Source organism: Capra hircus, chromosome 4 (genome assembly GCF_001704415.2).
Source record: "Capra hircus breed San Clemente chromosome 4, ASM170441v1, whole genome shotgun sequence".
NCBI classification, from domain to species: Eukaryota; Metazoa; Chordata; class Mammalia; order Artiodactyla; family Bovidae; genus Capra; species Capra hircus.
The window spans coordinates 44,053,606-44,125,694 of NC_030811.1; the positions used below are offsets into that span (position 1 = coordinate 44,053,606).

The 72,089-nt window shown below is 46.5% G+C and overlaps 1 protein-coding gene across 1 annotated transcript; it reads right to left on the minus strand.

Moving 5' to 3' along the window:
• On the minus strand, positions 4,582–11,416 carry IGFBP3 (insulin like growth factor binding protein 3). The gene is given in 5 exon segments (NM_001314219.1): positions 4,582–4,641; positions 6,189–6,325; positions 7,316–7,435; positions 7,911–8,137; positions 10,942–11,416. Coding segments are annotated over 4 exon segments (882 nt in total). The 5' UTR covers positions 11,351–11,416; the 3' UTR covers positions 4,582–4,641; positions 6,189–6,199.

A 72,089-nucleotide genomic window follows, 5' to 3' on the forward strand; every position in this document is an offset into this window, starting at 1 on the left:
AGTCAATATGTAAAAATTAATTGCTTGCAACAATCAAAAAATGAAATTAAGAAAATTTCGCTCACAATAGTATCAACAAGAATAAAATACTTAGTAGTATATTTAACAAAAGAAATACAAAATTTGCATTCTGAAAACTACAAAATAGCTTTAAAAGAAATTAAAGATGAATCACAAGCTGGAACCGAGATTGCCAGGGGAAATATCAATAACCTCAGATATGAAGATGATATCACACTAACGGCAGAAAGCGAAGAGGAACTAAAGAGCCTCTTGATGAAGGTGAAAGAGGAGAGTGAAAAAGCTGGCTTAAATTTCAACATTTCAAAAAACTAAGATCATGGCATCTGGTTCCATCACCCCATGGCAAATAGATGGGAAAAAATGGAAATAGGGACAGACTTTATTTTCCTGGGCTCCAGATCACTGCGGATGATGACTGCAGCCATGACGTTAAAAGACACTTGCTCTTTGAAGAAAAGCTCTGACAAACTGAGAGTACTAAAAACCAGAGACATCACTTTGAAAACAAAGGCTTGTCTAGTCAAAGATATGGTTTTTCCAGTAGTCATGTATGGGTGTGAGAGTTGGACCATAAAGAAGGCTGAGCGTTGAAGAATTGATGCCTTTGAACTGTGGTGCTGGAGAAGACTGGAGGGTTCCTTGGACTGCAAGGAGATCAAACCAGTCAATACTAAAGGAAATCAATCCTGAATTGGAAGGACTGATGCTGAAGTGAAGCTTCAATACTTTGGCCACCTGATGCGAAGAGCTGACTCATTGGAAAAGACCCTGAAGCTGGGAAAGCATGAAGGCAGGAGGAGAAGGGGATGACAGAGGATGAGATGGTTGGATGTCATCATCAATTCAACGGACATGAGTTTGAGCAAGCTCCAGGAGATGGTGAAGGACAGGTAAGCCTGGCGTGCTGCAGTCCATGGGGTCGCAAAGAGTCAGAAATGACTGAGTGACTGAACAGAATACAAAAAGGCCAAAACCCAACTGCCATTTCTGAGGTTCTGGGAGCAAAAGTGGGGGACTGCGCATGATCCCTGCACACCAAGGGGGTGGCCGGACCACCTAAGCCACCCCTCCAGCCCGCCTATCGGCCCCTAACCTTACCCCATTCAAGGGGCAGGCGCACCCCCTCCTCTGACCCATCTCAGGAAGGCAGCAAGGACCCCTGTTACTTGCTCTCATGCCCTGGTGCTGCAGCAGGAGCCCCAGCCTGAACTTCTCATCGAGCCTCTTACCAGTTTCTATTGGTTACGGAGTCCAAGGACCTAAGCTGGTAACAAAGGGAAGGGAAACCAGCAGCAATGATGCCTTGGGCCTTACTCCTCCCCCTGGGCTCCCCTGCACTCACTCCCCACCAGCGGCAAGGCCCACTTGCTTTGTCTCGTTTACTATGTTTCTCTACAAGAGCAGTGACCCTGTGCTTTGTTCTCTGCATACAGACGGTTCCAGGGTAGAAAACGTGGACATGACTGGTGGAACGTGGGGCTGGGAGAGGAGGCCAGGCCATTCTCAGTGCTGGGGGTGTGGCTGGGCTGGGGTTGTGGGAGTGGGAGCCTGAGATGGCCACGGGGGCAGACACCCCACCCCCAACTTTGGGAACAGATGCCTTCCTGGGCAGTGGGCCGCCCCTCCCCGACACCCCAGCAGGATACTTCGGTAAATAAAAGGAATTCATTCCTGTTCACTATGGAAGTTGTTGAAATTGTAATGAAATAGAAACAAAATAAGGACATTATCTACATTTAAAGTATAACCAGGTTACCATCTGGGTGTATTTCCATTCAGTTGTGTGTGTGTATGTGTGTATACAGAATATAATTGCATTCTGCTTTTCCTTTACCTCACCATGAGCATTTTTACGTCTTGTTAACATCAAAAACATTTTAGTAGTGGCATAATATTCCTTTCTACAGAGGTTATTTCAGTTTAAAATGTCTTAGTGGTCGCTGGGCACATTCCAATTAGGCCTTTCTGCTGAGTTTCTGTACAAGTATGGTTGGTTCAAGTTTGGACCACATAAGAAAATGACTCTGGACAGGTTGCCTCATCAGAGAAGCCCTGTTTCATGACACCCATGTCAGCATCGGTGATTGAGATTTTCCTAGTGTGTTCATTTTCTGGTTGAATCCTGGTAAGGTGTTGTCATAGCAACCGCTTGGCCTTGGCCTCGGTGAGTAGAGAGCCCCATCACTCATTTCCTCGTGCCCTTGGGGTTGGTGGCTGGGAACCTGCACTCAGGGCTGGTGAAAGCTGAAGCCTGAGGGTGGAAGGTCTACCTAGGTGACCGAGGAAGGGAAGGTATGGGCAGAACCAGGTGGGTGCAATTCATGTGCTTACTGGACGTGGCAGGAGAGCATTTGGAAGAAAAGGTGACCACAGGTGTGGAAGGGGGTGGAGAATGAGGATAAGAAAGGGCACATGACTTGGGGGCTTCCAGGAAGACAAGCCCAGAGGGCTTATACAGTCAGCATCCTGGGCAGCTCACGGCTCATGGTGGCTCCAAAGGGCCTGCCAAGTTCCTGCCGAGGTCCCCAGGACCACCTCCCACACCCCCGGTGCCCAGAGCACCCACAGAGCTCTCTGCTCATCACACACAGCTCTGTGATGCAGGGCCCACCTTAGATGCTCTACTAACAGGTCAGTTACGGTTCTAAACAGGAGATTCCTTGATGTGCATTTCATCCTTTGATGCCCAGAAGTCACAGGCTCAGAACTTTGCCTGAAGAGGCTCTGTGACAAGGGGCAACTGTTCCAAGGCTGTGGAGAGGGGATGGAGACCCTGGAACCCCACCCAGTGTCTCCTGGGGTTTCTATCCCTTTCTGGCCTCATCCACTCCCTTCTCCAGACCAGAGAGGGGTTGGCTGAGCGGATCACAGGAAAAGATGTGCGGCGAATGCTCCAGAGTGTTCCATGCCTTCTCCTGCTCAGCCATGAAGGCTGCCTGGAGTGGTGACAGACAGGACAACAGGGGATACAATCTAAAGGCCACAAAGGTCAGGTGGTCACTCAGGTCAATAAGCTGGCCTCTTAGAATCAGAGGCTCACTGCAGACATGACCCAGTGCCCCCATGGGTACCAGCAAAACCCTGGGGTGCCTCCTTGGGTTCTCTTGACAGAGACGCAAGCAGGGAAAGTTGGAAAGTTCCAACTATAGCCGGAACACCATTGCCCTCCTGTTTGTTAGTAACACAAAAACTGGAGGAAGGGGGATTTCTTTATGGTAAAAATTTTATTCACTATTTATAAATACATTGCAAGACAAACTTTTCAAAAATACTTTTTTTTCCTCAAAAACTTAATTAAAAAAATAAAGGAAAGCTAATAGGTAGGCGGAACATCTTTGAGATCCCTTTGTGTTCTCCAGGAGGGCTGTGTGCAGCGTGGATCCAACCAGAGGCTGCAGGGGGGTGGCCAGGGACCCCTCCCCGCTCTTCTGCAGACTTGGGAGGGCGCCCCCTGGGAAAGTGGCTAAGCCTCGTGCACAAGCCCCCTCCTTCGGTCGTGGCTGTGTTTATATTCTCTAGCAACGCTTACAACTCATCTAGGATTATCTAGTATAGGTGCTATCATATTTGGACGATGACGTATATACTGTGAACAGTCAGGAAGAGGGTACTCTGTGTGTACTTGTGACTTAGAAAGAAAAGGAGGAAGTCCAAGTGCACCAAGCAAGGGCGATTCTCTGTGCTCCCAGTGTCCCTGACCGGCTCCCCAACAAGCCACTCGTCTTCCAGGTTATATAGGAGGATTATTTTTTATACTGTGCCAAGGAGGACAAAAGGGGAGAGATGAAAAGAAACCATTTTTGCCTTCAAGGAGCTTATCCTCAAGAATAAACTTGCTCTTGAACGGCTAAGTAGGAAAACACTGTTTTCCGCAGTCATCTGGAGAGTCAGGCTATGACTTGTGATGCCTCTGGCTGTCGCCCTGCCCCCCTGCCCCATGGGGCTTCAGCAAAGCCCGCGTCTTCAGAAAGCTGCCTGACAAAGAAGGGTCAGAAATCCCTGCCTTTGTCGGTTTCCAGAGTTCCCTAGAAAATTCTTGTCATTTTTTTTTTTTTTTAAACAAGATTCCACTTGATTCTCTCCACTTGTTTCCAAGCAGTTCAGGCCCCTTGGAGATACAAAATATCTTCTTGGTCCAGGGACCATGGCCCGGGTAGCCCCAGGTGGGTGTGTCGGGATGCGTAGGCATTAAAGGACAGGGCGTTCCTCTTCTTGATGAGGCCTTGTCTCGTCTTACAAGTGGAGACGAAGCGAGTCTACATGAGCAACACCTGTTGCTAAGGCATGAAGTGGAGGGTTGGCTGTGGTGAACAGGTGGGGAGGGTCCCAGGACAGTGTGAGCTACGGCTGCACCACCGTGCTTGAGCTTACAAGTATTTTTATAGGAAGCAATGAGAAAAATCAAACAGCATTTCACTGACTACTGGAAAGTGGAAAGATGCCAGGTTCACCATGTGGAAGAAAACTAGGCATTTCAAACATCTCTTTCTAAACTTTGGTTTAAAAAAAAAATCAATTCACCACAAAAAGAAATAGAAGTCGAGGCTGTAGCCAGCTGCTGATCATGTCCTTGGCAGTCTTTTGTGCAAAATAAGGCATATTTGAGCTCCACATTAACTAAAACAGAAAGAAAAAGGAATGTGTTGAAATAAATCTCCCCAAAATCAAAAGGGCTCAACGCCCACCCTGGGATAATCAGGCATGACACCCACACATTTGGCAGAGCAGGGGCTCACTCTGCACTTTTTAATGAAGCAGAGAACTCCATGAGATGCCCATGATGTCCACTAACATAGTTGCCCTAAAATTACAATTATTTTTTTTAAGTTGCAAGGAAACAGAACTGATCACTAAAAATGACATTTTCTTCTGTTTACTTAAATTTATCTTGAGACCATGAAATATATTTATCTTTTTTTCTCCCAGTGGCTCTCAGTTATGAAAAGAAAACAAAATGAAATATGATTTTATTCTTTCACACGATGGTTTCAAATTTCATTTTCATATTAGATTTTTTTTTTAAAGAAAATGATTCATTTATTAATGAACTTGCTCAAAAATCAAGGAAATCACAAGTCAAAACCAGTCACTAGTTTGCAAAGGAAATACCTTTCATAAAGCCTGAAAACAAAAGTTCAACAAAAAGTGAAACCAAAACCATGTTCATTGTTCCCATCCTTGCTAAAACCTGGGGCTGGTACCTGTTGCTTGAGGAGTTTTGTTCTATGATAGTGTGGTGCTAAGTATGACTCATGGGCTTTAAGCGATACTAACTAATCTTTGATAAGATCTTTCATTAAAAGCGGTATTTTATACTAAATCAGATACACTTTCATCTTATTGATCTGATTTTTCTGTGGCTCTTAAGAGTGTCACCAAACAAAGTATAATTAGGACAAGGCCAATTTTATGTTTGGTGATGCTGGTGGTTTGGTCAGTAAATCATATCCAACTCTTGCGATCCCATGAAGTATAGCCCGCCAGGCTCTTCTGTCCATGGGATTTCTCAGGCAAGAATACTGGAGTGGGTTGCCATTCCCGTCTCCATTCATATTAGATTTAAGTAAACTCTATATTAAAATGATACTAGTCATTGACTCAGGATAGCTGTAATGTATTTTATCAGAAAAAAAAATGCTACCATCTTTTAGAAACTCATTCTTTCAACAAGTGCTTTTGGATGAAAACAATTTACATGTGTAATTAAATGAACCATGAGGCTCATGGGGGAAAAGCTTAACTTTGGAAATCTTACACTGCATGTGTAAGAATGTTTAAGTGTTGTAAGTTCTTTAAAATGAAGCAAAGTGTCTCCTCCCAGGTGTGCAGTGGCAAAGAATCCAGCTGCAATGCAGGAAATGCAAGAGATGTGGGTTTGATCCCTGGGTTAGGAAGGTTCCCTGGAGAAGGAAATGGCAACCGATTCCAGTATTCTTGCCTGGAAAATCCCATGGACAGAAGAGTCTAGTGGGAGCATGCATGCGAGGTGTCTCTTAGACAACCTGGCCATAGACCCTCTTTCCTGCTCTTGTCTGGGCAGATTGAGAGCTCTGTCTTGTGTGTAGGACTGTCCTCCAGGCCAGCCCCTGGGATCTACAGGTGTCCCCTCCCACCAGGGCCGGGTCCTGTGCCCCCGCGGATCCCTGCCAGTCCCCAGCACTTACGTGGCCACAGTCTACTTGCTCTCCGTGCTGAGGCAGTGCACGTCCCCTTTCCCCTTCACGCTGAAGGCCGGGAGGGGCTGCCCGTACTTATCCACACACCAGCAGAAACCCCGCTTCCTGCCCTTGGAAGGGCGGCACTGCAAGCAGAGCACAGATTAAATGAGCCCTGGGGAGGCCCCACCTTGGGGGTCCTATCAATGGGGCAGGTGGTCAGCACCCAGGATGGCTTCCCAGCGCAGTCCCTGCTACCCTCAGAAAGCACAACTGATCAAGGCCTTGTGTGCACAGCGTGTGTCTGGGCCATGATGGGTGGATGTGAGTGCCCCACAAAGCGAGGGCACCTGGTGGTTTTGTGTCCTTCAGGGTCTCACAGGAGTGGACACTAGACCCCGCTGGCCCTGCAAAGTCCCTGCTGAATGGGGGAGGCATGGCAATGCCCCTGTGTATGTGGTACCTTCTCAGGGTAAGTCTGCTGAATAAGTGATTAATAGAAATATACAAAAAGGCCAAAGAGACCTGTTCAGTGATCACTGAACAGGATGGGGCCCTCTGATCGAGGCCACTACCACCAACACTTTGAACATGGCTGTGCTGTTTTGTGATTAATTCTGTAGGTACTGTGGTAGGAGTTGTCCCACTAAAAAGTCAGTTGAGATGCTGTTAGAACATGATCTGAAATCTACACAGGTGCACTCCCTATGCCTTCAAATGAACACATCTCCCATGTGTCTGATCCTGTACAGCTGGGCACCATCAGGAAGGCATGGGCGTACAAGGGTCTGACATGGGAACTCAGAAGAAGCTTCCTGCCATAGGACATTACATCAGGCTTCTTGGGAATTCTCTACAATTGCTGATGAAAAATGTCCCTCCATGGTGCAATGCTAACATGTCCTGGTCCCTCCATGGCTAGTAAAGGGGTCCCAGGAGGCCTTACACTGCTTGTGGGTTGGGAAGGAGTCATGGACAGTGAGAAGACATTCATGTGAAGCCCCTCAGGTCTTGGGTGTGGTGGTGAGGGGCAGGGGTGGGAGCAGGGGCTGCAGCCAAGGACTCAGGTGGAAGCCTGTTCCCTCGTCCAGATCAGTGGAGGAGGGATAGGAGCAAGTTGCTTGGATGGTGCTCACCTGCTTTTTCTTGTAGAAGCCCTTCTTGTCACAGTTGGGAATGTGGATGGCCCTGGGGCTGAGTGTGTTCAGGAACTTGAGGTCGTTCAGTGTGTCCTCCATTTCCCGGCGGCAGGGCCCCTGGGGAGGAGGCACGGGTTACCTGGGAACTCTGTGTCTGATAAAACCCCATAACACCCAGGGAACTGACCATGTGCTCCTCGAGTATCTTTTGTCTGATTTAGTTGTCACCGTTCCCATGCAGATGCCAGCCACAGCCCCCTGTCTCTCTCATGATTCCCCAGGGCAAGCCATAGAACTGGGACAGGGGCACACAGGCCAGGACACTCAGAGGCCAAGTACAAAAAGAGGCCAGCTTTGTGAGAACACTGCTCTGCCCAGCAGAGGTCTGAAGAGCAGTACACTGATTCTCATGGGATCTCTGCCACAGGGGAGGGTCAATATCCCTTCTGTAGGAGGGGCTCACAGCTGCTTGGTGCATCAGCAGGACCACTGGAGTAACTGCTGGGCTCTTGAGTCAATGGTGACCCTGTGATCTCTGGATACCCAGGCCAGGTGGCCCCACCCCCACATCAACAAGAGGAAAAGCTCTTACGTATTCTGTCTCATGCTTGGACTCGGAGGAGAAGTTCTGGGTGTCTGTGCTCTGAGACTCGTAGTCAACCTTGTAGCGCTGGCTGTCCTTGGCATGACCTTTTTTGATGACATCCATCTTGGTGTGGGCGAGGTGGGATTTGGAGTCGGGCACCCGGCGTGTGGTGGGGAGAGCCTGGTTCTCCGTGCTCCCCATGCTGTGGTCTTCTTCCGACTCACTGCCATTTCCTTGAAGGACACAAGGAGGCACAGACTTGACGGTCATTGATATTTGATGACCGTCTTTTCAAAATCTTACTATTTCGATCAAGTCTGATCCACACGGAAACGTGATTCAACAATTACAAATAAGTTTAGAAAAAACACCGCAGTATCTCTCACCCTCCACCAGGACGGGGCAGACCTGAGTCAGGGAAGGCTCAGGCCCATTCAGAAATCCGGCAGGGCTACTTCAGAGCGGGCCTCCTGGATGTGGGACTTGTGGACAAGCGTATCTTCACCCCACCTGGACTTGCTGCATCAGAAGCACTGGGGTGATGGCGGCACCTGGGAGTCAGCAAGCCCCAGGGATTCTGATTCCAGCCTGTCCTAAGCGGTACCAGGTAAAGGGCTCAGATGGAGAAACTGAATTCTCTGCAAAGCAGCTTTATCTCAGGCACCTGGACTCAGGAGGCCTGTCTGGTAGTGTTCTATATGGTGTTCATGGCTGCAACTCTTACTCACTGTCCAGGTAGGGTCTGGAACACTCAGGAAAGCTACACAGACCCTGTGCATCCTGGGGCACTGTCCTGGATGAGTCCTTTCTACCCCCTTTGCACAGGAGCAGAGGGGACAAGGACATGTCCATCTCTCAAGGCTTCCAATCCTCTCTGCCAAAGAGCTTCACTTTGAAAAGGAAGCCTTCCTGCAGATCTCTGACCATAACCAAGCTAATGCAGACACACTTGCTATGGGCATTGGAATGTCCACAATATCACTGGAATGTCAAGGACTCGGACTAAATGTACAGCTGATGTGGAGCCAGGATGCTCTGCCCATTTCTTTTCCTGGATGAACCTGGGATGTTAAGGGAGAAGGGCCAGTAGAGAGCGCCTTCCTTTTGTCTGGTTCTATGTAGCCATGACACTGTCATAGGATGGTTTCACTCTGACAAGCAGTGCCCTGAGGCTATCCTCCCAGGCGGGGCTCAGTTCACTATCTGATCCTGTGTCTACTACACCTGAGGTGCCAACTGTACTGCTGCAGCTGACCTGTTCTCTACCCTCCCGAGAACACACCCATCGAGATGGTAGCCTGCTCACCCTCCTGGAAGCCCGCCAAAGCTTCTGGCTCTGGGCTCTGAGGAGCAAATTCTTTGCTCTAGCTTGGAGAATGCTTCTGGAGGGTTGAGTAGGGTTGAAAGATACTCTGCTCTGTTGCACAAGCTCTGCTCTCTTCAGGAGGCTCTTTGGACAGGTATGCTCACCGAGGTGTTTGGAGAAGTCCCCATTCCCTCTGGTTTTGATTTCCTCACCCAGGAAAAGAAACGGTTCCTTGAAGAGAAGTGGCAAATTTCCCAAAGGGTCTAGTGTCTGGGAAAGCACAAATTCATCCAGCTCAGATCCGATACAGTAAGTTTTAAATTTGGTTTCAATTTCCTTTCATCTTTGTTTTCTCTTTTCAGGGAGTACTGGGCCAAAGGGGAATGCTAAGAATATGTAAATGAATATATTTGCATTTCTTTTTCAAGAACTCTTTTGAGTAATTTCTTTTGGTTTCTTTCTAAGGTCTGCTGACAAGCACAAAGAGAAACCCCTTCCATTTAAGCCACAGATAATTGTCTTAAACTTTTGACTGTGACTTAAATTTACTTCTCCCCGCTCAAGTGAATTTGAGAAGTCACTTAGATCTTTTTGTAATTTTATAATAAACTACATCAACCTGTACTATGGAGATCCTATGACAGTAATCATAATGCCTATTAAAGTCTGGCCCCAAACGATAATATCTGTAACAACTTCTAAGATCACTTTTTGAATTTCCAAAAATGCACAGTAACAGTGAAGTACTCACACAGCAAATGACCCAACTGCCCTGTCAAACACATCCAGGAATTCTAACAGTCTACTATAGCCAATATATGTTTTAGGCAGTTGTAATTTTACCTTTTTCACTGGTTTTGGAAAGGAAATGGCCTCACCTGGAAGAGGAAACCTGCACGGAGGGAAATTAGAAGGGGACTTCCATCCTTCTAGCCACGGATGTTGGGGCGGGCGGAGGCTAGCCTACTGTGCTTTGTCCAGCTGGAGGTTGGAGGTGGGGGCTTTTTCTCCTAGCCTTCAGCTATGTGGAAACTTCTTCACTCACAGGACTTAGGCTGGCTAAGCATGCTTCAAAGTTAGAGGCACACCTGCCACCTCCAGAGTCACTTTTTTCTGAACGTCAGGTTGTCCGACTGCAGAAGATATACCCGGTTCCCACCTCCCTGGTTTTGGGACACCCCTGGACGGGACACTGCTTTGCAAACTGTGGTCTGTGCATATCTTAGTACTTTTAAAGCCAGGTACCATTTCCTACAACGTGCCCACATTCCCAGTCCAAATGCACCCGGTCCCGTCCCCTGCGCCTCTAGGTCCGCAAGAATCGTCTGCGCGGACACATTCGTTCTTAGTTCGTGGGAAACCCAAGTCGGAATTGGGCCGCACAGTACACGCCCACATTTCCGCGCGGCTCCTGCATGAATGGCCGGAGAATCTCCTCCGTCCAGGACCTCTCCATTGACCACTAACCTCCAAATCTGCTCCCTCCCTCCCCAAGGAATCTATAATCCGTTTTCGCCGGAAGAGTTTTACAATTTACAAGAACGCGCAACTCAAAGAACGAAGAGAGTAGAAGGCCGGTCGGGGAGGGTACCTCCGGCAAGTGCCCTCGCGTCTTGAGGCTTCAGCTTTCCCATGTACAACCCTTGGGGCGGGAAGAGCTACGAAGTAGCACCACCTCTGACCTTGGCCCAGGGGTGCGCTTCGGCAGCGCATCTGGCGCGGGCAGCTCACCTGGCGCGGGTGGCGCGGGCAGCAGGTAGGGGCTCAGGCGGCCGACGGCGCTGGCGTTGGCGCAGAGCCCGCGGCCGTCCAACAACGCGTGTAGCGGGCGCGGATCGCCAGGCGGCGGCTGGCAGCGGAGGCCGGAGCCACAGCGCTCGGTGTAGACGCCGCAAGGCTGACCCTCGCGCAGCGCGCAAGTGAGACAGCAACCGCAGCCCGGCTCGCGCACCAACTCGGCGCACGGGGGCGAGGGGGGCGGCGGCGCGCACTGGGCAACGGCACGCGCGTCGCACGGCTCGCAGCGCACCACCGGGCCGGCGCCCGCCGTGCCCGCCCCAGCTCGTGCCGCCGGCGGTCCGCGGAGCAATGCCAGCGCGGTCAGAGCCGCAGCCCAGAGCGCGGGGCGTGCCCGCAGCATGGCGCCCGCCGCGGGGGCCGGATGCTCGTCCGGCCGCGGGGCGCGGGGACTGGGCGGCAGCGAGCTGAGCGAGGCTGTAGGAGCGGGGCTGGCAAGGGTTGGCCCTCAGCGTGGAATAGCTGCCGCGCTCGCATCTGGGCGGTCCGGGGAGCGCCGGCCGCTATATAGAAGCCGGGCGGCCGAGGACACGCCCCGGAACGGCGCGCCGGCTGCGGGGAGGGGAGCGGGGGCGGGCCGGCGCAGACCCGGCTCCGCCGACCTGCGCCAAGCCGTGTGTTGCAGGGTCAAGTGCGGGGGCGCATAGCCCGCGGCCGCCGCGGCAGGCACCTGTTTCGCTACCGCAAGCTCGGTGCCCCCCCGACAACCCCTCCATTCCCGGAAACCTGGCAGCCCCACCAGTCTGCAGTCCCAGGTGCCTCCGGTCATCCAGGAGTCTTGGTCACCCCGGGATCTCTGGCGCCCCAGGCCACGCCAGCGACTCTGACCTGGGCCACTCCCTTGCAGCCGCCCTTCCCTCTCTGTGTCCCAGGTTGAGGTCACTCCGCTTCGAAATGGTGTCAAGGAAACTGGTGAGCTCAGCTTCTCACCGTGTGTACTTTGCAAAGCTTTGAAAATTTTAATTCCTCGGGTCGGGGGGTGGAGGATGAATTTCTGAATGAGGATGCCCTATTCGCATCTAAGTCTCAGGGAGCCAAGGACTTGGGGCTTTACCACAAGCAGCCCGCTCCCCACAAATGCAAGTCTGCAGGTGCTCACGTGGTCTTCGCTCTTTCCAGATAAGACTTCTCAGTGCCTTGAGGGTTCGCACTTTCCGGGTGTCTGCAAGTCCCTGGTTACTAAAATGGACCGGCGGCAAATGGTTACTTAGAGGGTTTGTCAGAAATTTGACGCGCTTGTCTTTGTTTTAGGTATTTTCCCTGATGAGGTTTTCAAATATAGCTTATATTCACAACAAAAGAATATAAAAAAACAATAAAACGAGCATTGCTGAAGTGTAATTAATAACTGAACAGTCCTTAAAATTGGTGATATTCACTGTCTTTTTTTTCAGGCTAGTTTTGTTTTCAAGTTCCCAGCGGTGCGTTGAAATGGAGACTCTGGGAGTCTCGCTCGTCTGTGTAATCTGAACACCTCGCATTACACAGGGCGGGCGGGGGGCGGGAGCGGCGGTGTGGTGAGCCGAAGGGCACAATTGCTCCCCGAAGTCTCCGCGAATCCGGTGGGCCAGCTCCGTGCGGGTCAATGGTGTCTGCCCTCCCCTTCCTTAGGTGACCAACAGAGGACGCCAGTGGTCCAGGATTAAATTGGGAATTATCAATACACTTTCAAGGTTCTTAAAAAGAGCCTGTGGATAAGCAGTGGCAACCCGCGATACCACCACAGAGCGGACTCTCCTGGACGCTGCGGAAAACAGATACTCCCCGGCTAGGAGGAGGTTAGGCGTCTAGGAGGAGCCTTTTGCAGTTTGCAGTAGAAACATCAAATAAGGACCTCCTTGCGTTCCCTCCTGTCCATAAAGAACAGGAGATAGGATGGGACATATCCCTTTTCACTAACAGAATTCAGCTGGCCTGATTATGATTGGTGATCGCTGAGGTCAGCCTGGTTATCTTCACTTCATGACAGAAACCTCCCATCTCCTTCCTCCACTCTGGCCAGAGCTCTCCTCTTTGTGTGTGTGTGTGTGTGTGTGTGTGTGTGTGTGTATCACCATAGCTAGCCTCCTTTTAGAAACTGGAAAGGCCAATTTACTCATACCTAATAAATAATAATAGTAATAATTGAGGGTTTTCCTTGGTGGCTCATATGTTAAAGAATCTGCCTGCAATGCAGGAGACCCAGGTTTGATCCCTGGGTCAGGAAGATCCCTGGAGTAGGGCTCGCAACCCACTCCTGTATTCTTGGCTGGAGAATTCCATGGACAGAGAAGCCTGGCTGGCTGAAGTCCATGGGATCGCACAGAGTTGGACACCTGAGTGACTAACACACACACACACACACACAATTATTGAGTCTCTGCAAAGGAGAGGAGATCAAAGGCAAACAGAGAGGATTTTGCCTCCCCCAGCCCACAAAGCCACAGCCCCTCATTTCTGTTACCCACCCTAACCCACCCAGAACTCAGACTAGACTGCCCTGTTTATTGTGAACTGTGCCATAACCATTACTCTCTATTCCCTTTCTCTTGTACTACTTCTGCATCCATATGTCATCTGCTTTGATAGCCAAGAACAGGAACAGAATCTCCAATTCCATTGGAAAGTTAAAGGAAACAAAACTTGCTACTCAATAACTAAACATGGATAACTGATACTAAGTTATCCATACTGATACTAAGATTGACTGATACTAAGATTCTTGGAGTGGCAAGCCCCCTCTGTTTAGTACTGTGTTATACATGGGATGAGCTGATCTTTGGTCAGTATGATACTTTTTACCGGCATTATCATCTGAGTAGTGGACAAGGGAAGCCCAGGGAGAATGCCTAAGTCACCCCGGCCTTGCAGTTTGAGAAAAGGTGAGTGTTCTGCGAGGGAGTCCCTAGGGGGCGCCTAAGCGCCAGGATGTCCTCCAACAAACCAGAGACCAAGAAAACTAAAGGTTACATTGTAACTTTCAATAACATTCCACAACCACGTTTTATAGACTGTCATGGCTTTTTTTCTGAAATCTTGCAACAGGAAGTAAGTAAATCTGTGGCAGTGATGTGGGAAGAATTGTATTTCAATTTTAGTCATTTTTATTTGACACAACTGCAGGGAACCACACCTCTCCCCATGGCCCTCCTTCCCCCCTAATGTAATTGTAGCAGGGTAAACTTAGGGTCTTGAATGGGATAAAACTTAATTTTATGGCATACTAGTTAATTTTGTCCAACTTTAATTAATCTGGAGTTTATGGTTATAACATAAACTATAGCAGTTAGTCGGAAAGATGGCTTTTCCCCTGGGGAAGGTACTTGGCATACAATTGCTGAATTGTAGCAGACAATCATTGGCACGAAGGACAGGAGACAGGATGGGGCGTTTCCTTTTCACTAACAGAGTTCAGCTGGCCTGGTTATGATTGGTGATTGCTGGGGTCAGCCTGGTTATCTTCACCTCATGACAGAAGCTGCTCATTTCTTGGAGCCCACTGCTCGGCTCACAGACACCTTGTCTCCATATGACATCTGCCTCCCTAGCTTCTCTTCTGCCCTGGCTGGGCATGCCACCCTACCGTCTCTCTCCCTGCCTCTAGCAGCAGGCTCTCTCTTCCACATCCCAGAGGTGTAGCTGTCAGGTTTACCTGCCAGAGTAGGCTTTGAATAGAAATGTTCTAACTCCTAGAGGGGAGTGATGTTATAGACTTAGATTCAGGGATGGGTGCCATTCTGCCTAAAGCTTTGCCATTTCCCACTAGGACCTGTGGGGGTAGGGAAAAGGGAACCTGATTTCTCCTCTATCAGATGGTCTGCTGGTAAGCCTCCTGAATTTGTGGATGCGTTACTGGGCTTCCCAGTGCCTCCGAGGTACAGAATCTACTTGCACTGCAGGAGATGTGTGTTAGATCCCTGGGTCGGGTAGATTCCACTGAAGGAGGGCATGGCAACCCACTCTAGTCTTCTTGCCTTTAGCATCCCTTGGACAGAGGAGCCTGGCGGGTTCAGTCCATAGGGTGGCAAAGAGTCGGACACGACTGAAGCAGCTGATCACGCATGCACGCGGGACACTACTGCTGGGAAGAACACTAGAAATTACCATAACCTACGAATGACACCATTAAGAGTTTATCTGTCCTCGAACTGAGCACCTCCATGTGCTGGCCACAGGGTCTCACAGGCTGTCTGTAAAGACTGAGGGGGACCAGACAGTGGTGGGCAGTATGACCTGGGAAATACAGCAGAGTTTACCAAGTCTACCTGTGACCCCGAGGACGAGGGGTAGAGACTTTCCTATGGAAGGAGCTTCAGAGAAGTGGTGGCATAGGAGTTGAGTTTAAAGAGGGGTATGAGCATGCAAGGACCTCAGCTCCGTGTACCTGGAGGGATGAGGGAGGCCTTGGAACGGACAGCACTGGTGTTGGCATGTGTCTGTCGGAAGAGGTGGACCTCTGAGGTTTGGAAGAGAAGAGAGAAAAGTTCAATAAGCTGAATTGAGAGGGTGGCACTGGTGGCATTAGAGTGGGCACTTCAAAGTTAGTGCCATCCTGCTTGGCTGACAATTTGGAGATGAATGGAAGGCCTCCAGAGAAAGGGCTTGGGCACGTTCTGAGCAGAAGACAAGCCTTCTGGGACCGCCCCCCCAACCCCCACTCCCCAGGGGTTAGGGGTGGAAAGGCAGGTTTCTGTCCAGCACAATGATTCTGTGCCACAGCCTTTGCTCTCCCAAGGGCATTGTTCTCCCCACGGGCCCAGTACCCATGTCCACACAGTCATTTACAGGGCAAGGCCTGTTTCTCTGTTCTGGTTATACACTGTAGGGCAGTTCATATGTCTGTTTCAAATCCAGCTTTTGTTCAAGGCTGAAACTTCGGGAACAAAAAGGGAGATTGGGACCTTGATCACAGGAAATCTGAATGTTTGCCCATCTGCTGACTCGTTCCTCCCCTTGCTGGCTTCTGACCTGGAACAGGTTCTGAAAGGGCGCTGCTGTGGATCTCATGGCATCTATGGAAGGGTTAACTCTTGGAAACAGTGATGCCCACTCTGTGGGAAGTTAAGAGTTTATTCCTGTATTCTCATAGCCACCTGAACAAGCCTTCTATTAGAAGTTTTATTCTCAGATGAATGCCAGCGCAGAGCACCTGCTCCCCTCAGATGCCTGATTGCTTAGTTCAAATGTTGGCATGTTTCCAGTTTCTGCTCTCTTTGGGGATAGTATGCAGTCTTCAGATTGTCCATGGGCTTAACAGGGTCTTCCCCTGGCAAATAGGGAGCAAGGAAGATTTGGCGGGCATTTTTCATTCAGTTGGCACCGACATACATCCTGTCACCTCCCAGGTAGGGATCTCCTTTCTGTCACTCCGGATTAGTTGGCATTTTCTGGAATTTTCAGTGAATGGAATTATACATTATAGACTCTTTTTCGTCTGGCTTCTTTTACTCAGCATAATTATTAATATTTTGAGATTTATCCCTGTTGAGTCGGGGATGAATAAGCAGTTCATTTTTGATGTTGTTGAGTTGAATCCCATTGGATAGCTACAATCCTGATTTTTTAAATCTATTCACCTTTTGGTGTATATTTGAGTTGTTTTCATTCTTTGGCTATTAAACATGAAACTGCTATGAAGATTCATGGACAAATATTTGTATGGATGTAAGTTTTCAGTTCTCCTAGGTAAATACTGGTAATGAAGTACCTGGATTATATTGTATATAATCATATATATGTAATATATATAATGTCATATAAGTCCACTCATATATATTCATATTCATATATAGAATATACATATATATACATATTTTTGATGTTTATGAAGTGGACAAACTGTCAAACTGTTTTCCAAAATGACTATATCATGTTCATTCCCACTGGTAGTGTGTGGGAGTTCCAGTTGCCAACAGTTGGGATGGGCAGTCTTTTTCATTTTAGCCATTCTATTAGTTAAATAATGGTATCTCATTTAGGTTTGAATTTGCATTGCCTTAATGACTAAGGATGTTGAGCATTTGCTTTGTGCTAATCGGTTGTCTGTGTATCTTCTCTCTTGTCTGTTCAAATTGTTACCCATTAAAAAAATTGGGCTGATTGTTTTCTTATTGAATTTTGAGATTTCTTTATATATTTTTGGGTACAATTCCCTCTCTACTGAATATATGACTTACAACTGTTTTCCCCTAGTCTATGGCTGGTCGTTCAAGGTTTAACAAGGTCTTATGGAGAGTGAAGATTTTAATTTTATAAAGTGTAGTTTGTCCTTTTCTCTTATAAACTATGCTTTTAGTGTTGCATTTAAGAAACCTTCAGCCAACTTAAGGTCACACACAAAGGGTTTATCTTCTTTTCTTCTAAAAGTTTTACAATTTTAGCTTTTATGTTTAGGCCTATGGTCCACTTGAGTTAATCTTCAAATATGGTGTGAGGTTTGAATTGAAGTTATATGGATATCTTTATTTCCAGCATCAATTTCTGAAAAGACTATTCTTTTCCACTGACTTGCCTTTGATGAAAATTAGTTGTCTTTATATGTATGAGTGTATTTTTGGATTCTTTGTTCTGTTCCATTTATCAATTCATTACGCCATCTCTACATGTCTATCTTTATGTCAGTATCATACAGTTTTTACTTCCTGTAGCTCTATAACAATCTTAAAATCATATGGTAATAATCCTCCAAATTTGTCTTTTTTTATTGAAAAGTTGTTTTGGCTTTTCTTTTTTTTTCATTTTATTATTATTTTTTAATTTAAATTTTTATTTTTACTTTATTTTACTTTACAATACTCTACTGTTTTTGCCATGCATTGTTTTGGTTTTTCAAGTCTTATAATTTTCATATACATTTTAGCACCAAATTTTCAATTTCTCTCTTTATAAATATGGCTACCAGAATTTTGGTTAGAACTTCTCTGATTCTAGAAATCAATTTGGGAAGAATTGACCTCTTAACAGTACTGAGTCTTCAGACTCATAAACACAGTATATATGTATTGACTTCTTTAGGAATTCTTTATTTTCTCTTAGCAATATTTTGTATTTTTCAGTGTTTAAGTCATTCATATGTTTTGTCAGACATATTCCTAACTATATCATATTTTTTGGATGTGGTTGTAAATGGTATATTTTTAAAGTTTAAATTTCTAAGTTTTTATTGCTAGTATACAATTGGTGTGGGTATATTGATTTTATATTCTGCAACTATGCAAAACTTACTTATTAGTTCTAGTAGTTCTATTATTTATTATATCATCTGTGAATAAAGAAGTTTTACTTCTTCTTTTTTTTTTTCTATTCTGGATGCTTTACTTTCTCTTGCCTCGTTACCCTGGCTGGAACTTCTAGTATGATGCTTGATTTGGAATGATAAAAGAGGACCTCCTTGTTTTGTTTCTGATCTTGGGAGCAAAACATTCAGACTTTCATAATCAAGTTTGATATTAGCTATAGGTTTTGCATGGATGACAGTTATCAGGATGACAAAGTTCTTCTCTCTTCCTGTTTTGCACAGAGAGCAATTTTTAGGGATAGATATTGACTTTTGTCCAATGCCTTACTGAATCTATTAAAGTGATCTGTAGCTTTTCTTTTTAAGTTTATTAGTCTGGTGAATTACATAGAATTATTTTCAAATGTTAAACCAGCCTTGCATTCCTGAGATAGCAGCCACCCCTGCCCCCCATCTCTTCCCCCAGCCCTTTGGTCATGGTGTATTATTATTTTATATATTTATGAACCTGGTTTGCCAAAATATTTTTTTCAGAATTTTTTGCATCTGTTTTCATGAATGTTATTAATCTATAGTTTTTTTCCCTGGTAATATCTTATTTCTGGGAGAGTTTATATAGAATCTTGATATTACTTTATATATTTGGTAGTATTTATCAGTGAAACCATCTGGGCCTGAAGTTCTCTTTATAGGAAGTTTTTAAATTGTTTTGATTTTCTTCTCTGCAGGCCCAGAGGGTAGAGAATCAAATAACAGTGGATTATTGTCAGGTCCTGAAACCTAGTGGAATTTTCCATGCTGAGTTTTGGACTTGCTTGGGACCCATGACCCTTTCATTCCTTCCAGTTTCTCCCTTTTGAAATGGAAATGCCTATCCTATGCCTGTCCCACCATTGCATTTCAGAAGCAGATAACATGCTTTCTAGTTTAAAAGGTCTACCCATGAAGACGGATTTTGCCCCAGGATGGGTCACACCCTCAGTATCAACCATCTGGGTCATTTAGGTAAGTAGATGATGGGACTGGGAACTTTTTGAGTTGATCATATTTAGATGAAATTTTGAGTTAATTCTGGAATGGAGGATTTTAAGATGAGGTGAATGTATTTTGTATGCATGGCAGATGTCAACTTTTGGAGGACAGAGAGTGAAGTAGACTGAATTAAATAGTGATACCTCAAAATTCAGGTACACATGGTAGGTGAAGTTAGTCTTAAATATCTTTGCAGATGCAATTAGATAAGATGAGCTTACACAGGAGGAGAGGAGGTCTTAAATCCAGAGATGGGTGTCCATGGACGGAGAGAGACACAGGTACAAACAGGAGAATGCCTCGTCAAGAGAGGCGGACATGGGAGAAAGGTAGCTGGAAGCCGAGGAACACCAAAGATTGCTGGCACCACCGTGTGCTCGGGGGCATGGGGAAGGAGTCTACCCAGTGTCTCGGAGGAAACTGGCCCAGCTGACCCCCTTTCAGACTTCTGCCCCCCAGAACTCAGAGATAATGAATTTCTGTTATTTTAAGCCACCCCATTTGTGGTAATTTGTTAGACAGCCTTAAGAAAGGAATATATTTTGTATTTGAAACAATGAGATTGGATGGAATTACCGAAGTGGTGAGTGAGGTCATGAGAAACTAAAAAAGCAAAAAAAAAAAAAAAAAAAAAGGCTGAGTTATCAGTGGGGAAAAGAGAAAAACCAACACAGGTGGGAGGAGAGAGGGGGGAAAATAGAGATCTCCAAGCAGGAGGTAGGTGGGTAGAGGAATGGCTTGGGAAAATGGTACCATTAAGGATCCACTGGAATGTCATGAATTTAAAGTAAGCCTAATTAGCATGACTGTGTCCTGTTCTCCAGCTCCATTCAGCAACAGGTGCAAAGAGCTGTCAGACAGTTGGATTTAACTGGGAGTGGTTTTCCCAAGAGGTTGAGTTGAGGGGAGGCGGAGCAGAAATTGAGACAGGCAGGCTGTGAGTGGCTACAGAATTTAAGCTCAAAAATCAGTTCTTCTTTCAGTTTGATCAGCTTTTGCTTCAAGTATTTTGAGGTTCTGAGTTTTGCATATACATTTAGGATTTCTGTGAATTGATGCTTCACGATCGATCATGCAGTGTTCCTTCTTGTCTTGTTAACTTTGCTCTGAAGTCTGCTTATCTGATGCTAATCTAGACACTCCAGTTTCTTCTGATTATTGCCTGCATGCTGTATCTTTCCCCATTCTTCTTTTTTAAATTGACCCACTTAAGAATTAGACAGTTGTTTTTAGAAGAATTTGAGGATTAGAAAATGAAGTCATTCTTTTTTAAAAAGTGTGGAGATATCTGTTTTTCACGGATTAATCCCAGATACTTAATTCAGTCAAGTAGTTTCCACCATTAGCAACCAAACTTTTAAAATCATGGCTTAGTGTTCACTGAAAGATTTATCAATTCTGTATGAAGTATAAACTGTCATGAATATTTGTGTCCATTTAATAAGAAGATAGACTTCCCTGGTTGCAATTTGTGCTGAAGAGTTATTAAAAAGATAACCTACATATACACAGATAATTTGCCTCAAAAAATGTCTTAGAAACACAGTATAAACATTTATACTATAGACAGAGCTCCCTGTTTCCACTGCGGCTGTCCACAGAATCAACAGGTTTTCTTTTTAAAAAAATGATTTTATTACTGTTTTGGCTTGGCGGGGTCTTCATTGCTGCGAGGGCTTTTGCCTAGCTATGGTGAGCAGGGGCTGCTCTTTGCTGCAGTGCCTGGGCTTCTCATTTTGGTGGCTTCTCTTGTTGAGCATCGGCTCTAGGGTGCACAGGCCTCAGTAGTTGCACTGCGAGGGCTCAGTAGTTGCCACTGAGTCACCAGGGAAGCCCCAGGCTTTCTTGAAAGCAGGTAGAAAGTGACATAAGCAGGAGATCTGCTGGGATGACTGCCTCATAATAAAAAGTCAGGAGCGTGTATCTGCGGCTTTTAGCCTTGAGCTGCAGTTAGGCTGCAGATCCTCACCCTGGAAATCTAGAGTCAGCAGATGGAGAGGCAGCTTCCCCAAACATTGTTTAAACATTGGCTTCTCAGCTCTGATAGAGACCTTGGTGGCGATCAGAAGTCCATGTGCTTGCATTCAGGGCAGGATGAACCTTAATAGTCCACTTTTCCCAACTAGTAGCCAACCACATGTCTCCCAGTCTTCATGGGAACATCTGGACAACCAAGTGGTTACTTGACAAAGCTCCCTTTACTCTTTAATCCGTGGCCATCTTCCTAACCTGTTTTTGGCTTCCTACTTCCGAAGGAAAATCCTTAGAGAACATCGCTGTTTTCTTTCACGTGATGCATCCGATTCTTGGCTCCCAGGTGGCTTAGTGGGAAAGACTCAACCCGCCAGTGCAGGAGATGCAGGAGATGTGGGTTTGTTCCGTGGGTGGGGAAGAGCCCCTGGACGGGGCATTGGCAACCCTCTCTAGTTCTTCTTGCCTGGAGAACCCCATGGGCAGATTAGCCTGGTGGGCTACAGTCCCCTGGGTCACAAAGAATCGGACACAACTTACCAACTGAGCACAAACACACATCCCATTCTCTGGCTTTTTAATTTCTGTTTTTATCTTTTTTTCCCTACAGTTTGATTGTGAAGTGTTTGGGTATGGTTTTCTTGGAGTTTATCCTCCTCCTCTTCTCACTTCTTGAATCTGTAAATTTGCATTGCGAGGGTGTAGTTTTCAGCTGTTATTTTTTCAGATTCTTTTTTCTGTGCCAATCTTCTCCTGTTTTCTTTTGTGTTACCTTGAGATTCTTATGTACATCTCTGGTTCTCTGTTCACCTCTTTTTTTGATCCTCTTTCTCTCCGTCATTTTAGGTTGGATTTCTATTAACCTATTTTCAAGTCCACTTACTCTTTACTTCCTGATAATCACTTTGTTATTGAGCTGACCCAATGAGTTTTTATTTCGCATGCTATATTTGTGTCTTCTAAAATGTTTGTTGGATTATTTTCACATTTCCTTTCTCTGTTGAGCACTTCTCTTTCACTTAGATTTTGTTTTCTTTCACCTCATGGAGCATGGTTCTAGTAGCTACTTTATGTCTTTGATCATTTCTACATCTGAGTTGCCTGGAGGTTGGCCTTTTTTTCTCTTAAGAATTATTCATACTGTCTTGGCTTTATAGCTGTGTCTTCCACATGAGGAATGTATATTCTCTAGATTCTCTAGTTGCAGGGTCCTCTTAAATGTTGATGCTTTGTTTACCCGTTTCTTGTTTTAGCAGGTTATCACCTTGGTTAGGTCCAACCATAAATTCTGTTTCACTGTCTGTGGCCAGTGGTTCTAATCTCAGTTCTGCTTTAAAGATTTTTGATACTCTTGGATCTGCGTCAGGCCTGAATCATATAGGGGTTATTCTGTCATTTGATGTGTGTGTGTGTTAGTCTGTTTGTGTCCAACTCTTTGTGACCCCATGGACTGTAGCCCGCTAGTCTCCTTTGTCCATGGAATTCTCTAGGCAAGAATACAGGAGTGGGTAGGCATTCTCTTCTCCGGGGGATCTTCCCAGCCCAGGGGTTGAACCTGAGTCTCCGGTATTGCAGGCAGATTCTTTACCATCTGAGCCACCAAGGAAGCACCCTGGTCTAAATTTCAGTTCAGTTCTGAGAACAAGTGTGATGCTGCTTTGGGTCCTTCCCAATCATGTGCCTACTGGGGATGGGGACCCACTTCCAAGATGGCTAGTGACATAGCTGTTGGCCAGAGGCTTCAGTTCCTTACCACCTGGGTCATCAAGCTACTCATGACATGCAGTTGGCTTTCTCAGATCAAGTTGTCTGAGACAGAGAGCAACTGAATAGGAGCCACAGTGCCTTTATTGTTTCCAGCCTTTTTTGTTTCTTTTTTATCTTTTCGTAAAATAGTGCTACAGTGAGTAACCCTATGCATATATCTCTTAAAATTCTTGCCAGTGCATTCCTAGAAATGACATTGATGGGTTAAAGGATAAATACATGTATGAGTTAGCTAAATTTCTCGCCTCAGGGCATGTGCCCCTTGGCATTCCCCTGGGTATATGAGTGTATTTCTTTAGTCTGGCCTCATTATAGGTGGTCAGTCTTTTGAATTTTTGCCAACCTGACCAGTGAGAAACAGTTAACTCAGTATATTTGGAATTTGCTTTCCTCTTATTCTGAGTGAGTTGAGCATGTTTTCATAAACTTAAAGGTCATTTTAAATTATTTTTTGTAAAATGTCTGTTCATATCTCTTGTCATTTTTTTCTATAGATTTCTTGTTCTTTTTCTTCTCTCTTTTCTATACTAAGGAACTTAATATTTTTATATCACTTGTAATGTAGGTTACAAATATTTTACCTTTTAATTTTTTTTCCTATTCTTTTAATGTCTGTATAGACATTTGAAGATCCATCTAGAATCTAATTCTTGAAGACATGAATAGTCACTTTGGACACAATTGTACTTATCAGTTTTTTATTTTTTCTACTTATAAGGTATATATAAGGTAAATTCCAGACTTGATGCAGGATCCCAGATGATTTTCTTTGGCACATCTTTGTCTTCCAATAATCCCTTTGTTTGTTTGGCCACACTAAATATGTCTTGAACACACCGTGCTGTTTCCTGTCTTTTGGGTAAGCCCTCAATGCTTTCCCTTCCTTCTGAGAGCTTCGAACAAGGCTGGGTAGTTACCACCTCTAGATGGATATTTTTTTACTACTGCCCTCGTGATTTTCTTGTGCTCCCATCATAGAGCTTACTCTGCCTTTCAGAGTACTGACTACCTGTCTGTTTCTCTTCTTCAGGGCAGGGACCAGTTCTTACTCATATCTCGAATCAAATCCCACGTCCTGCACTGAGGTGCTTGATGGATGTTTTAAAGAGGGGGAAAAGGCTTGTCATTTGGCTCTGTCTCCAGAGCAGTTGGGATACCAGGGGTTTTAACCCATGACGGTAGAATCAGGTATCTCAGTGACTAGAAGCAGGGGTAGGGGTGTTTAGAAGTCAGAGGTAACTATAGGAAAGGCAGGAGCCTTGATTTGGGATCAGGATCACTATGGACTGCTGCTGTGGTCATCTAGCGGCCAGATCATGGTGGAGAGGAAGGTGCAGATGTGGAACATAAAAGCAAGATCAGTCATTCCTTGGATACCTATTTGTGGCATTCTCTGTACTAGACCACTCAGTTTATAATATTCAATCCTTGCAGCAATTATTTTGTAAGAATTCTTCAGACCAGGAATCAGACTCAGAGAGTCTCTCTAAGGAGGCCATTAAAGTGGGTAGTGGTGACCCTAAGGGTGCATTGTTTTTTCCTGCCTTGAAGTACATGCCGTTCTCAGCCGTAGAATCATGCCTTCATTTATGATTGTCTTCCAGTGCAGTTTCTAGTAGGACTTCTCTATGCAGAGGCCATTGTTATTCACCAAATAGATGAACTTGGTTCTTACTTTTTGAGTTTGAGGACACAGGATAAAAAAGAAGCTGGTTATCCACAGAGTGAAACCCAGGAAGGTATTGGAAGTCAAGTGGTTGAGGCAGTGGGACACCCCCAATACAATGGCATAGGTGAGATTTTGCCCCTCATAGGTTATTTGGGAAGGCACAGGTTCTGCCTTTTGCACCCCATTTTTAAAAATGTGATATGTCTCTTAATTGCACAGCCTGCCCCTGACAGGGGAGATGGAGGGATCCCTGTATGGCCAGACTGACCCTGGGTGGAGGAGGAGTTCTCCCCTGAGTCCACTGTGTGCCACCCTTGTGGTTTCTGCCAGCCAGTACTTCCTGTGTGGGAATTGCCTATGGTCCCTGCTTGTAATGTAGGTTGCAAATATTTTACCTTTTAATTTTTTTCCCTATTCTTTGCTTCATTATGGCTTCAGCTAATACTTTATTAAACTAAAAACAAGTGATAAAATCAGAAAATGTGGATTTGTGTCCACATTACACAGGCAGACACACTTAAACACACACGCAAACTCCCAATCACACACACTCGCACACTCATGTGTCTATCCACACACTCAAATGTGTGTATGCACAAACACACCCATACAAGTTCACACACACATATAAAATCCTCAAGAAGGCTGTTTTATGTGGAATGAGGAAAACATCTGAGATCAAAAATCTTTTCCATTGCCTCACTGAGAAATGGAATCTTGTCCAACAATAAATATTCCACCAACTCTTTAAAAGCAGCTGATGTACCCATGCACCAGGGGAAGCAGTTCCAGACCTCAGAGCCATTGGCCCAGATTCTGTGGGTACCCGGAGCCAGCAGCACAGCGAGAGCACATGTACGGGTGCCCAACACGGTGGCAAGTCTTTCATTTGTTTTATCTTGATTATTATTTCAGTAATTCGTATTAATCTGGAAGGTTTTTCAGCTAAGCACACGTGCAGAACAATGAGAGGGTTCTCTAGAGTGCCATGCCCCACAGCAAATGCAGTGGGGGTTACAGCCATGTGTGGTTGGGAGGATCTAGTCATTCTGGGCTCTGCAAAGACAGTCTCCTAAGTGTGGAGTTCTGGGCTGAGCCCAGAACCTGGAGTTTAGAGAAAGCCTAAGACAATCAGAGGAGGCTTTCATGGTTAAATATCCCAGAGACTTAAAAACATTAAAAACTTCCCCTGTTGCATGGGTACATCAGCTGCTTTTAAAGAGTTGGTGGAATATTTATTGTTGGACAAGATTCCATTTCTCAGTGAGGCAATGGAAAAGATTTTTGATCTCAGATGTTTTCCTCATTCCACGTTAAACAGCCTTCTTGAGGATTTTATATGTGTGTGTGAACTTGTATGGGTGTGTTTGTGCATACACACATTTGAGTGTGTAGATAGACACATGAGTGTGCGAGTGTGTGTGATTGGGAGTTTGTGTGTGTGTTTTAGTGTGTCTGCCTGTGTAATGCGGACACAAATCCACATTTTCTGATTTTATCACTTGTTTTTAGTTTAATAAAGTATTAGCTGAAGCCATAATGAAGCAATAATTATCAAGATTGGCAAAAGTGCAAGCATCAAGTTGAAAACAATTTTAATGGCCAAAATAGGTTGTATTTTGTTGAAGTGCAATGAGTAATTTTCATTAATTTTAGGTTGAGGGAGTTAAAAAATAAAACCTGTGTAAAGTCTTCTGATTACTCCCCCATCTTTTGCCAATATCCTGGGATAATGTGAGATTTATTTAAAATGTGGTTGTTGTAAGCTTCAAAAACTCATTAGTGACTAAGCACTCAAAAAACGCACATTGAGATATATGAAATAAATTAAGATTAAGAGTGAGTATCTTCTCTAACAAGCTACCAACAAATAGGCGAATTCTCAGCCCAACAGAGGCAGACCAGATAGAAGTGAACCCCAGGTAGTGGTCAATCAGTTCAATTCAGTTCATTCGCTCAGTTGCGTCCAACTCTTTGCTACCCCATGGACCGCAGCACACCAGGCCTCCCTGTCTATCACCAACTCCTGGAGTTTACCCAAACTCATGTCCATTGAGTTGGTGATGCCATCCAGCCATCTCATCCTCTGTCGTCCCCTTCTCCTCCTGCCCTCAATCTTTCCCAGCATCAGGGTCTTTTCAAATGAATCAGCTCTTCGCATCAGGTGGCCAAAGTATTGGAGTTTCAGTTTCAACATCAGCCCTTCCAATGAACACTCAGGACTGATCTCCTTTAGGATGGACTGGTTGGACCTCCTTGCAGTCCAAGGGACTCACAAGAGTCTTCTCCAACACCACAGTTCAAAAGCATCAGTTCTTCTGTGCTCAGCTTTCTTTATAGTCCAACTCTCACATCCATACATGACTACTGGAAAAACCATAGCCTTGACTAGACGTACCTTTGTTGACAAAGTAATGTGTCTGCTTTATCTAGGTTGGTCATAACTTTCCTTCCAAGGAGTAAGCGTCTTTTAATTTCATGGCTGCAAACACCATCTGCAGTGATTTTCAGTTCAGTCACTCAGTCGTGTCTGACTCTGCGACTCCATGAATTGCAGCACGCCAGGCCTCCCTGTCCATCACCAACTCCCGGAGTTCACTCAGACTCATGTCCATCGAGTCAGTGATGCCATCCAGCCATCTCATCCTCTGTCGTCCCCTTCTCCTCCTGCCCTCAATCCCTCCCAGCATCAGAGTCTTTTCCAATGAGTCAACTCTTCGCATGAGGAGGCCAAAGTACTGGAGTTTCAGCTTTAGCATCATTCCTTCCAAAGAAATCCCAGGGCTGATCTCCTTCAGAATGGACTGGTTGGATCTCCTTGCAGTCCAAGGGACTCTCAAGAGTCTTCTCCAACACCACAGTTCAAAAGCACCAATTCTTCGGTGCTCAGCCTTCTTCACAGTCCAACTCTCACATCCATACATGACTACTGGAAAAACCATAGCCTTGACTAGACGGACCTTAGTCGGCAAAGTAATATCTCTGCTTTTGGATATGCTCTCTAGGTTGGTCATAACTTTTCTTCCAAGAGGTAAGCGTCTTTTAATTTCATGGCTGCAGTCACCATCTGCAGTGATTTTGGAGCCCCCAAAATAAAGTCTGACACTGTTTCCACTGTTTTCCCATCTATTTGCCATGAAGTGATGGGACCGGATGCCATGATCTTTGTTTTCTGAATGTTGAGCTTTAAGCCAACTTTTTCACTCTCCTCTTTCATTTTCATCAAGAGGCTTTTTAGTTCCTCTTCACTTTCTGCCATAAGGGTGGTGTCATCTGCATATCTGAGGTTATTGATATTTCTCCCGGCAATCTTGATTCCAGCTTGTGTTTCTTCCAGTCCAGCGTTTCTCATGATGTACTCTGCATATAAGTTAAATAAGCAGGGTGACAATATATAGCCTTGATGGACTCCTTTTCCTATTTGGAACCAGTCTGTTGTTCCAAATGTCCAGTTCTAACTGTTGCTTCCTGACCTGCATACAGCTTTCTCAAGAGACAGGTCAGGTGGTCTGCTATTCCCATCTCTTTCAGAATTTTCCATAGTTTGTTGTGATCCACACAGTCAAATGCTTTGAGATAGTCAATAAAGTAGAAATATATGTTTTTCTGGAACTCTCTTGCTTTTTCAATAATCCAACAGATATTGACAATTTGATCTCTGGTTCCTCTGCCTTTTCTAAAACGAGCTTGAACATCTGAGTGTTCACGGTTGACGTATTGCTGAAGCCTGGCTTGGAGAATTTAGAGCATTACTTTACTAGCGTGTGAGATGAGTGCAATCGTGCAGTAGTTTGAGCATTCTTTGGCATGTCTTTTTTGGGATTGGAATGAAAACTGACCTTTTCCAGTCTTGTGGCCACTGCTGCGGTCCTGTGGTCTATATCCTATGTGAAATTTACAGAATGTTGCTTGACTAGAGTGAACTGGCAGAGCTTTGGAGAAGCCCCCAAACCTTGCCTAAATCCCAAACTTGAGAGCATATTAGGTTCTACTTTGTGTGATGAGGGAAAGGCAGTGAGGCAAATCCAAATGCCTATTGTCCTGAAGTTCAAAGTTGTGCTCTCAGATGAATGGTTGAATGTCCATGCTAGACCCAGAACATGGCCTCTCCTGGGAGAAAGTGGTGGGCTCCCTCCTGGGGAGGGGTTTCCCCTTATGGAGCTTCCCTTCCAGGGTCCAGGCCCAGCACAGGCAGGGCAGCCACAAAGGCCTCATGAGACTGGCCTATGAGACCCCAACCGACGACCCTGGACCCACCTAGTCTCAAAGAGCAAGGCAAGTTGCTTCCACCAAGAAACCCCCAAAGCCTCCTATAGAGCTCTCTTGGCAAAGGGAGTTCTCATTCGAATGATCACACCATCTTCATGTGTTATCACACTCTGTTTTTGTTTGTTTAGTTGCTAAGTCATGTCCAACTCTGCAGTCCCCTCGACTGCAGCCCGCCAGGCTCCTCTGTCCATGGGATTCTCCAGGCAAGCATACTGAAGTGGGTTGCCATGCCCTCCTCCAGGGGATCTTCCCAACCCAGGGATAAAACTTGTGTCTCCTACCTGCATCTCCTGCATGGGCAGGGAGATTCTTTACCACTGAGCCACCAGGGAAACCCATTGCCACACTTATCTGAGGGTTATTCTTATTTGGGAAACCCCTTGAGGAGGCTGAGTAATTAGGAGTCCAGACCTGTTTAAAGTGTCTGATGGGATCTGATTTCTGGGGTGGCTGAGTTCACACAGCCCCTGCATGAGCCTCAGGTATGACAGCCTTCTCCACTTGGCTGGGTTATGAACATGCAGAATTCATCACAGTGAGATCACGCCACCCACAAGTTTATTTTGGTGAACAACAAATGTTGCCTGCTGTTAGGCCATCAGCCACTGCAGCTACCCCTCTTCCCAGCCACGATGTGCCCTGAGGGAATTCAGGATGAGAAAAATAGAAAACTGGCCCTGGATATAGTTAAGATGGTGAATGAAATGGCAACCCACTCCAGTATTCCTGCCTAGGAAATCTGATGGACAAAGGAGCCTGGTGGGCTATAGTCCTTGGGTCCCAAACAGTCAGACACAACTGAGCAACTGAATACCATAGTTAAGATACATATCAAAGGAATAACTTCAGTGAGTCCAGACTCCTGCTGTTCCCCATGCATAGAAAGTCTTATGACTAAAGGTTAATAACTAAAGTCATTATCTTGAGTTGTCTATTTTTTATGTTTAGTGGTGATCCTTTTCACTAGTGTATTTTCTTCAGCAAAGACTCCTTTATATCCTGGCTCCTCTCTTACCTCTTTGGAATAGTTTTCTCAGAGCTATGTGAGAGATTCTCTTCTGGACTATAGTCCTCAGCAAGGACCTTGAATGAAACATAATTCTCAACTTTGAGGCTGTGCATTTTTTCAGTCGACACATTCATACTGAAAGATCTGATGTGGTTTCTTTCCTGAGGAAGACTTTTCCCTGGAGCTATGAAGTGACACCATTTAGGACTTTGGAGAGATTGTTCCCCTGCAAGTCCTGGGACTGACTGTGTTTCTTATCATGGTCTGTATAGCCCTTAGAGGCTTCCCAGTTGGCACAGTGGTAAAAAATTTGCCTGCCAATGCAGGAGATGCAAGAAATGTGGGTTTGATTCCTGGGTCAGGCAGATCCCCTGGAGTAGGAAATGGCAACCCACCCCAGTATTCTTGCCTGGAAAATTCCATGGACAGAGGAACCTGGCTGGCTAGAGTCTATGAGGTCACAAAGAGTCAGACATAGTTCATCAACTGACTGACTGTGCCTCAGTGGGACTTGCTGACGTCTCTTGGGTATGACTGAGCATGCAGGCATATACAGCGCTTATGGGAAGATTTAGTTTCACAGACTGACCCTTAGAACAGACCTGTCTGTCTGTATCCTGATCTGTTCTGACAGGTAGAGCCCTTATCAGCTCACAACCTTTGGATTTCCATGGATGCAGACCTACATTATCATGAAAGATGCTATGGTGACCCTGTGGTGTTGCTTTAGTCGCTAAGTCATGTCTGACTCTTTGCGACCCCATGGACTGTAGCCTGCCAGGCTCCTCTGTCCATGGGATTTCCCAGGCAAGAATACTGGAGTGTGCTGCCATTTCCTCCTCCAGGGGATTTTCACAGCCCAGGGATGGAACCCATGTCTCTTGTGTATCCTGTTTGGCAGGCAGATTCTTTACCTTGGAAGCCCTACTGGTTACTTATCCAGCTAACCAGTTTGAAGAAAATAGTACTCTAAGGAAAAGTTATTCTATCATTGGTAACTCAGGTTGTTGAAATATTTTTTTAGTCAAAAGTCATTAGTTTGTTAATTAATATATTAATGCAAATTAGTGTTTAGTTAGTATGTGCTATTATGATACCAGCTATGTATCAGACCACCAATTACCATGTTGAGAGTTTTTCCCATAAAAAGGCAATTCTGTGATGCCAAACTGAGTAGCCTGCAATTCAGCTTAATTCTGACTGTCTACCCTCAGGAATATCAGGCCTCACAGGTTAAGGGCTCTTTCCTACAAGACTGTACCCCAGGAAGTTGGGAGCCTCAACTTCAGAGGGCAGTCACCACTTCCATGTTGTCACCTGTGCTTCTGATCAACTGGCTATGGATGGGGCATTCCAGTGACCCCTCTGTGGGTTCAATTAATTTGCTGGAGTGGCTCTCAGAACTCAGAGAAACATTTTACTCACTAGATCACTAGTTTATTATAAAAGCGTATAACTCAGAAATAGCCAGATGGAAGAGATTCATATGGCTAGGTATGGTGAAAGGGTATTGTTGATGAAGAATTAATCAGTTGATTTAAGAAAGAAATGGAAAATTTTATTCAAGCCAAATTGAGGATTATAACCCTGGAAGAGCATCTCGAAAAGCCCCAAGAACTGTTTAGCCCATTAGAAGTTGAAGCACGGTTATATAAGTTTTTTGAGACAGAGGGCTGTATTTTAAATGACATATTATTGACAGTTTACAAAATCCAGATCTGCAAGTACAGAGCAGTGGATCATCATCGTAAGGGAGCAGGATACTATGGGGCCTTCCTGGGACAGACTCCTTCCCCATATCCTCTGCTGTAGCTCCTCTCTGAAGTGCCTAGATAATAGCATATGATGAGCTTTCCTGGGTTGTTTTACAGATGCTAAACCTTCCACCAAATGAAAGAATTAGCCACTTGATGACCATGAGCATGTAGCCCTCCAGACTTACTGGAGCCTAAGGATCAATAAGGTTGACCCATGTGACACCGCCCTGTTATCTCGCCATCAGCCAACCAGAGAGTTGTACACAGGCTCATTACCAATCTCACCCCTGCCCCCCAACTTGGCCTTAAAAATGCCTTTCAGAAGCCCTTCTGGGAGTTCGGGGTGTTTGAGCCAGTCATTTGGCACCACTCCCTGTGGTGCCTTATGACAAACGCTGCGCTTTCCTTAACCACAGCTGGGCGTTTGGTAGACTGGCTTCACTGTGTGTTGGAGAATGGACCCAAGTTTGGTTCAAGAACATCATGACCCCTTACAAGGTCGAGAAGGAAGGCCGCCTTTTAAGGAGTTGTTGATGCTAGGAGGATGTTGCCATTTGTGGTTGAGCAGGTGTTCATATGGATGGGGAGGTTAAGTCCATGCACAATGCACAGTGGGAGAGAGAGGAGGCCAAAGGGCAGAGAAAATTTTTATGTTAAAATTTTTCTTGTCTTGCCATAAGATATGAATTTTATTTCACAGCCAGGTGGAAGAGATGCACAGGGCAAGTTAGGGGGAAGGGTGTGGAGCTTCCATGTCCTCTCTAGGAGCACCACTTTCCCAAATCTCCATGTGTTCACCAACCAGAAAGTTTTTGAATCCTGTCCTTTGGGATTTTATGGAGGCTTTATTACATAAGAACATCTGATTAAATCATTGGCCATTGGTGATTGATTTCACCTTCAGCCCCTCTCCTTTAATGGAGGTCACTGATGGAGGAAGTTCTAACCCTCCAATCACGTGGTTTGTTCTCCTGGCAACCAGGCTCCATCCTTAGGTACTTTCCAAAACCACCTCATTAACATAATGAGATACCGTTATAACTCATATCACAAGAAATTCCAAGGGTTTTAGTACCTCTGTGCCAGAAAGGGGATGAAGATCAAGTTATATATATTTTATAATAAAATACACTAGCCCAATACGTTAACATATTAATCAAATCCATAAAAAAACTGATTATACAACCCATTTTAGAATACGATGTGAACCTAGCAGGTTCTCTCTGCCCTGGGGAGTGGTTGGAGACACACTTTTTGGCGCCTGATTCCTTTGTGAGATCCCTTACAGTGGTCTTGACCGTGGCTCTTGGAAAACAGTTCTGCTCACAGACAAAATGCCACTAAATTCCCTGTGAGTGGTTACAACTTTGTTTTCTGCAGTAACTGTTTCCAAGGAGTGCTATTAGCATTGGGTGGAAACCCACCAGAAAATCCACTGTGAGGGGATTTTCAGCTTCATCTGGAGCAGGAAACCACAGAAATATCTTAAGTGGAGTCTGCCTGGTGCAGCCTGGCCAATTAAACTGGTTAAGTGTTTGGTTGTGATCTGAGGTTCTTAAAACGTTAGGTGAATGAATGGAGTTCTTTGTCCATTTTCACTGATGGCTGCCAGTTTGAAATGAAAAATAAAAATTGTGAAGGTCTGTACAGATGCATTGACAGGCTTAAACAGAACAAGATTTTTTTTTCCTATTCTTTTTAAAAATTATCACTTTCCTGTGATCCTACAGGATGTGGAAACTCAGTTATTTGGAAATACTAAGTACTATGTAATCACCTCAAAGAAATTAAAATGCTGATTTACCTTTAAGAAAATTTAGGAAAAGGTAATAAATACAGTTGTATGTAACCATTTTATGTCAAGGTCTTTCCTGGTGGTTTTGTGGTAAAGTATCCACCTGCAATGCAGGCACCATGGATTCAATCCATGAGTCAGGCAGATCTCCTGGAGGAGGAAATGGCAACCCACTGTAGTATTCTTGCCTGGGGAATTCTATGGACAGAGCGGCTTGGTGGGCTACAGTCTATGGAGGGGGTCTTAAGAGTTGGGCACAACTTAGCAACTAAACCCCTACTACCACCATTTTATATCAGAGTAGACATTTCCAGAAGGTAATTGGCTTCTATGATCATAGATTTCCCCAGATATTAATAGATGTGGACTCTAGAATATCTGCTAAATATCTTTCCTTCCTGGAATGGAAGCCCCACTCCTGCATATGTCAATCTTGTTAACTCTACCTTAAGTCCTAAAGGGCACATTTTATTACTTTTTTGGTTACTCGTCTTATTACAGAAGCTTTTAGAAGGATGAACATATTTTAGATTGAAGGCTGAGGAAGATATTCACTACAGTGGCTGAGTCAGTGTGCGGATATGGCTGATGGTACAGGGTGAGCCGATGGTCCTGAGACGTCCGAGGCAGGTCCTCTGGTTTGTGGTTTAGCATCCTTCGGTCGCTTTTTTCAGTGATGTTGGAATTGTTCCCACTTCTGCATGAATTACTTCTGTGCACACCTGTTGGCAGGAACCAAGGCTGCAGTTACACCAGGCAGCCCCAGGGCCTATGGAATGTCCCAGCTCAGCGTTCCCATACCAAAACGAGGGCGCACTGTGGTCTTCCACAGACAGAGAGGACACACCATTGGGCTTCCTTTTAGCCTTCTTCCTGCATCTTTATTTTTTTTTGTAAACTGGGATATAGTTCTTTACCTAATTCATTACTCCACTTGAGGAAGGGGATCAACATAAAAACATGAGTTCACTTTTCAGATTCCATCTTCCTGTCCCCTCCAACAGGCACTCTTTCTCCAGCCCTCCCTGCAGCCTTCCCTAAAGCCAAGGGTGGAGAGACCAGCCTGGCACATATCTCGAAGTGTCTGGTCTGGATTCTTTAGTGAGAAAGGACTTGGGCCAAGAGAACAGAACCTCATTGTCTGACACAGGGGATGTCAAATTCATGTTTTTTTTTTTTTTTTTTTTTTTTTTTTTGGGAGGGAGGAAGGAGCCCTTTGCTGCAAGACTATGGTCTTAACTGTTCCTGTAAGAACAATGAACTCTCCAGGTCCCTGAAAGCCAGTGTGAAGTCATCCCTCCCTGCAAAGTAGTTGGATGAGTGACAGCCCCTCAGGGTGAGTGAAGAGTGAAGGCTTGCTCCAGGAGAACCCAGCTGCCCTGGCACCCACCAACAGCTTGCCTCCTCCAAAGTGGACTCTGGGCCCTTGGATCTGACTTGGACTTGACCAGGTTGTCTCACACCCAAGTCTAATCCTCGGTACAGATGAGAGATTTCAAGTGACGCAGCCGGCCTGCATGACTCACCTGTGAGCTTGCATTCAGCCGCCATGGAGGCAGTGTGCTGGGCAACTCTGCATACTCTGTCTTGGAACAGCTTCTCCCTGTGTCCCATGTTCACTGTCAAAAACTTATCATTAGGAGAGAGGAATTGGTGCCTCTGAGTGCTACCCCTCCCTGGAAGTTGGGGGCTCAACCTGATTTTATCCCTGACGACTCCACTTCACCTTCAGGGCCTGTCAAGTTCACATGAGAGAGGTCCTACCAGGAACCCCATCCCCTTTGCCTCACAGAGGGTGCCAGGCAGCCTCCTGCCCCCTCCCCTCAGGGTGCCTGGCCCAGCCTGTCTTTCACTCCTCTCTGCCAGCAGCTCCACCAGATGGTCATCTTCCTCCTTCTCCTCTGGGTACACATTGGGGCATTTGACAAGGCCTTCTCCTTGTATCGAGGGGTACAGACTAGGGGGAGCTCGACGTCTTGCCCTTCCATTTTTCAGAGAAAGATTCCAACAACACGGGAAGTGTAGAGTAGGATGAGCCAGTTCACCTGACCTGCCCCCACCTGTCTCCACCTGCCATGACCTGCCCTCACCAAACCCCACCTGCCCTCACCTACCCTTACCTGTCTTCACCTATCCTCACCTGTCCCCACTTGCCCTCACCTGCCCTCACCTGTTCTTACCAGCCACCAACTGCCCTACCCTGCCTTCACCTGTTCCCCACCTGTCCCTACATGCCCTAACCTGACCTCACATGTCCTCACCCACCCTCGCCTGTTCCCTCTCCTCCCAGAGGTGGGTGTGGCTATTGCTTGGTAAGTGTCCTGCAGGACCTCCCTATGCACTTCTGTGCTGAGTAGGATTTAACCAGGGTCCGGCTTCCCAGGTGGCGCTAGTCGTAAAGAACCTGCCAATGCAGGAGACATAAGAGGGTTCTATCCCCAGGTTGGGAAGATCCCCCGGAGGATGGCCTGGCAACCCACTCCAGTACTGTTGCCTGAGAATCCCATGAACAGAGGAGCCTAGAGGGCTACAGTCCATAGTGTCCCAAAGAGTCAGACACACAGGAGTGGCTAAGCGCACACGCACACATAACCAGGATCTGTGTACCTAGCGATGTGCACAATTTGTTCCCTACAGTAGGTCTCCAGCGCTTTCTATGATAGCACACAGACATCTGTTTCATTCTTTTAATGGATGCGGGGTATTTTGCATGGTGGATAAACCTTGATATATTGAACTCCCCCCATTTATTCCAGGCAGGTAAGTGATCCGTGACTAAACATTAGCAATGGGATGATGGTGTGAAGCTTCTAATCAGCTAGCAATCACCATGACTGGTGTTGACATCAACAATAGTATCTATTGGGTGCCAAGCTTTCCAAATGAGCTTTCCTTTCCCTTTTGACTCATCGTTTTCTTTTCTTTTTAATTTTTATTTTATATTGGAATATAGTTGATTTACAATATTGTATTAGTTTCAGGCATACACCAAAGTGATTCAGTTATATATGTACTTATATCCTTTCTTTATCAGATTCTTTCCCCTATAAGTTATTATAGAACTGACTCACTTTTTTTCTGATATAAGTTGAATTGTGAAGAAAACTCAGTTCTCTTTAGATGAAGAATATTCATTAATTGAGAGGTGTCTGGGTGACCATTTTGAAAATTTGGTTGCAGAGAGATGAGGCTATATTATGTTCCGTGTTTGGCTTTTCTCCTCTCTGTGTACCTTCCCTGTGCACAGAGCTCCCCTCAATTTACCAAAGGCTTTGCAAGGAGGAACCCCAAGCACCTTGGTGGAGGCTCTCAAGTCAGTATAGATTCTTTCGACTCAGCATGCGTGTTCTGTGACACCACACACCAGGCTGTTAAACCTGAGAGGACCATACGTAGTGCATAAGTGTATCCATGATTAACATTCTGGCTTTAGCTACCTGTCCTCATCCTGTGCACAACACGAAATGTCTTTTTTTCGGTGAGGACCCGGAGCTGCCATGGCTCAGGTGGAGAAGGTTTCTGAAGCTTCACCCACACTGGGCTTGGTGACAGTGGTTCTAGGCAGGTGACTTGTCTGTGCAGGTGTTTGCCACCTCCTGGGACTTAGTGGTCTCTTGCTGCCTCCTGAACCATCAGAGAAGACACATCAGATGCCCACTGAGGGGCAAGGAGGGGCCTGATTGAATAGGCCAGGTAACTGGAAGCTTTCTCACTTAATACTTTTCATGGGCATCTTCCTGCAAAGGTTTGAAATGTCCCAACCCATAGAGAAACTTCCCCTTCTAAAACCCTGCTGTTTTTGTGGCCTTAGTGTTGGCCATTTCTTATTGCACTGTTTCTGAAGTTGACATGGCTTTGTGCTGTTTCAGAGGTTGACAGTGAGGCCACCAACCCCGGGGAAGGTGTTCTCAGAGTGCTGCTGTTTAGAAACCATCTAGTGTGAGTTGACTTCCTGGTGCTGTGCTCTTTTTCAGATGGGTTTTGGCACCAGGAGAAGGTGTGGGTTGGAGCCCCTGGCCTTTTGGAGTTGTTTTTGGAATGGAAAAATGACCTTAGGTCAGTTGCCTTTAAGCCAGAGGCCTTGTATCAATCACCAAACAGGTCCCTGACATTTACTGAGTGTGAAGGGTGCCAGGTGCCAGGACAGCGGCTGAATACACAGTGGTGGAGAGGGGCACACCACCCAAGCATCATGAGCTCTGGGGACATGATTTTGGGGCTGGGAGATGAGAACTATGGGAGACGGTTCAGGGCAGGCTGCCCAGACTGAGCGTTGCTGGGACCTGGCCTCAAGGGTAACTAGGCATTTGCAGGCAGGAGTGGTGGAGAGAGCAGAGGTGCAGGAGGCCCAGAGATGCTGCATGTTTGGGATGAAGGGAGAATTCTGTGAGGTCAAGGAGGGAAGTCTGGGGGCCCTCTGGGACCAGACAGTGGGTGGCCCCCTGTGTGGCCTGCACTGCGTCTGACCCTCATTTTCATACCCTGCTGCCATGAATTTTTATGTTATTGTCTTTTGTTTCATTTTGGCAGGACATTTTGATGGACTTCTAAAAATGGACCTGACTGTTATTCTAGCCCTTTGTGGTAAGTGTGAGGGCCTGCTTGGTGCTGCCTTCGCAGGCTTCTTCCTTGGGGCCAGTGTGGTTTCTGTTTCCAGAGCTGCTGACCCTCTGCAGAAGCTTCATAAGCCGGGTCAGCACTCCTGCCTGGATCCAAGTCTGCCACCTTGGAACGTGCCAGAAGGGCTAATGGGTTTGGGCTGCTGTGTGCACTTCTCATCTCGTTCAGAAGGGGAAATGTTGGGTGTGGGCCACAAGACCTCTGTGGCTGTGAAGTGCTCTGGTCTCAGGCAGGGAAGTAGCTGAGACCTTTTGATGAACTGGGAGCCGACATAAGGCAGGAGTGACCGCAAGTATCTGTGGACAAGAACAATGACCCCAGGTGTGCCATGTCGCTTCACTCTGCCTTCTGGCCTTGACATTCGTCTCCCTCCTTCTCTTCAATTCTGTTTGCTTTTGTTTCACTTCCTTCCTCCTGTCCATTTCTCTCATTTCTGAGAAAATGTCCCAGGTCACTCTCATTTAAATTCAGTGACAGCTGTGTACCCACAGAGCCTGCTCTTCTGTCAAAGTCATCTTCCTGGAGACCTGGCTGCTGTCCCTGCTCTAGGTTTCCTTAGGACTTCTAGGGCCTCCAACAATGTCTTCTCACAGTAAAGCAGCCCTTTCATTTTGAGGGGCTGCCTCTCCCCATGAGAAGCGTGTTTTTAGGTGGGGGCACTCCCAGTGCTCAATCGGACATCCCAAAGCAAATGCCTCCTTCCAGAAATGGACGTATGACCTGCTCTCAGCCAACAGGTTCCAAGGGATTTTTCTATGTGGAGTTGGCAGGGAGGACAGATGTCCCCTGTGGTTATAAAGTTTCAGGTTGTATACCTGGAGAGGCTTCCAGCCTCATGGAGGAGGGTGAAGGACTTCCTCTATAATAAAGCAGGACCCTATGGGGCTTTCTCAGGTCAGAACCTGCACCCATCCGCATCACGTTCTCTGCCTGCTTCTTACCTATAGAAAAACTTTATCAACAAATTTAATCAGAGAAGGGAGGAAATGCAGAAACAAAAGAAGATAGGTAAATAAGACTAAGTGGTAGCAGTTTAGCCATTAAACAAACTACTCAAAGACCTTTAGTTCCTCCTGGAGGGCTCAAAGATCCCCCGGAAGAGGAAATGGAAGTCCACTCTAGTATTCTTGCCTGGAAAATCCCATGGGCAGAGGTGCCTGGTGGACTACTCTCCATGGGATTGCAAAGAGCTGGACACAACTGAGTGCACACACATGCACGAGGGCTATAGATAATCTTCTGAGCTGTATCCTTTGAGTTGTTTTGCAGATACTGAGGCCCCAGTCAGGTGGAAAAACTTAATTACATGATGACCAGACAGTAGCCGTGATATAAGCTGTTCCATCATGCACAATGCTGAGAACTGGCCTCAAGGAAATGGGAACACACTGACTCTGGAACTGAACGTTAAGTGAACTTAAAGCAATCAGGATGACATTGATCAGACCACTGCATTACTAATTTCAAGGTGATTTTTGGAGTTGACAGTGCTGTTCTGCATGTAGCTACCCCCCAGCCTCTGCACCCCTGAAAGTCCCCTTTGAAAGCTCTTGCCCTGTGATTGACAATATCCTTCATAGCTCGTCAGTAGAGAATCTGCCTGCGATGCAGGAGACCTGGGTTTGATCCCTGGCTTGGGAAGATTCCCCGAAGAAGGAAATGGCAACTCACTACAGTATTCTTGCCTGGAGAATCCCAGGGACAGAGGAGCCTGGCAGGTTACAGTCCCTGGGGTTGTAAGAGTCAGACCCGACTTAGCGACGAAGCCACCACCACCTGATTGACAGTGAGGAGTTGATTCTTTGGGACATAAGTCCACCTTCATCCCAGAATTGCCAGCTTCCTCAGTAAAGCTGTCTGTCTTTCCCCCCAGCACTTGTCTCTCAGTATTGGCTTTCAAGGAGCGAGCAGCTGAGTCTGAGTTGGGTTAACACCTCCCTGAGAGAATGACCCATCACCAACAAGGAGAGAAAGAAACAGAAATAGAGGCCCAATTATGTTTACGTCTGAGGCTGTACCCTTCCCTTGGTCCCTTCGCTGTGTTCTTGTCCTCGCCTGCGCCGGCCCTGCTCCCTCTGACCTGTTGCCACGCCCTTCATAGGATTACTGTTAAGAGTGGTGTGGTGTCTGGACCTTCATGGTCAGTGGGGCACAGCATCCTGGGACTGCGGCCCCATTCTCACTCCTGGTGCCCCAGGCCCTCTCCTAGTGTTTTCTTCCCTGAGCCCCTCCCCATGTAGGAGGCCTCGGGGTGGTACCTCGGCCCTTCCCAGCTCTCTTCAGAGAGGCCAGCTGGCTTGCTCCCTCAAGGACACCCCGTCCTCACTCCAAATTGTGAATTCCCAGCAATTCCTTTAAAGCGCTCACCCCATTCTGTACTTCCCTTTTTTTTTTGTTTTCTGCTCCTCAAGGAGGTCTTTGAACAGTGGTGTTGGAGAGGACTCTTGAATGTCCCTTGGACAGCAAGGAGATCAAACCAGTCAATCCTAAAGGAAATCAGTTCTGAATATTCATTGGAAGGGCTGATGCTGACACTCCGATACTTTGGCTACCTGAGGCAAAGAGCTGACTCACTGGAAAAGATCCTGATGCTGGGAAAGATTGAGGGCAAGAGGAGAAGGGGGTGCCAGAGGATGAGATGGTTGGGTGGCATCACTGACTCAATGGACATGTTTGAGGACGCTCTGGAAGATGGTGAAGGACAGGGAAGCCTGGTGTGCTGCAGCCCATGGGGTCACAAAGAATCGGACATGACTGAGCGACTGAATAACCACCACAACTCAAGGAAGACAGTGCTGTGGGAGTCCACCTGTCCAGGACCCAGTGGCTGCTGGTCCCCCTGGGTGGGCACAGAAACTGCTGGCTGAAATGGGCACAGAAATGTGCACAGGTGGGTGGGTCCCCCTGTGTTCCGCTGACCCTGACTCTCCCAGCACCTTCTTATGTGTGTCCTGGGGCTGCAGATGCTATCTTTCCCTCATGATGCCCACATTTCACCGCTTCAAAGGGCAGGTTAAATACAGTAAAACTGGGGGCATTGACCTTGAGCTGGGAACAGGGACAGGTGGCATTTGGGCCCAGGGAATGTTCAGAGCTGAGTTGTGCCTGAAACTTCAAAGCTAAGTCTTTCACAGGTCTGCTGCCAAATGCCCTGTTTTAGGAAAAGCCCTCTGGATGGTTGATTCTTGTCCCCCGCACCCTTGGCACACCCACTCTCTGATTTATCTATTTTAGCTTTGCCTGTGACCCTCCTGATGGAGGATATTCTGTTCTCTGTGTCCTGTGTGTTGGACCAGGAGGCTGGACCCTGAGAGCAGGAAGAGATCTGTTTCTTGGATGAGCCCTGACTGTGGAGGGCCTGAGTGGAAAGATGATGGCAGCATGAAGCTGGGGATGTCAAGTGAGCAGAGCAGAGCAGCATGAAGCTGGCTCTGTGGCTGGGTTTTGGGGGTGGGAGGTCAAAGCACCAGCCTAAAACAGTACAGGCCTCGACTGGAGCGGTGGGCTTCAGCATACCAGCATGGATGGCAGTCATTAGGTTGTGGGGCCTCAAGAAGCCATGGGGGCAGGTGAGGGTGTGGACTCATTGTGTTTGGGCCTAGGGCCCCTGGGTGTGGAGTGAGACTCGTGGAGGAGGAGCCTAGGGTGTGTCTGGGTCATCTGCCAGTGTCTGCATGAGAACTGGGGGAACACCCGGGTCAAGGTCATTCCCTCAGTAGGAGGGGACCCAGAGCTGTTTCAGAGGAGAGACCCAGGATGTGGGCAAGAGGAGAGGTGACTAAGAGGAAAGAACACAGTTGCTTTCTGAAATAGCTGCACATCCCACTTCCCCTCTGGCTCTGCCCAATGCCTGCAGGTACAGCTTCTCCATTCAGGAGAGAGCACAGGTCTGAAGGCAGGGCTCCAGGCAAGAGGGCCCCTGGGACCCTGAGACACAGCTGCAGTATCTGTGGTCCTGGGATCCCTAACCCCAGAAGCTGACTAGCGTCACAGAGGCCTGAGCTGACTGTAAAATTTTCTTGAACACCCCCTCCTGCTTGCACACCCTGAGGGAGTGGGCACAGAGCTCGAATGCTCACAGTCTACATTAAAAGTGGGTGCTTGCCTTGTATTCTACCCCGTAATATATCTTTTTATTTTAGGTAAGTGTCATGTTTTAGACTGTTTATTATGAGGGAAATTTAATGCTGCGGTATCTCATTTAACCCAGACTGCGGTGTCTCAAGGTGGGTTTTGTTATTATTACTGCTGGAACCTCCACTTCACATTGAAATGGATTCAGGGAGACCCAGAGGAGTTAGGAGTCTATTATCACGTTGTATATCCCAGAACAAAACCTTGATCTCAACCAGATGGGAATAAAAATAGCCAGCAGTTCCCGAGGGGCAGGGCCTGAAGTACTCATGGCATGGTGCCCTGTGTCCTGAAAAAAGGTGAATTGCAAAACAATGGTGGGACTCTACCCCATGCTTAGTGTCAATAGGCACCCCCAATTCTGGTTTCCCTTAACAGGCAGTGTCCTGAAACCCTGTGCTGTGGGCTGAATATTCTTGTTCCCCAATCCCATATGTTGAAGACCTCACTTTCTAACTCCAGTGGGATGATATTTGGATGTGGGACCTTTGGGAGGTGATAAGAGTCAGATTGGGGGCAGGAGGAGAAGGGGACGACAGAGAATGAGATGGCTGGATGGCATCACCGACTCTATGGACGTGATTTTGAGTGAACTTTGGGAGTTGGTGATGGACAGGGAGGCCTGGCGTGCTGCGATTCATGGAGTCACAAAGAGTCGGACATGACTGAGCGACTGAACTGAACTGAACTGAACTGAAGAGTCAGATGAGGTCATGAGGATGGGGCCCTCACAATGGGATTAGTGTCCTTATAAGAAGAGGCACCAGAATGCTTGCTCCTCTCTCTCTCTCTCTCCCCTCCCTATCATATGAGGACACAGTGATAAGAGAACTGTCCGCAGACCAAGAAGTGAGTGCTCACAGAATCCAAACTTGCTGGTACCCTAATCTCAGCCTTCCCACCTTCAGAACCCTAAGCAATCAATGCCTAGGCTGCCTGGACTTAGTTATGGGGCCCAGGCTCATTAAGACACTCCAGTTCTCTGCCTGGGCCTGTGTGGAGCCCTCTCATCACTGACCTGGTTTGCATAGTCGGTGGTGCTCAATGTGGGGGCAGCGGCAGAAGGGCTGCTGGGGGAAACCTGCAGGTGACCTCTAGACAAGTCTCTTCTCCTGGAGTTCTAAGGAGGCATCAGTTCTGTTTTGGGAGTCAGCAGCCCAAAACATTGACTCTGGAATCCAGTGTCCCTGGGTGGATCCTGTCCTCTACTTTCAGGAGAGGTTGGCGAATTTCCACGTTACCCATGCCTTCTCTTTGCTGCTGGGAGGGAGCCTCAGCTGTTCCTGTGGAGTCTGATGATGTGTGACTGGGGAAGTATGAGCTGTGGATCACACGGGGCCTCGGGCTGACCACTAGGCGCCACTGCCCAGGGAAAGATGTGGACTCTGTGGGCTCCTTGTGTGGAGGCTGGAAATCCCAGAGATTCCTCACTGCTCTAGAGTCAGGGATACAGGTAACGTGGCCACAGCTGTTAAAATCTGCCCCAGAGGCAGCCACCATAGACAGGTAGTCAAAGCCAAGGGCATTGCTCTCTTCCAGAAACAATGTGGTACGAAGGATCCAGATTCACCATCTCCAGGCATCATCCAAGGGCTCCAAGAGGAGGTGGGGGCAACAGAGAATGAGATGGTTGGATGGCATCACTGACTCAACAGACATGAGTTTGAGCAAACTCCAAGAGATGGTGAAGGACAGGGAAGCCCGGCGTGCTGCAGCTCATGGGGTCACAAAGAGTTGGACACGACTGAACGACTGAAAAACAAGGGCTCCAAGCCTGCATTCCGTGGTCTCATTCTCAAAGTTGTCCTTTGAAGTGGGTGTTATCCCATTTTCAGAGACAGAGAGACCAATGTTCAGAGAGATGGGGGCCCACTTCTGCAGACATACATCTAAGTGTCTGTCTTTGATGGCAAACCTCGGGTTCAGAGCTGTTGGGGGTCCCCGGGACCTGCCTTTCTCCTCGGCATTCAATTTCCCCCTTTGCAGGAAGAGTTCTTTACCTCAAGCACGGATGTCTTAGTGGGTGGGAGCAGTGAGGGTTTAGGCACTGTAGAACACCGATGTGAAAATTCTGTCCCAAATCGAGTGTGCTCTTCCCACAGCACCAGAGGGTCCCTGCTTTGAGGAGGGCCCACCCCAGGGGGTCACTGAGCGTCCACGGGCTTTGCCTCTAGTCCTACAGTAAGGCAGAGAGGCAGCACCATTGTCACCTCCACTTCCCACAGGTGCTGAGACCCCGAGGGCCCGACAAGGAGGCCCACAGCTCACTGAAGGGCACAGACGTTCTGGGTTGTGCCCCAGGCCTCCTGGGGCCAGGCCATCTCCTTCCTGCCCTGGGTCTCCCCTCACACTGCTACACTTTACCAGGCATCCTCAGAGAGTGGCTTTGGATGAAGCCCATGAGGGAGGAAAGTGTGAGTCCTCTGGTGGTGAGGGGGCATCATTCAGACCCCTGCCAGGGTTTATGGATTTTGGAGGAAGCGTAAAGTGAGACTGACAACATGGCTGGGGTGCCAGAGGAATCTGAAACCTGAGGTTCCTCTCAAGGCGCCTCTGGGCAACCCCACTCACCCCTTCTGTCATCTTGCGGACCACTAATGTGGAGGGGGGTGTCCACCAGGACCCAGCAGGACAGCGTGCTGAGGATGCCGGGAGTGCTCCGTGAGGGTGCCCAGCCTCAGAGCACCAGGCTCCACGGGCGCCCTGGGGAGCATTCCAGCTAGGCAGGGCTGTGGGCCATGGCCCCACTGTCTCCTCCGGGAAGCTCAGGCTGGGGATCTGGTGGGCACCCATGTCTGTGAACAGGTTCTGAGTCTGAATTTCCAGCAGCTGAGTCTGGGCATTGGGGGAGGTCACAGAGAACAGCATATTCCCACTGGGGGCCTCCTGTTCCTGGGCAGAGGCCGGCACTGAGAGCTGGGAGCAGGGTTACAGAAACTCAATGCTTTGGGGCTGGACGGCAGAGCCAGCTGCTCGTCATTCCATTGTGTGAGATCTTAATAAGCAGGGTAATTCAGTCTGACAGCAGCTCAGGGGCAGGCGCAGCAGGCGATGGCGGGGTTCGGTGGGTGGGGAGGGGGCGCCTGTGGGAGCATGATGTCACCGGGCTCCCAGGTGGATGGGGTTTCAGGAGGGCTAATTCAGTCACATTTAACTGATGAGGATTAGAGTCCCAGAAGGGGAAGTGAGGAGCTGATGTCATGGATGCACCCGGGCCGTGAGAATCACTCTCACTGACTGTGAAGCAACTCTGAGCCCCAGTGCCCTGTCTCCGGCCACCTCCCTGTCCTGCCAGCATCACTTGCCCCCGAACCCCGTCTCCTGTGACCTCTGGGACAGCCCCTGTCAGTTGGGCCTCCCCTGTGCTTCCCCTGCAGGGCTGGTGGACAGTGATGTGCACCAGTCCATGTTGCAGTCAGGAAATGGTGGGGCTGCCTGGAGATCCTGCAAAGACACCTTGAGAAAGGGCACGTACTGCTTCTCTGTGGCCATAAGCACAAAGGACTAGGGCCAGGATGGGGGAGTTGCAAGGAGACAGACTGGAGCAAACATTCTGCGGACCACTGTTCATCTGAAGCAAACACTCCACCCCAAATAAGTGCTCTTCTACTCCGAGGCTGCCTCTCCCCACCATCCTGTGCATGTGGGAGAGATGAGTAGCTTTTGCCCATGGTGGGATTCAAGCCTTGGGTGGTAGGCAGCCAGAATACCCCAAACAGCCCTTTTGACAGCAAAACGTGCGATGTGTGTTTGAGTTCAGCTTCCCTCCTGCCTCAGTGGTCAGCCCTTCCCTGACAGTAATAAAGAACAATGACTCTGCTGCTGCAGCTCCTGTACTGTGTGTCAGGGCTTTATTTTAGCCTCACAGCAACCCTCGAGGTAGGTCTGTTAGCCCCATTGTACAAGGATTAAGTACTATCCAAGGTCACTGCTGGGTTTCCCTGGTGGCTCAGCAGTAAAGAATCTGCCTACAATGCAGGAGACCTGAGTTCGATCCTTGGGTCAGGAAGATCCCCTGGAGAAGGGAATGGCTGCCCACTCCAGTATTTTTGCCTGGAAAATTCCATGGATATAGGAGCCTGGTGAGCTGTAGTCCCTGGGATTGCAAAGAGTTGGACACAGCTGAGCAACTAACTCACACACAGTTACTGGTAGGAAATAGGTGGGATTGAAGCCAGCTATTCAATTCGACTGAAGATCTAAGCCCCTGAAGCTTTTACTCTTTCTGCCTCCACCTCAGCCCTGACCCTTGCCTAGCCGACCCGAGACCACTGGACAGTCTGGTTCAGGACCCTGGACAGTGACCCAGACACATGTTTGGCACCACGGGGGACTGGAGGTATGGACTTTCAAGACCTGGGGGCTTCTCCCTGCCCTTTGATTACTTCCTCAGGGCTTTTGGCTCCTTCCTAACACCTGGGCTCCCACAGAGAGCTTTCCTAACCACTGACTAAAACGGCCTCCCCCATCCTCTTCTTAAGCTCCAACCCTCACCCTGGTCTCCACAACACCTAGAATACCAGCTCCATGGCTGTCCTGCTCACACAGTTCTGGAATACCACCTGGCACAGAGTAAACACTCAATGGTTTTTCATTGAGTGACTGCAGGAAGGAGGCAGGAAGAAGAAAGTCCTGTCTTGCTTTCTAAGGTAGGTGAGATGCTTTCTAAGGTAGGCTTTCTAAGTGGAGAGATGCAGTGAACAAACCAAAATGGCCAAGATGACTTTAGGTTGTAATAAATGAAGGCAGAGTGATAGAGATGACAGGAGGGCCTATCAGAAGAATGACACTTGCTTTAATTCTGAACCGCGTGAGGGATCAGCAATGAAAAGAGCCAAGAAAAGTGTTGAAGGCAGGAAAAGAGCTTGCAAAGGTCCTGACGCAGAGACCAACTCAGCAGCTTCAAATACAGATCTTGGGAAGGGGTGCAGCAGGGAGGATCCTTGGGTGGCCCCTGATGTCCTCCTGGAACTCCTGAGTCACTGGTCTGGGGTTGTCAAGCCCTGCAGGTGCTCCCAGGGAGAAGCCAGGACACATGCCCAAGTCTGATTCATGGGGGCACATCGAAGGATCTGGGTGGCTGATCCTCACAAGCGGCCTGTGAAAGAACCACTGCAAAGTGCAGACATTCGACTGGGGCCCTTTTCAGTACACGTGTTTCACAGCCTTTGCATCTTCCTTCCTGACATTGCAAGTCTTGATTTCATGAAACCAAGAAGAATCATTAGGAAAACAGGATTTTGCTGGCTGAAGCACTGCTGTCATGCTGAGTCATGACAGTTGCCAAAAAAGTAGACTCCTCCACTCTTTGCTAACTACTTTACAAGAATGTAGTCTATGAAATGTGCTTTTGAAGACAACTATGACCATGGCCATGGAGAGTGAAGGCAGTGAGGAGTCCCCCCTGCCCTGTTGCCCAGGCTTGGGGTGTGTCTCTGAGCTGTTGTCCCCAATGCCCCTGTTTCAAGTGTGAGTTGTTCTGGATTGATTGACAAAGATAAACCTGATCACACCCTTAGATGGCAACTCGAGGATTCAGTCCCATCAGCTGCACACAGTCCCAAGGCTCTTGTGTCTAAATTATGGGAATTTGGATTTCGCCTTGGCTGTCCACCACCAGAAATCAGGAAATCTCTGAAAAGCAAACCACACAGACTCCAGCTGTCCAGGTGTCATTTGCCAGAAATGGCTCCAGGGAGATTTTATTTACAAGAGAGTGACTGGCCCTGCAGTGTAAGACCTTGACCGGCAGCTTGCAGCTGTCCTGTGTGGCTGGGGGTGGGGGTCAGACACTGTGCGGGCGGAACCAGACCCGGTGGAACCCACCCATGAGCGGGAGGCAGGTCAGGGACCAGATGGGGCTGTGGTGAGGAGGCGGGGTGTCCGGGCAGCTGCCCTGTTCACAGGCTGCTGGCCGCGTGCTATGGGATCAGAGGAGAGCATCATGGCTGGTCCGCACTGGACACCCTACTTCTTTGAGCCTCGTTTCCTCGTCAAAAGAGGGGATAGATTATAGAAGCTGCTCTTCATTTGTTTCAGCTACATCTGCCTCTGTTCTGGCCAGGCGCGGGGGTAGTACAATTAGAGGCAGTCTGATAACCCAGACAGTGGCCCCCAGCGAGCCCTCTTTCTCTCTGGGGGTAGGGGACCTTCCTCCCTCATCCTTGCAAGTAATTAACAACTGGCCACTGTCCGCTGCTCAGGCCTTTTTGGTGCCTCAGGGCTCCAGAGTTCCTGGCGTCAGGGGCAGAGATCCCAGGAGAAGTTCTAAGAATAGCATCCTTTCCATGACTTTTACGTCCCAAGTCAGACCTGACTTTGCAGTACTAAATAAATATTAACAAAGCTGATGCTCTCTCCAGCCCAAACTTCAGTTTTTTTCTAAAATCTACATTAATGGCATCCTAACTTTCCCCTGTAGCAATCCCCTTCTTTGGATTGACTGCTAAAAAGCTGGTATCTCATAAAATAAACCTGGAAGAACTTAGGAAGCCCAGTGCAGTCTGGGAAACATCATAATCTGCTAAGAAAATCTTACAAAATATCTTTCTTAGTTTCTTGAGTAGTGGAGTTTAGACTTTACGCAGAGCCAAACTTAAAATCTGTTGCTATTTTGTATTATTTAACAAAAAGCCTACCCTCCCTATTAAGGATGATTTGAATATTCATTCTCTTCAGAGTTTTCTGCTTTCAGGAAACATAACAGACAAATGGTGCCAATTTGATTAGATTATTTTGCTTCAAATCCTGAGGGCTCCCGATGCCCTTTGGAGGAAATCTCAGCCCTGAAGAGGGCTCTCACTATGCAGTCTTGCCTTTTGCCAAGCTGTCCACCCCACTCCACCCGGAACCTTCTCCCCTGAAAGGAGGTCAGCTTCTCCAAGGCCTCTATCAAGTGTCCGCAGAGACCACAGGGCAGGGTTGGAGCTATGGCTGAACTCCAGTCTTTTCAGAATGCCTTGTGGTCTTCCTAGACCCCAGGATTAGTTGTGAGGGGCTTCCATCTCTTAGTCCCTTCCCTGGATCAAGAAGGCTATCTCGAGTGTTTTCTCATTTGCCTCCTGAATTTTGAGGAGGTGTGAAGCCTTCTGCTCACCTCCCTTTAGATGATTGAACTGTTTCTCTGCAGCGGACAAAGGTGTCCCATTTCTGCTTGTCTGTTCTCTGGCCCCCTGGTCTCGGCACCACCTTGCACGAGGACCTGGGGAGCTGGCACCTCTGGCTGCTCTTCCCCCCTGCATCCTTGCATGTAATAACCTCTCAGAATGGGAGCAGGGGGACCTCTCTGTTCCTCTCCCTGCTGAATCATCAGGTCAGACCTGCCTTGTGCTCTGCACCCGCCTCCCACTTCCCTCCTCACTCCTTCCTCCCTTGCCCCAAGATTCAAGTTCCTGTTTGGGATTTTCTGCTTCGAAAAATGTAGTGTTGGGAGCACACAGAAGTGATGAATGACATGCTGAAAACTGGAGTGTGCCGGGCACGAAGGGAGCACCATCTGCACTGCTTCTCTCATCCCACTCCCATCATGTCTCAGATGGGACGTCATTGTCCCATGTGAAGAAGAGGAAATGGGGGCTCAGAGGGAAAGTCCCATGCCCAAGTGGCAGGGCCAATGCACGGCAGGGCTGTGATGGGAGGCCTGGTCCGTCAGACTGGGAATTACTTTGCTGCACTGGGATCTCAGCAGAGGGAGTTGGATGCTTTCCCTATTGATACCTTCATAGCTCTTGACAGCTTTCAAAAACTCTCCCTTGTGTCCCCACATTGGATCTTAACCTAAACTGATTGGTGGACAAAATTAGCATCCCATCCCCAAGTTGAGGGGCAAGCCCACGAGACAGTGGCTCGTCCAGTCCTGCATGTATGGCCATGGGATAGCTTTCCTGATTAGAGGTGTGTTAGGGCCCCCAGGAGCCTGGGACCGAGGAGTGACTGGCACAGGCAGAAGCTGCGTGCTGATGGAGGGGGAGCCCCACAGTCAAGGCGGTGCCTGGGCACACCAGACAAGGAGCATGAGGTTGAGGTGAAAGGCCAGAAGGATCCCTAGGCCAGTACAGAGGTGGAGTCCGGGCAGCAGAAACAGGGCCATCACAGAGCTAGAGGGTGGGCTTGCATGCCCTGACTCCTTAAACAAGGACCTCTGGTTTCCCATCACATGGCCCGGGTTCTGAGAAACACTGGGGTGACCCACAGTCAGAGGAAGGAGCCAGGCAGAGCATGATGGGGAGGGGCGGCCAAGGGCGGGAGACAAAGCTGTGGATGTGAGATGGCCCCCAGGTGTGGCACCCTCTCTTCAGTCCTGGGGGCTCGGAGCCTGACCTCTTGGCAGGGACCCTGGCTGGCTCTGTGGTGACCTCCCCTGGGTCATGTGGACATGCATCCCCCCATCACTGTGAGGGGCCGTGAGGGAAGGGCTGGGGCTGCAGATGTGGGTTGGGGTGAGGGTCTTGAGGTCAGTCCTCACTGGTCAGCGGGTGTAACCCTGGGCCCTTCCCGGACGTTTAATAAATGACTTTCCCAGAGTCAAACAATCAAGTTAAAAGCAGGAGTGGCCACTCCCACGCACCTCTGAGTGGAACTGTTCTCTATATAAGAACCCTCTTTTCCCTGCTCTCTTCTCCATGGCTGGGCTCAAACCTGGAGCAGCAACCCGACAGGCCTTGTCCTCAAGTGCCCTGTCCAAACTGAGTCCAAACCGGGTCTCAGGAGTACTCTGGCTGGCAGAAGACAAAGCTGCTTTTTCTCTTGTAAAATTCTGCAGCTTGGAACGGGGCATGTGTAAGGCTGTAAACATTGCTAAGGTCAGAAGTTTTTGACAATGGGTTGTTGGCCAGTAGGCATCACTGAGGTCCCCTGGGCTGGACAAGAGTAGGGGTGTTAACTTTTGAGTTTGGGGGCACACAGGCCACATGAGTTTCTTCAAAACCAGAAGGCAGGTGGGATCCTTGGGATTCTTTCTGTCTTAGAAACTTTGAACCGATGGAGTTTGAAATCTGGGGTGAAACCAAAGAAGTTGGCAAAATGAAGGTTGGAGAAAGACCAAAGCCTGGTTGCGTTTGGTCCCCTGGATCCAGCAGTTCCTGAAGTCCACACCTGAGTGTGAAGCAGTAATTCTTATTTGTCGTTTTGCTTAAGCTGATTTGAGTTGAATTTGTGTTACTTGGAACGAAAGGGGTCCTAAGGAATTCAGATACTCCTGAGAAAGTTCGCAGGATGCTGGGTGCATCCATCCTCAGGGGCCCATGCTGGAGGACAGTTTGTGAAAGGGGAGGGAGATGACAGTGTTTTCTGGAGTCTGATCAAGGTGAACAGGATGTATCCTTAGGAAAAGACCGAATATCTGGCTTGTAAAGACCCTCGAAGGCAAGGAATACCAGCTTTTATCCATGGGTTTGCATCCCAACTAAAGTCATGCTTCTGTCATCACAGCAGAAGGTGTCTCCCTGAGACTCAGGGGAGATGAGGCAGAGCATCAGGATCTGTCAGCTGTCTTGGTGCTGCTGGGGGAGGAAGCCCTGATTCTGGTGGTCCACCTGCTCCTGCCAGCAGGATGTGCCCCCCCCAAATGGACTTTTAACACTTTTCCAAATCATTGGGGAAAATCTTTGAAAATGTGCAGGCTGCTTTTTCTAATCCTGACAGTGACTTTCTCAGCTATTCATTGACTGATTTGGAGATGAAGAAGATAGAGAACTTGCCAGACAGAATAAACAGGAGGGTGTGCCTTTTAACCTTGAAGCTTGATGGATCCATGCTCTCGAGGTGTTCTCTTCCAGAGCACATGCCTCGATCGGTTGCTGAGCTGGGCTCACCATCTGTGGACACAGAGATCTGTCAACTTGGGGAAGCTTGGCTGGCAGGAGCCTAGGAGGGCTTATCCCTTCAGGTAGGCTGTGGAAAGCTGGGTTTAAGGACCTGAACACAGAGGTACACACTCTGTAACAAATGCTTTTTATTGAAGTTTAAGTTCCCAAATAACATAATCAAAGTAATCTAGAAAATAACAATCTTGTCGCAGGTTGTCACTAGTTTCTGATTTCATACCTAGTAGAACATTCATCGGAGAAGACAATGGCACCCCACTCCAGTACTGTTGCCTGGAAATCCCATGGATGGAGGAGCCTGGTGGGCTGCAGTCCATGGGGTCGCTGAGGGTCAGGCATGACTGAGCAACTTCACTTTCACTTTCATGCATTGGAGAAGGAAATGGCAACCCACTCCAGTATTCTTGCCTGGAGAATCCCAGGGACAGGCGAGCCTGGTGGCCTGCCGTCTATGGGGTTGCACAGAGTCGGACACGACTGAGGCAATTTAGCAGCAGCAGCAGCAGCAGTACATTCATAAAATGTGTGTTTACCCATCTATTGTTTTTCAGGTTCCTTTCCATTATAGGTTATCACAAGATACTGAGTATAGCTCCCTGTGCTATACAGTGGGTCCTTGTTGGTGATCTATTTTATATATAGTAGTGTTATGTATATTAATCTCAAACTCCTAATTTATCCCTCCCCACCCTTTCCCCTTTGGTAACCATAGAATATTTTCTAGGTCTGTGAATCTATCTCTGTTTCAAGTTTCTCTTTCTCGACTTGGTTTATGAGTAAAGGAGGCCCTGTCAGCCAAATGATCACCATATGTAAGCTCACAGAAGTGGAAGCAAGGAGGGGAGAGCACACACCTGTGGCAGACACGCTAAAGCAGCCTTGGGTGCATGGGGCCAACAGGACACTGACCTGGGGCAGGTGGGAGCTTTTCAGCGTCCTGAGGAATGCCTCCAGCTGATGACTATCCACCCGAAAGTATTAGTTGAGAATGGTCACTGGAGGATAAAGCTGGACAGAGGGAGACAAATACCAAGCCTGTTGAGACAAATGACCCATCCCAGTGTGGGGTGAGGATGGAGGTAATGGTGGGGTTTCACAGAGAGTCCCCCAGTGACAACATCACAGTCAGCAGAGGTGGTACACTGCTCATCAAGGGGTCTGGAGGAGAGACTAGGCATCAGCTGTGGGCATGTGGAGTGTGAGATGTAGATAAGTCAACCCGTGGGTAGGGGTGCTGCAAGGGGAATACACGAGTCTGACTTCTGACTTCTGTGGAGCGGTCTCTATCCTGCCTTCTCTGCCTCTCCCTCAAGAGAACTGTTGGTGAAAAAATTAATCAATAGTCGATCTAAGAAAGAGATGGAAAAACTTATTTGAGCCAACCTGAGTTTTATAACCCTGGAGATGGTCTTTCAGAGGGCTCTGAGCACTGTTCTGAAGTGGGAAAGGGGGCGGCCAGGATAGACGTGACTGACAAAGGGGTACGTACAATCAAGCACACATCTTGGTGGAAGGTTGCTTCTATTATCCAGAAACAGGTATCTTAATTAGTGGCCTCAAGGCTCTTCTAAGTATAGGAAGAGGCAGGAAACTAGGTTTATAAAAATTGCTCCTGAAAATATCTGACTATCTGAGGACCAGTTTTTTCCCCCAGTTTTCTTAGTGCACGAAGTGCCTCATCCCGATCTTTGCCCCAGACTCCTTTCAGGGTGTATTGTAAGTCAGTGACTGCAGTGTTAATGATTTGGTTCTTGTCGAACTGAATGGTGGGCACCATTCTTTGTTTTACAGTCCCTTCCCTTTTGACCTTAATTACGACCAAGGTTTGGAAGGCATTCTGTGACCAAGCTGTCCCACAGTGCTTAGAATGTTCATTCCTAGGTTCCCTCTTGTTGCTTTTCCCCATATCTGTAGTTTTTACACTATTTGCAATCACTGATCTTATAGAACTATATATTTGATCAATCATTTCAAATCACCTAATCATCTGTGACTCTGTCACACATTTGATAATACAAGGAACTAATCTTATAAAATACCAGAATACAAGTGATACAGCTAGTAACAATGTATCATAAACATTAGGGCTTCCGAGGTGGTGCTAGTGGTAAGGAATCCACCTGTGAAGGCAGAAGACACAATAGATGTGGGTTTGATCCCTGGGCTGGGTAGAAGGAAATGGCAACCCACTCCAGTATTCTTGCCTGGAGAATCCCATGGACAGAGGAGCCTGGCCAGTGTCTCCCCAGGTCATCTGACCAGTCTCTTCTGCACCAGTCACTATCTTTGTGGGAAATGGCTCATTGGCATTGTATGTAGAGTTCATCAAAGATGTCTGCGTGTACAAGATGAATGGTGGGTCATGATGACCCATGACAGGACTGAGAAAGGGGTTATTGCTTAGGGAGTGAAAAGGCTGTCAGAAAATTGAAGAAAATGAAGTAAAGTTGATCTTTATGGTTGAGCAGGCATCTCTGTCATTGTGCGGGGGTGGGGTGAGAGGGAAGGGAGGTGGCCTACAGTGGGCAGAGAAAAGCTTTATGTTTCCATTTTTCTTGCCCTGCCTCAAAATATGACTTTTTATTTAATCAAAACTGATTCAGATCTTCAGTGACCCACTAAGCTCTATGCCGACCCCCTAGAGTAGCACTGTTATTGAGATGTTATTCATTTGCCAATATACCTTGTAGTTACCCGTTTGTATTGGACATTCAATGTTTTTTAGTATAGTCACAGCATTGTACAACCATCATGACAATCTTTTTTTAGAACATTTTTGTCACACCCCCCTCTCTGCCAAAAAAAGGCCATTATCCATTAGCAAACGCTGTCCATTCCCCAGTATGGTGCTTCTAAATATTGATGATTCTTATTTTTTAAGCCTATCTGTAAACCCTTTAATGATTAAAGAACCACATGGAATTTGTTTTTGTGTAACCAGTCTATCAGAAGTATTCAAAAACAGCTTGTATATGAATGAGGCATACTTTTAAATTGGAAAGTTTAAAAAAATATGACCCAAGGATTGTGCATCTTTTAGAAAGGATGACCCATTTGCATTTCTGTGCTATTTGTATGGCTGATGCAGTATTTTTCAAATCTTGAGAAACTGGTGGGAGGCTATGCAGATAAGTGATGATTGCTTTTTTCTTTCTTGGCTATATTTTTCTAGCATCTGCTGTAAACAAAACAGAGAAAAGAGCCTTTCTAAACCTGGTGCAAATATCTCAAATTCAAAGAAGCCAATGATGGAAAATGTAATATCGAAGTTCAGATTATTATAAATACATGGCATAAATCACATCTGCTCATTAAACTTAATTCCAAGGAATAATAGCAAAAGCAAAGAGATATTGGAAACTCTCTTGGGAGGAATAAAGTAGTCGACAAATTCTTGGTTTTAACTGTTTTCTATCATGAGGATGCTTTGTCTTATTTTGGCCTAGTGTGTAGGGACCCAGACTACACATGTTGTAGCTCAAGGATCACAACAGAAACCTCTTCCAACACATCCATTCCAGAATCAAGAAATAGGTAGTGGTGCCCTGGGACCTCCAGTGGTTTGTGGCAGGACTTACCCAAAGCAAGAAGCCATAATGTATCAGTTCAAACCAGTAAGAATTAGGTACCAACTAGGATAGACATGTCATCTTATTTATTTATTTTGCTGTCAAAGCAAGAGACTTTATTGGGAAGGGGCGACTGAGTGGAGAGCAGGAGGGGGAAGGGACCCAGGAGGACTGCCCTGCCTCATGGCTCACAATCTCGGATTTTACAGTGAGGAAATTAGTTTCCAGGCTGTCTCTGGCCAGTCCTTCTGACTCAGGGTCTTTCTTGGAGATGCATGCATTGCTCATCAAGATGGATTCTAGGGAGGTGGGTCCTAGGAGGTTGGTAGGACAAGTGGCATCTTCTTTTGACCTTTTCTGAATTCTTCTGGTTGGTGGTGGCTTGTTAGTTCCATGTTCCTTACCAGGACCTCCTCTCGTAAAGTAACTCATGCAAATGGTTACTGTGGTGCCTGGCCAGGGTGGGCAGTTTGAGTCAGTGTTTCCCCTGTGTCTGGACTAACTGAGGCTCAGGTTCTTTGCATCTCAGTGCGGAAGGAATTCAGAGAGAGGCAAAGTGATAGGCAAGAAGTAAATGTATTGGTACAGGACATTTGTCAGAGATGCATGTGGGCAAGCAAGAGAGTTCTGCCTAGACTTGTCATTTTAAACATTAAGGCTAAGGAATGTTTTGTCAAATGCAATCTTATGTGGGCCAACAATAAGAGGCAATTAGGGCAGAATAGTTCTGATGGGGCCTTGGGGGCTGTCCCTCTCCCCTGGTACAGTTGTGCCAACTTGGTTACACGAGTCCTGAGAACGTCTTGTGGACGTCCATTGCTCCCCTGTGCCCATCTTGAGCATGGGAGCCATGCTCTCAGTGTGATCACTGGTTTGCTTGTTTCTCTTTCCTTCTCAAACATGGAATCCCTGAACAGAATGATTCTATCTCTCATGGAACTGTTTGTCTCAATGTATGACCTCAGGAAAGATAAACTTAGCTCTTCCACCTGCCAGGTACTGTTCAAAGTACTAGAGATACAGCCCTGAGGAAAGTGGTTGTCTTATGCTCATGGAGCTGACCTGTGGGGTGGGATGTACAGAAGGATAATAGTCAAATAAGGAAACAGCTAAGTGACAAGTGGAGAAAATGCGACAGAGGAAAGAGGAGAGGCAGTGTCAGGGCAGCTGGAGTGGCTAAATTTGCTGGCTTACCCAAGGCAGTTAGAGAAGGCATCTCTAATAAAGTGACATTGCATAGATGCATTAAAAAAAAAATAAGAGAGGAGGACTTCCCTCGTGGTACAATGGACAAGAGTCCACCTGCCAGTGCAAGGGACCTGGGATCGATCCCTGGTCTGGGAAGATTCCACGTGTTGCAGAGCAATGAAAGCCTGTGTGCTACCACTACAGAAGCCCATATGCTCTGAGGTCTGTGAGTCACAACTACTGAGCCCGTGTGCTGAGACTACTATGCGCCTAGAGCCCAGGTTCCAAAATAAGAGAAGCCACTGCAACCAGAAGCCTGTGCACTGCAGCTAGAGAGCAGCCCCTGCTCACTGCAGCTAGAGAAAGCCCACATGCACAGCAACCAAAACCCAACATAACCAAAAAATTAAAAAAAAAAACAGCAAGGGAGAAATTGTGCGTATCCAGGAGCTTAAATGCAACGGTCCCGAGGCAGAAGCCTGGATGGTGAATTAGAAGAACAGCCATGAGGCCAGCATGGAGCAGAGCTGAATCAGAGTTAGGAGATGTGAACAGAAACATCCCAGTGAGCCAGATTACACAGGGCTCTGCTGGCGTCATATGGGTTTGGGATAGGGCCTTATAGTAGACGCGGAAGGGCTCACTCTGTTGAAAACACACAGTAGAAGACTGAGCATAGAAGCAGAGACCAGTCAGGATGTTTCTGCAGGAATCCAGGTCAGATGGTGTACCCATCCTTCATCAGGCGTCTCAGCTCCATGGTTTTCATCACCTAGGTTCTAATCACTTACAATCCACTGACTATAACTTCCAAATATTTCTAGAACCTGTCTGTGTCTCATCACTTCCTCTGCTTCTAAGGGTCTAAGGTACCCTCACATCTGATCTCATTATTGCTTCCTGGCCTCAGCCCTCCCTTTAGTCTCCCCTTGACACAGCCACCAATGGATCTTCTGAAATGTAAGTCAGGGGAGTGATGTCATTGAATATGGCAGATTAAGGATTCTTAGAACTCTGTTCCTCCACTAAAACAACAATGAAGCTGGGGAAAAAAAAAAGCTATAGGCATCAACTTTTTCGTATTCTAGAGTCTAATAAAAGTTTACAACAACCAGGAGAGTGTTTTATGAAGGAAGAAGCTCCTAGATTTCAGCATGAGAGCATCATCATGGCGTTTTAACTCACCCACCTACAGCCTTCCAGTTCCCAGCTCCATAGTGGCTATGGGGATGTTGACCTGTATTCCTAATGTGACTGGCTGGTTCCAGAGGAGGCAGTATAGACCTTGGTCTCAAATGTGTATGATTGTGTGTCTGTCGGGTGGTTCCCTGAGGGATTGGTCAGGGGCTCTTTTTTTCACTTCCCTTTGAATTTTCCTAGGGCTAAAGTAGTCTTCTGGATGGCATTTATCAGAAGTATTTAAAGGCAGATATGCTAGCTACAGGGCTTCCCACGTGGCTCAGTGGGTAAAGAATCTGCCTGCAGTGCAGGAGATGCAAGAGATGTGAATTCTATCCCTGGGTCAGGAGGATCCTTTGGAGGAGGAAATGGCAACCCACTCCAGTATTCTTGCCTGGGGAATCCCATGGACAGAGGAGCTTGGTGGGCTACAGGAGCAGGGGTTGCAAAGAATCAGACAAGACTGAAGAGACTTAGCATGCATACTACCTACAGGGCTTCCCAGGTGTCTCAGTGGGTAAGAAAAAAATCTGTCTGCAATGCAGGAGATGCAAGAGAAGTGGGTTCAATCCCCGGGTTGGGAAAATACCCTGGAGAAGGGCATGGCAAACCACTCCAATATGGACAGAGGACCCTGGTGGGCTACAGTCCATAGACTTGCAAGAGAGTCAGACACGACTGAAGTGACTGTGCGTGTACCTACCTGCTTTGAGGCAGAGGATAGCAAATGGACAAGCAGCAGACAGACTGGAAGCCTTAGGAAGAGGATGGGTAAGGATATAAAGGAGGCAGTAAGGCTTCACAAAGCCTCCACATGTTTTAGCGAATATAGGAGGCTACGTGTGTGCCCAGGGCTGAATGTATGCTCAGAGAAGATGAGAGAAGACCCTACATTTTATCTCTGGCTGATCTTTAGGTTCTGCTCAAGCTGGAAATGAATGCTAAGGCAGAGTTGTGAATGGCAAAAGCATTGAAAGATTGCCCAAACACATAGCCTATGTGCAAAGACTGGGAGAGTATGTCATTATGCTGGCTTCAGGCATTCAAGGGAACGTTGTTAAATCACTAGCTGACCACTAAACTATCAGAAGTGGGATTTAGTGATCACCATGACAAAGAACAGTTGTTACAGAAAGAGTTTAGAAGTGTTATTCAACAAGCAACTGCAACCCACAAAAAGCAGCAAACAACAAACCCTCATGAGAAGGGGATTATGTTTTCCGGAGTTACCACATTATAATATTTAAAATGTCCGATTATCAACAAAAAGTTGCAATCTGTGCAAAGAAACAAGAATGCATAACCCAGTCTTTGGAAAAACAAAATAAGAGAAATTTTCCCTGAGGAAGTCCAGGTATTGGATTTACTATAAAAGACTTTAGATCAGTGATCTTAAATCTGCTCAATGAGCTAAAGGGAACCATAGACCAATAGCTAAAGGAAACCATGAAAATGATGTCTAAACAAGTGGAGACTATTACCAAAGAGATAGAAAATATAAAAATAAGCCAAATAGAAATTTTGGAGTGGAAACTTTCAATATTGGAAAAGATAGATTCACTAATGGAGGTTATACAAATAAAAAGATGGCCAAGATAGTCCATGTGAATACTAACCATAAGATATAATGAAAGGGAGAAAAGCGTATAATGAAGGAAGCAGAGAGAGGAGTGTTGTGGCCAGTTGCCAAGGAATGCTGCCACCTCTAGAACTGAAGGAAGTAAGGACAAGTTTTCCCGTGGAGGCTCTCGAAGAAATGAGTCATGCTGACACCTTTTTTTTTTTTTTTTAAGCCCTTAAGGAAACATTTTGGGCTCCTGACTTTTAGAACTGTGAGAGAATATATTTGTGTTGACTTAAGCTGAACACTGGAGAAGGCAATGGCAACCCACTCCAGTACTCTTGCCTGGAAAATCCCATGGACGGAGGAGCCTGGTAGGCTGCAGTCCATGGGGTCGCGAAGAGTCGGATACGACTGAGCGATGTCACTTTCACTTTTCACTTTCATGCACTGGAGGAGGAAATGGCAACCCACTCCAGTGTTCTTGCCTGGAGAATCCCAGGGACAGGGGAGCCTGGTGGGCTGCCGTCTATGGGGTTGCACAGAGTCGGACACGACTGAAGCAACTTAGCAGCAGTAGCAGCAAGCTGAAGGCAGGAGAAGGGGGTGACAGAGAATGAAATGGTTGGATGGCATCACTGATTTGATGGGCATGAGTTTGAGCAAACCCTGGGAGATAGTGAAGGACAGGGAAACCTGGTATGTTGCAGTTCATGGGCTGCAAAGAGCTAAACATGACTTAATGACAGAACAGCAACAAGAAGTCACTAAATTTATGATCTTTTTTTTTTTTCCAGCACCATTTGGAATCCCATACATAATCCGAGTGAAAGCAGGAAGTTTTGTCTCCCCCCCGCCCCACCCCATTCTCTACAAAACTTTCAGGACTTAGAAAGTCTTCAATAAATATTTGTTGAGTGAAAGAAGTCAAGCCAGACATTATGGTCCAGATTCGGGAAGGATGGCTAAATGCAATGAGGAGAAGATGATGGAAGGACACAGGGAGAAGAACTGCTGTCTACACACCAAGGAGAGAGGCCTCAGGGGAAACAAACCCTGCTGATGCCTTGATCTCCAACTTTCAGCCTTCAGAACTGTGACATAGTAAATATCTGCTCTTTAAGCTGCCTCACTTATGGGGTTTTGTTACAGCAGCCCCAGCAGATTAATGCTGGCTTTTGCCACTCTGGATCTTCCCCTGCACATCTTCCTGGGATGCCCTTTTCCTGATCTCCATGGGACTAACTCTTAGCCATTTTCTAGGACTTTGCACAGGCATTCTGAGAGGATCAGGAAACTTCTCTACACCACCCGGCTAGGCTGTCGCCTACGGGTACTATCAGCTCCTGGTGAGCCTCCATCAAACCTCCTTCCCCATCATATCATGGTCCAGCCTCCTCCTGGACAACTGATTCCCTGGGCATCCTGCTGTCATCTGTGCCACTGGTGCTCAGAGTGGTGTCTGGGACACAGAACATGATCAGTGGTTATGAGCTGAGTGTGGGAACCCATGCATCACAGCAGCAAACCAAGGTGGCAATGCAATCAATAATTATCACAGAAAGCACAATAGTCTATTTGAATCAGACCCAGCCATGACGTGGGTGCTGCCCTGACCTTTTGATGTGAATCAACTAGTAATCTCCTTGATGGTCTAGTTCACTTTTCATCCTTGACTTGACTATGACGTCAGTCAAAGATAAACAGATCCACCTTAGGGAAGATTTGTTTGAACTGAGGCAAGGAGAGATAATTTCTCCTGTTTTTGATGCCCATTGAAATGTCACATTGATTTCTTTTCAGAAAGCAAGGATGACATCATATCTTCTTGAAACAGTGTTATTTATGATTTCCAAGGAGTTTGTGAGAATTTTTTATTTTTTTTTACCCAAATGGGAGAACAGCTTTTTCATGCTAATACAACTTTTGGGGGAAAAAGCATTCCTTGGCTTGTGTTTATTTTAAAATTAAAAAGGCAAAAGTAGATTATAGAAGCTAAACGTCACCAGTGGCCACAGTAAGTATTTGAACCCTACTCCCTGTCTCCTGGGTGCAGACCTTTGTTACATTAGTGTCCTGATGAGCATGGGCACTGTGTGGCCATGTCCTGCCTGATCTGGGAGGCACCTTCTTGAGCTCCAGGCTTACTGGTCTGGGCTGCAACCCCTTTGTGAGCTTCCAGCCCCACAGTGTTGTAAAACAGCCCAGCTTTTAAGTCTTGGGCTCCACTTGGAGTTTGTATATAGAAGGAATTTGGAAGAATAAAATCACATAAAACCATGTTTATCCAGTCCTACACTTCTCTTGTTAATCCTCAGTCTTGGAACCTGTGTGGAGCTTTTAACAATAATTAGTCACTTAAGGTTTTATTTCCTTGTCCTGTTGTCTTGATGTTTACTGTCTGTTTCCCAGGATACTAAGAAGGAAATGAAAGGAAAAGGGCCTTTGACAAGCTCTCTACATGGTCCCAGCAGTTGTAGTTGGCAGAGGGGTTTCTGGTTCACAGCATGAAAATAGAAGTCCAGGTGGCTAGTTTGGTTTCTTGGCTGCATTTTCCTGTGAGTTTCTCTCTGTTTGGGCTATGCTTCATCTCAGGGGTGCAAGGGATTGCTGGACATGTTGAAACAAGGGCAGGGACGTGGCCAGCGATGTATCATAATTGCAGAAAATGGTTCTCAGGAGAAAGAATGGCTTACTCAGTGATGCCCCATCTTATTGTGGAATGCTGGTGTAGAGTCAATGAATGATGTGTGATATTATCACAGATTGTCCAAAGCACAGTGGACAGGGAAGATGTGCCACGAATGAGAACAGTCTGGGGACATCCTTGCCTCTCTCAGCCTCAGTTTCTCCATCTGAAGGAGGGAGGTAGGAATGTGTGCCCAGAGGTCCCAAGGCTGGCTCTGGTGCCTGAAACAGTTGGGGGGGACCAGGGGTGATTTCCCCTCACCTTGGTGCTCCCTCGTCTTCCACTCCAGAATCCTTGCTCTGCACTGTGTGGAGTGTGCCTGCTCAAGTCACACAGCCCTGAGTTTGAATATAGGGTTTCTCTTTCCTTGACTGTCTTAGGGAAAATTGTTTTACCTTTACCAGCCTCTGTAAGAGGGCAAAATTTTACCTGTCTTATTGATTTGTTTTAAGGGTAGAAAAAATACTATGAAGCATTTAACATGTTTGTTGTTCATCACAATATTTAGTTCATGGTAACTATTACCGTTTTTAGAATAAAATGTCTCTCAGCTCTAGAAGGGCCTCAAACACATTGATATTTTTCCTTTTGATGTCTAGAACTGTCAAAGGCCAAATGCTCTTGGGATATAAAATTCTAACTTTCTGGAAATCAATTTGTGGGTCAGAGGGTTGGCAAGAAAAATATTTTGCCCTGTGTTTTCTTCTTTTACTCTCTTCTCACAAAGTAAGAAATTGATCATTGGCAACCCTACTTTAAAATAATGCTAAACATGAAGTACAAGCAACAGTGCTTTTTATTCTGGGATTTTAAAACTATGTGTAGTGAAAAGTGTCCTGGGCCAGGGGTCAGCACACTTTTTCTGAAAAGGACCAGATGGTAGATATTTTAGACATTTCAGGCCATAATGTCTCTGTTGGAAATACTCAAATCTGTCCTTTTATTACAAAAACAGCTGTAAATAATACAAAAATGATAATCATGGCTATGTACCAGTAAAACTCTACTGACAAAAACAGACAAAGGGCTGGATTGGGTGTGTGGGCTGCAGTTTGCCAGCCCCTGTCCTAGATTACAGAGTTCAGCTTCGGTGACACTGGTTTGTCACGTTCTCCTGCTATACCTTACTATCCTCAATTCAAAACAGGGTCAGTCTGAAGATGCTGAGTTCAGTTCAATTCAGTTGCTCAATCATGTCCAACACTTTGTGACCCCATGGACTGTAGCACACCAGGCTTCCCTGTCAATCACCACCTGCCAGAGCTTGCTCAAATTGATATCCATCGAATCAGTGATGCCATCCAACCAACTCCTCCTCTGTAATCCCCTTCTCCTCTTGCCTTCAATCTTTCCCAGCATCAGGGTCTTTTCCAGTGAGCCAGTTCTTTCCATCAGGTGGCCAAAGTATTGGAACTTTAGCTTCAGCATCAGTCCTTCCAATGAAAATTCAGGACTGATTTCCTTTAGGATTGACTGGTTTGATCTGGTAGTCCAAGAGACTCTCAAGAGTCTTCTCCAATATCACAGTTCAAAAGCATTAATTCTTCAGTGCTCAGCTTTCTTTAAGGTCCGACTTTCACTTCTATACATGACTACTGGAAAAACCATAGCTTTGACTAGATGGACCTTTGTCAGCAAAGTAATGTCTCTGCTTTTTAATATGCTGTTTAAGTTTGTCATGGCTTTTCCTCCAAGGAGCAAGAGTCTTTTAGTTTAATGGTTGCTGCTGCTGCTGCTGCTAAGTCGCTTGAGCCGTGTCTGACTCTGTGCGACTCTATAGACGACAGCCTACCAGGCTCCGCTGTCCCTGGGATTCTCCAGGCAAGAACACTGGAGTGGGTTGCCATTTTCTTCTCCAATGCATGACAATGAAAAGTGAAAGTGAGGTCGCTCAGTCATGTCCGACTCTTCGTGACCCCATGGACTGTAGCCTACCAGGCTTTTCCGTCCATGGGATTTTCCAGGCAAGAGTAAAAGAGTGGGATGCCATCGCCTTCTCCATTCATGGTTGCAGTCACCAGCAAATGAATATATGCAACTGAATCCATCACAATGCCAGGCATGAACTAATGGAATTCACCCTGGTCTTTTATGCCTTTCATCCATGTTTCTATTCCTGATTAACTTAATTCTGGAATAGTGAAGGCATTTCATATCTTATCTATTCATGGGGACTGGGTACTGTGTTGAAAAAGATTCTGTGACTGTCTGGGCTTGGTTGATTGTCCATTCTTGACTGATGGTTCATTCTCTTCCTGTTTCCCTTGTTATGCTCTTTGAGTTCTCTTCTTCAGTCATTTCCTTTTGGTTTCTTCTCTCACAGCACCCTTTGCCTTCATTTACACTGGGAAGTGTTGATATTTATGATGCTGGTATAGGGAGCAGACGTTGGCATGACTATTTCTTGAAGTTTTGTATGGTTTAAAAATCTAACTTTAATTTAAACATCTTGTGCTGAGTTGTTTGCGACCTCATGGACTGTAGCGTGCCAGGCTCCTCTGTCCATGGGATTAAAAAACATTTATTTATTTATTTTAAATTGGAGGATAATTACTTTACAATATTGTGATGATTTTTGCCATACATCAGCATGAATCAGCCATCAGTGTACCTGTGTCAGGTCAAGAAGCAACAGTTAGAACTGGACCTGGAGCAACAGACTGGTTCCAGATTGGGAAAGCAGTAAGTCAAGGCTGTATATTGTCACCCTGCTTATTTAACTTATATGCAGAGTACATCATGAGAAACGCTGGACTGGATGAAGCACAAGCTGGAATCAAGATTGCCGGGAGAAATATCAATAACCTCAGATATGCAGATGACACCACCCTTATGACAGAAAGTGAAGAAGAACTAAAGAGCCTCTTGATGAAAGTGAAAGAGGAGAGTGAAAAAGTTGGCTTAAAGCTCAACATTCAGAAAACGAAGATCATGGCATCTGGTCCCATCACTTCATGGCAAAGAGATGGGGAAACAGTGGAAACAATGTCAGACTTTATATTTTGGGCTCCAAAATCACTGCAGATGGTGATTGTAGCCATGAAATTAAAAGACACTTACTCCTTGGAAGGAAAGCTATGACTAACCTAGATAGCATATTAAAAAGCAGAGACATTATTTTGCCAACAAAGGTCCATCTAGTCAAGGCTATGGTTTTTCCAGTAGTCATGTATGGATGTGAGAGTTGGGCTATAGAGAAAGCTGAGCACTGAAGAATTGATGCTTTTGAACTGTGGTGTTGGAGAAGACTCTTGAGAATCCCTTGGACTGCAAGGAGATCCAACCAGCCCATCCTAAAGGAAATCAGTCCTGGGTGTTCATTGAAATGACTGATGTTGAAGCTGAAACTCCAGTACTTTGGCTACCTGATGTGAAGACCTGACTCATTTGAAAAGACCCTGATGCTGGGAAAGGTTGAAGTCGGGAGGAGAAGGAGTTGACAGAGAATAAGATAATTGGATGGCATCACTGACTCTATGGACATGAGTTTGGGTAAACTCCGGGAGTTAAAGATGGACAGGGAGGCCTGGTGTGCTACAGTCCATGGAGTTGCAAAGAGTCAGACACAACTGAGCGAATGAACTGAACTGAATGTGAATCAGCCATGAGCATACCTATGTCCCCTCTGTGCTGAACCGCAACCCTCCCCCCACCCAGATTTTTCAGGCAAGAATAGTGGAACAGACTACCATTTCCTCCTCCAGGGGATCTTCCTGACCCAGGGATCGAACCTGTGTCTCCTGCATTGGCAGGAGGATTCTTTACCACTGAGCCACCTGAGAAAGTCCAATTTTAATTTCATGAATAATAAAAATGTGCATTTTCATAAGTTAGTGTTTTCTTAAGAAAGATGATACAAGTTTCTATGTGCATGTTTGTGTGAGGTGTTGTCGAACTTATTTTAGACAAGACATTTTTCCTTTTCTAAAATTTTTTTGTTCTTTTCTTGGCTCCCAGGATTATAAAGTAAGCGATGAATTTCTGTCCTTCTGAGTGGAATGAAGATAATGAGACCATATTCATCTTCCCACCGAGGTACGGGCTCCATCCATGCAGAAGGCAGGGAGAGCTGGGCCAATCCTATGGAGGCTTCATGTGCAGACAAGTGTTTCTGGAAAAGATTCTTTCTCTGTGTTTGTGAAGTTAGGGGATTGTTGAGCTATATGTTTGATAACTCAGTAGGAGGATTTGGAACTCACTTGGAAGCTACTCTGCTCATGATTATGGTTCTTTACTGTAAAAGGACACAGATTAAAATCTGTCAAGGGAAGGGATGCAGAGGCAGAGTTGAGAAGGGTTCCAAGCAGGGAGCTTCCAGCTCTCCTCTCCTGAGGGAATGTGGGCAGTGTTAGCTCCTGCTGGTAGTGATATGTGATAGCAAACCCGCAGGACTGATGACTAGGGAAACGTACCTGGTTTGTTGGATTCAAGTTTCTCCTGGATCTTGATCACATAGGCAAGGATGACCAACCTTTGACCTTCAGCCTATCCAGAGAGAGAGTGAGGCTGCAAGGGCCCAAAGCTCTTATCATAAGTCACATGGTTAGGCTGCCCAAAGGACAAAGCCCCTGGGGTGCAGGTCACCTTCCTGTTTGAGCTGTCACACATCTTTGCTGGGAGTCAGTGCTGCTCTCAGCTCCACTGGGATAGGACAACAGGAAGCTCTGCACTCCGCCTGGACTCCGCCTTAGATGTTCCATCTCTGATTTTAATCCATGCCTTTTATAAGAAAAACCACAAACATGAGGATAACAGCTTTCAGAGAGTTCCAAGAATCCTTCTAGTAGACATGAGGTTGGTCCTGAGAACCCCCAGACTCCATTCTAACTTTGTTCAGTTCAGTCGCTCAGTCGTGTCCGACTCTTTGCTACCCCATGGACCGCAGCATGCCAGGCCTCCCTGTCTATCACCAACTCCCGGAGTTCATTCAGACTCACGTCCATCGAGTCAGTGATGCCATCCAGCCATGTCATCCTCTATCGTCCCCTTCTCCTCCTGCACCCAGTTCCTCCCAGCATCAGAGTCTTTTCCAATGAGTCAACTCTTCCCATGAAGTGGCCAAAGTATTGAAGTTTCAGCTTTAGCATCATTCCTTCCAAAGAAATCCCAGGGCTGATCTTCAGAATGGACTGGTTGGACTCCTTGCAGTCCAAGGGACTCTCAAGAGTCTTCTCCAACACCACAGTTCAAAAGCATCAATTCTTCGGCGCTCAGCCTTCTTCACAGTCCAACTCTCATATCCATACATGACTACTGGAAAAACCATAGCCTTGACTAGACGGACCTTAGTTGGCAAAGTAGTATCTCTGCTTTTGAATATGCTGTCTAGGTTGGTCATAACTTTTCTTCCAAGGAGTAAGTGTCTTTTAATTTCATGGCTGCAGTCACCATCTGCAGTGATTTTGGAGCCCCCCAAAATAGTCTGACACTGTTCCCACTGTTTCCCCATCTATTTGCCATGAAGTGATGGGACCGGATGCCATGATCTTAGTTTTCTGAAGGTTGAGCTTTAAGCCAGCTTTTTCACTCTCCTCTTTCACTTTCATCAAGAGGCTTTTTAGTTCCTCTTCACTTTCTGCCATAAAGGTGGTGTCATCTGCATATCTGAGGTTATTGATATTTCTCCTGGCAATCTTGATACCAGCTTGTGTTTCTTCCAGTCCAGCGTTTCTCATGATGTACTCTGCATATAAGTTAAATAAGCAGGATGACAACATACAGCCTTGAGGTACTCCTTTTCCTATTTGGAACTAGTCTGTTGTTCCATGTCCAGTTCTAACTGTTGCTTCCTGACCTGCATACAGATTTCTCAAGAGGGAGGTCAGGTGGTCTGGTATTCCCATCTCTTTCAGAATTTTCCACGTTTATGGTGATCCACACAGTCAAAGGCTTTGGCATAGTCAGTAAAGCAGAAATAGATGTTTTTCTGGAACTCTCTTGCTTTTTCCACTGTCCAGTGGATGTTGGCAATTTGATCTCTGGTTCCTCTGCCTTTTCTAAAACCAGCTTGAACATCAGGAAGTTCCTGGTTCACGTATTGCTGAAGCCTGGCTTGGAGAATTTTGAGCATTACTTTACTAGCATGTGAGATGAGTGCAATTGTGCGGTAGTTTGAGCATTCTTTGGCATTGCCTTTCTTAGGGATTGGAATAAAAACTGACCTTTTCCATTCCTGTTGCCACTGCTGAGTTTTCCAAATGTGCTGGCATATTGAGTGCAGCTCTTTCACAGCATCATCTTTCAGGATTTGAAATAGCTCAACAGGAATCCCGTCACCTCCACTAGCTTTGTTTGTAGTGATGATTTCTAAGGCCCACTTGACTTCACATTCTAGGATGTCTGGCTCTAGGTGAGTGATCAGACCATCATGATTATCTGGGTCATGAAGATCTTTTTTGTACAGTTCTTCTGTGTATTCTTGCCACCTCTTCTTAATATCTTCTGCTTCTGTTAGGTCCATACCATCTCTGTCCTTTATCAAGCCCATCTTTGCATGAAATGTTCCCTTGGTATCTCTAATTTTCTTGAAGAGATCTCTAGTCTTTCTCATTCTGTTCTTTTCCTCTATTTCTTTGCATTGATTGCTGAAGAAGGCTTTCTTGCTATTCTTTGGAACTCTGCATTCAGATGCTTATATCTTTCCTTTTCTCCTTTGTTTTTCGCCTCTCTTCTTTTCACAGCTACTTGTAAGGCCTCCCCAGACAGCCATTTTACTTTTTTGCATTTCTTTTCCATGGGAATGGTCTTGAGCCCTGTCTCCTGTACAATGTCATGAACCTCATTCCATAGTTCATCAGGCACTCTATCTATCAGATCTAGGCCCTTAAATCTATTTCTCACTTCCACTGTATAATCATAAGGGATTTGATTTAGGTCATACCTGAATGGTCTAGTGGTTTTCCCTACTTTCTTCAATTTCAGTCTGAATTTGGCAATAAGGAGTTTATGATCTGAGCCACAGTCAGCTCCTGGTCTTGTTTTTGTTGACTGTATAGAGCTTCTCCATCTTTGGCTGCAAAGGATATAATCAATCTGATTTCGGTGTTGACCATCTGGTGATGTCCATGTGTAGAGTCTTCTCTTGTGTTGTTGGAAGAGGGTGTTTGCTATGACCAGTGCAATTTCTTGGCAAAACTCTATTAGTCTTTGCTCTGCTTCATTCTGCATTCCAAGGCCAAATTTGCCTGTTACTCCAGGTGTTTCTTGATTTCCTACTTTTGCATTCCAGTCCCCTATAATGAAAAGGACATCTTTTTTGGGTGTTAGTTCTAAAAGGTCTTGTAGGTCTTCATAGAACCGTTCAACTTCAGCTTCTTCAGCATTACTGGTTGGGGCATAGACTTGGATTACTGTGATATTGAACGGTTTGCCTTGGAAACGAACAGAGATCATTCTGTCATTTTTGAGATTGCATCCAAGTACTGCATTTTGGACTATTTTGTTGACCATGATGTCTACTCCATTTCTTCTAAGGGATTCTTGCCTGTAGTAGTAGATATAATGGTCATCTGAGTTAAATTCACCCATTCCAGTCCATTTTAGTTCACTGATTCCTAGAATGTTGATGTTCACCCTTGCCATCTCTTGTTTGACCACTTCTAATTTGCCTTGATTCATGGACCTGACATTCCAGTTTCCTATGCAATATTGCTCTTTACAGCATCAGACCTTTCTTGTATCACCAATTGCATCCACAACTGGGTATTGTTTTTGCTTTGGCTCCATCCCTTCATTCTTTCTGGAGTTATTTCTCCACTGATCTCCAGTAGCATATTGGGCACCTACTGACCTGGGGAGTTCCTCTTTCAGTATCCTATCATTTTGCCTTTTCATACTGTTCATGGGGTTCTCAAGGCAAGAATACTGAAGTGGTTTGCCATTCCCTTCTCCAGTGGACCACATTCTGTCAGACCTCTCCACCATGACCCACCTGTCTTGGGTTGTCCCACAGGCATGGCTTAGTTTTATTGAGTTAGACAAGGTCTAACTTTGTAGTTAATGTTAAAAGTGGGATTCACTAGACTTACCCTTTCTGACTGAAATATGTAGTTTGGGAAAACAAAAGAGTTTGGTGGTAAGAACTGACAAATATTTGGCTTCTGGAAGGCCTTGGTGTCACCTGTGATATGAAAATGTAACTGTGCTTGGTGCTGCTGCTGCTGCTGCTAAGTTACTTCAGTCGTGTCTGACTCTGTGTGACCCCATAGATGGCAGCCCACCAGGCCCCTCTGTCCCTGGGACTCTCCAGGCAAGAATACTGGAGTGGGTTGCCATTTCCATCTCCAATGCATGAAAGTGAAAAGTGGAAGTGAAGTCGCTCAGTTGTGTCTGACTCTTGGAGACTCCAGGCTTTTCCATCCATGGGATTTTCCAGGCAAGAGTACTGGAGCGGGTTGGCATTTCCTTCTCCAGGCAGCTGTGCTTATAACCAGTTAAAAGAGGTTAACACTTACAATGAAACTTAGAGATGATAGATGCAACTCCTGAGAAGACTGGTTCACTGATTGCATAAAGAAATGAAAGTAATGAAAAGTAAGCAGAATATATAATCTCTTAGCTCTTATATTTTTTAACAGCTAAAAGTAAGGTGTTGGGGAAGATCCTGATGCTGGCCAAGCTTGAATTCCAACAAGTCTAACCTATAGCCAGTACCCTCAAAGTTGCCATCTATGGAGAAAGTCTTACTGAGATGCCAGATAGCTAAGAAGGTTCGTGGGATTTGTAAGAGAATGAAGAAAGACAAAGTAAGAGTCAAGGGACTTATTCCAGCAAGTTGGAATACTCTGAATGGTTATTAAGAAATGAGATTTAAAAAATACAAGTGAACACTGATGGGGAAAGCAAAGGTCTTAGTGCAGCACTATCAGAGGCTGGGTGGGTAGGTGGAAGTCCTGCTGGTTCCCCAGCATTGAAAGGTCCAAAATAAATCTGCTGTATTTGCCCTAGTTTGGGGGAATTAAATAAGCTAGAAGGTTCAGAGACAATGGAAAATTGAACTTGAATTGTCTTGGTTGATGGTCCTATAAACTAATCAGTGTAGTGAGTGAGTGAAAGACAGTCAATTGTGTCCGACTCTGTGCGACCCCATGGACTGTAGCTCAGCAGGCTCCTCTGTCCATGGAATTCTCTAGGCAAGAATACTGGAGCAGATTACCATTCCCTTCTCTACGGGATCTTCCTGACCCAGGGATCAAACCTGGGTCTCTTGCATTGCAGGCAGATTCTTTACCATCTGAGCCACCTAAACTCATCAGTGTAAGTTTGACTAAAGGGCCAGGGTTTTGGCCTGACTTCAGCTTTCTCCTTCCTACCTGATGCAGCTGTCCCAGGACCGGAGATGCAACAGCAGGTACTGAGAGCAACCACAAGTCCTAAATAAAAAACTGCTTTATCTTTAAACTTTATGTCATAATTCCTAGGGATTCTTGATCTTAGCCTCTATATGAAAATGAGGAATTAGTGGAATCCTCATCTGGAAAAATTGGAGTTGACAGTGAATGTAGCTGTTTGCCTCGTTGTTGAGCTAGCTCATCAGTTCTGGTTCAATGTAACCCTGCCCTACACAAATGAGCTTGGACTGAGTATGAGGCATTGTTAGACTAGTATTGCCTCCTGCAGTCAGGACCAGCACTAAGCAACATCCCTTCCAAAAGTGGAAAAGTGTGGGTAAAAAAATAAATGAAAAATGGAAAGAAGGAGGAAAAGTACCTCAGGCTGAAGGGATGAATAAACAGGATAAATAAAATAAACTGTCCTTGTGAATAAAATGCCACAAGGACTATCCAATTTTACACTGGTGCCTTGAGAGAGATTGGGAGCAAGAGGTGATATTG